The sequence below is a fragment of the Lepus europaeus genome, chromosome 14, assembly GCF_033115175.1.
Source record: "Lepus europaeus isolate LE1 chromosome 14, mLepTim1.pri, whole genome shotgun sequence".
In the NCBI taxonomy this organism is placed as follows: Eukaryota; Metazoa; Chordata; class Mammalia; order Lagomorpha; family Leporidae; genus Lepus; species Lepus europaeus.
The window spans coordinates 21,699,372-21,767,360 of NC_084840.1; the positions used below are offsets into that span (position 1 = coordinate 21,699,372).

The window sequence follows — 67,989 nt, forward strand, 5'->3', positions numbered from 1 at the left end:
AAAGGCACTGACTGTGACATGACAATATGGGAAAATGATGTTAGCATTTTAAGAGCAACTCCCTGCTGGTACTTACTATTGTGCCAGGCACTCTTCTGTGTGTTTGCCCTGTATTTTCTCTGTCTCTCTCTCTCTCTCTTTTTAAGATTTATTTATTTAGTTGAAAGTCCAAGCTACACAGAGAGAGAAGGAGAGACAGAGAGAAACAGAGGTCTTTCATCCGCTGGTTCACTCCCCAATTGGCCGTAATGGCCAGAGCTGTGCCAATCCGAAGCCAGGAGGCAGGAGCTTCATCCAGGTCTTCCCAAGGACTTGGGCCATCTTCCACTGCTTTCCCAGGCTATAGCAAAGAGCTGGATTGGAAGTGGAGCAGCCAGGACTTGAACTGGCAGCACCCAAAGGGATGTGGGCACCACAGGCAGTAGCTCCACCCACTGCACCACAGCGCTAGCCCTTTGGCCTGTATTTCCTCATTTAATTCTCACAAAAGCTTATGAAGGGGGCAGTATGGTTAGTCCCACTTTACACACAAGGAAACTGAGGTACAGTGGAATCAAGTGACTCACCCAAGGCCACGCAGCCAGAACCCTGCAGGGCCAGGAATCCAGACACGAAGTATGACTCCATGGGCAGCACGGTCACAGCTCTGTCTCCAAGCTTCCTGGACTTGGGGTTGGAGACCCGGGCTCAGTTCTTGGTAGTTCCATTTTCTAGCTGTCTGAGCTTAGGCAAATCACTGTGCTTCTTTTTCTTTTTTTTTCATCCATGAAATCAAGATACCGATATCTGGTCTACCCAGCTCAGGGTTTTTGCATGTACCAAACTGCTGAAGTGCTTTGTCTGTCATGCATATCACCACGGGCTGGCTTCTTGGACGAGAGCGGAGACTTAACCTCTCTATTCACTCCTTGCCTCCACGAGCCCAAACCAAGCCAGGGGAAGGTGCCAACGTCTCTCTCCATAAATGCTCACTTGCCTCCATTGAATTACAGTGGCTTGAAGAAAGTTCTGGAGAAAAGCCTTGAACTCTGTTCACACCTGGGGCTCAGACATTCATAAACGTTGACGATGGACCACTGCATAGAGAAGCTGGATTGCAAGGGGGTTGATGGCAGCCCATGCCCCTCCAAGACTCACCTTGAGAAGGGAAGGAGTCTGGCATGGCAGGCTGGGCTTGGCACCACCGTTGAGAGTGGTGAAATCAGGTCTCACACCACCAGAAGCACTCCCAAACCACCCACTCTGGAGATACGTGGGCATCCTAGGGCATGTGTACATTGAGAATGCTGCTGACCTGAACCCTAGAAAGCTCTGGGTCCACACAGCCTACTGGGGGAATGTGACCGTGGCAGTTCTTGGCAGGAGCCAATTGGCACCGAGAAGCAGGAGAGGATGGCCCCATCCTCAGTGGCTGCATGGGGCAGCAGGCAGAGGTTGTACTGGCTGCCCTGTCCAGTCCTGGAGGCCAGAGTGCTCAGGAACTTAAGAGAAAGACGCCACTGGGAAAGTTCACAATACTACAGGGAGAGAAATCCTGCTAGAGCCTGCTGCGTCTCCATGGCAGCTGGGACCACAGAACCCCAAACCTTCCAGCTCTAAGTTTTTAGTCATAGGCTACAGAAACATGGGCATTGAGGTTACGCCTCAAAACTGTTTTTTAAAAATATTTTGTGCTGGGCAAACAGAATTCGCTCAACCAGAATGAAGCAAGAGCCACTTTCTGGAGGGGCCAGCTCTCTACCGTGGGAGGACGGAAGGTGACTTTGCAAGGCAGGAAATACTCCTGTGATGAAAAAGATGCACTCTGTGAAATCATGAGTCACGGCTTTTCCCAAGAGGATATTTTTCAGAAATTAAAGGCAGGGACTGAATGGGGAGAGCCTCACCCACCCTTGCTGGAAGCGGCTTCTGGGCTTCCGCATTCCTTTGACTTTTGGTGATTCCCTGGGTCTGATCCCCGAGCCCCGGGCAAAGGCTGCAGACGAGGAGCCAAAAGAAAAAGCGGATTTGGTGGAAGCACCAGGTCGTCTATCTTTCCTTGCAAGCATCTCTGTAAGTCTTCGCAGGAACACAGTCCTGTTTCTCGGGCAAGCTCAGATCTGCCACGCCTTCGCTTGCTTTCCCAGCCAGTTTTAGAATCCATGTAGGAGGTGTGAGAGTGAGTGGTATGAGTGTGTGTGATGTGAATGTGTGTGGTGCGGGTGTGTGGTGTGAGTACTGTGTGTGTAGGTGGTATGGACGTGTCTGCTGTATGTGGTGTGTGTGTGGTGTAGGTGTGTATGTAGTGTGCATGGTATGGGTGTGTGTGGTGTGAGTGTATGTGGTGTGTGTGTGCGTGTGTGCTGTAAACGTGTATGTTGTAAGTGGTGTGTGTGTGTGGTATAGGAGTATATGTGGTGTGTGCGTGGTATAGGTATGTATGTAGTGTGAGTGTGCACGGTGTGTGTGATATGAGTGGTGTGTGTGTATGTAGTGTAGACGTGTATGTTGTATGTGGGGTGTGTGTGGTATAGGTGTGTATGTAGTGTGGGTATGCATGGTGTGTGTGTGTGTGTGAGTGGTGTGTGTATGTAGCATAAACCTGTATGTTGTACGTGCTGTGTGTGTGGTATAGGTGTATAAGTAGTGTGAGTGTGCATGGTTTGTGTAGTGTGTGTGGTGTGTGTATGTGGTATAGGTGTGTATGTTGTACATGCTCTGTGTGTGTGGTATAGGTGCATATGTAGTGTGAGTGTACATGGTGTGTGTGTGAGTGGTGTGTGTATGTGGTATAGACGTGTATGTTGTACGTGCTGTGTGTGTGGTATAGGTGCATATGTAGTGTGAGTGTGCATGGTGTGTGTGTGTGTGGTGTGTGTATGTGGTATAGGTGTGTATGTTGTACGTGCTGTGTGTGTGGTATAGGTGTATAAGTAGTGTGAATGTACATGGTGTGTGTGTGTGTGTGAGTGGTGTGTGTATGTGGTATAGGTGTGTATGTTGTACGTGCTGTGTGTGTGGTATAGGTGTATAAGTAGTGTGAATGTACATGGTGTGTGTGTGTGTGTGTGAGTGGTGTGTGTATGTGGTATAGGTGTGTATGTTGTACGTGCTGTGTGTGTGGTATAGGTGTATAAGCAGTGTGAGTGTGCACGGTGTGTGTGTGTGTGGTGTGTGTATGTGGTATAGGTGTGTATGTTGTATGTGCTGTGTGTGTGGTATAGGTGCATATGTAGTGTGAGTGTGCATGGTGTGTGTGTGTGTGTGGTGTGTGTATGTGGTATAGATGTGTATGTTGTACGTGCTGTGTGTGTGGTATAGGTGTATAAGTAGTGTGAGTGTGCATGGTGTGTGTGTGTGTGGTGTGTGTATGTGGTATAGATGTGTATGTTGTACGTGCTGTGTGTGTGGTATAGGTGTATAAGTAGTGTGAGGGTGCATGGTGTGTGTGTGAGTGATGTGTGTATGTGGTATAGATGTGTATGTTGTACGTTCTGTGTGTGTGGTATAGGTGTATATGTAGAGTGAGTGTGCACGGTGTGTGTGTGGTGTGAGTGGTGTGTGTGTATGTGGTATAGATGTGTATGTTGTACGTGCTGTGTGTGTGGTATAGGTGCATATGTAGTGTGAGTGTGCATGGTGTATGTGTGTGTGAGTGGTATGTGTATGTGGTGTAGGTGTGTATGTGCTAGGGTGTTTTGTGGTGTGTACGGCGGTTGTTTGTTCTACACACATACTGGTGTCCTGGGCTCTTGGAAGTCCAAGGGCCTCTGCTTCACCCCCAGAGCAGCAGGCCCTCTACCGACGGGCTTCAAGGCTTCATCCGTCCTCCATACTGGAGTTGCTGCCCACACAGATCCCTGAGAGAACTGCCGGCCGAGCGCCGGTCCCACCCTGCTCTACGCTGCCCTCACCGTGCGGAGTGCGGAGTAAATGCTGCACACAAGCAGCAAGCGGTCCTGCCCACCGAAGATGGAGCTGAGGACTCCGCATGTCTCAAATGGGCTGTCCAGACAGCGCGCAGACGGAGTGGGCTAGCTCGGCTTCGCGGGGGAGACACCTGCACCCCAGCTCCCGCCTCCTGCTGCGGCCTGCAGCTCCTCGCTAATGCAGACCCCGGGAGGCAGTGGTAATGGCTCAAGGAATTGGGTTCCTGCCACCCACGTGGGAGACCTGGCTTTGTGTTCCCAGCTCTCAGTCCCAGGTGTGGTGGGCATTTGGGGAGTGACCTATCTCTACCTCTCAAATAAGTAGACAACTTAAATGTTTACATTGTAAAACTTAATAAAAACCATGTAGAATCATGGCTTTGTCTATGGCAGAATCCAAATACATTGTCTCAGCAATCTACAGCATTGTTTATAGTAGTCAAAATTCCCTTGTCTATAGCAGAGCATGAATTCATTTTAAAGAACATCACAATGCCGAAATCCTTCTCCCCTGACATACCCCTGTAGTAGTCAGGTTTAGGCTAAGCTTTTCTGTGAGGGCTAACAGTCTTACTATCTCAGTGGCTTGTTGCAGCAACAATTATTTCTCACTTAGTTTACGTGTCCAGCGGGTGCTATCCAGGGCGCTGTGCTCAGCATGGACACACAGGGATCCCAGCTGAAGGGAGCGCTGCCACCCAGGATGCTGTCTCATCACCCAGGGGATGAGACGGCACAGGCACTGTGCGCTGGGTCTTGAATGTGTCCAGCTGAACTGACACGTGTGCCTTCACCTTGGTCACTGGTCCCATGGCCATGCCTAGCGTCACTGGAACAGTGAGATACAATTTCCCTGCATTCCAAGGGGAGGAAAGCTATACATTGAGGGAGCTCTTGTGGTGTCTACCATAGCTTCAGGTGGATGCCCAACCTAGAGGACTTTCAGATTTGAAACAGGGATTCCTGTGATGAGATTAACCCAGGAAAACACAGATTTCAAACTATCTTGGGCACTTTCCACATTGGGTGCTTTGTTCAGTATTTATTTGTTCAACAAGCTGCCGTGCTGGGCTGGGCAGTGTGAGAAGATCCATAAAGTGCTGCCCTTTGTCTAACATCTCAGTCCAGAGCTAAGGCTTCGTCCCCTAGACTGTTGGGATCCTGAGAGCAAAGAGACTGAGAGAGGATGAAATGCTATGAAGAAAAGAGCTCTGGGGCCCAGTGCTGTGGCCCAGCAGGTTAAAGTCCTGGCCTGAAACGCCAGCATCCTATGTGGGCACCAGTTCGAGTCCCAGCTGCTCCTCTTCTGATCCAGCTCTCTGCTATGGCCTGGGAAAGCAGTAGAAGATGGCCCAAGTGCTTGGGCCCCTGCACCCACATAGGAGACCTGGAAGAAGCTTCTGGCTCCTGGCTTTGGATCGGCGCAGCTCTGGCCATTGCAGCCATCTGGGGAGTGAACCAGCGGTTGGAAGACCTCTCTCTTTGTCTCTACCTCTCTCTGTAACTCTGTCTTTCAAATAAATAAAATAAATCTTTAAAAAAAAAGAGCTCCAAATGTTCAGGTGTTGACTGGAATTGCTTGTAGCTTTGGGGAGTGACTTCAAGAGAGAGACCTTGAAGAAGGGGTAAACATTTTAATGCAATCTCAACCTCTCCTTGCAAAGTAGTAGGTGTTTGTTGAGTCTTTATGTGAGCTCTACAAAATAACTCAATGATGCAAAGTCTGCCCAGCCTGGAATCATTCAAAAATAAGCCCTGGAATCCTTCAACATAAGCCCTCTTGACGAGATCCACACATACTTACACACCTGTATGCATGTGTGCAATCTGTCCTGGACAGTCACCAGCACAGCCCGTGTTTCCGGGTCAAGGCAGTGGAGAGTGGTGAGCGGTCAGCAGGGGGCGGGGGCATCCAGATCCTGATAACCAGAGGCGCAGGGGGTGCTGAGGGCTCTGGCCAGCAGCAGGCCCTGTGGGGGCGTGGCCGGAGGAGGAAGCCGCCGAGGTCAAAGAACCAGATCTCAGGGAGTGTGCAGGGTGCGTCAGGGAACTTCACCAGTTTGCAGCGGGCCGTGGTGAAATGGATGATGTATTTACATTTAGAGAACTTTCAGAAAGCCTCGCAGGCTGTCTCAAACTTGGGAAACACGGACATAAGTGCTAGAGAAGGCAAATTATCTCAGCACTGAAAGATAATCCTGTTAACATTTCTGTATCTGTTGATCATTTTCAAAATGTGCCCATGTTATTTTTTTTAAAAATTTATGTATTTATTTGAAAGTCAGTTACACAGAGAGGAGAGGCAGAGAGAGAGAGAGAGAGAGAGGGAGAGAGAGAGAGAGATCCTCCATCCGATGGTTCACTCCCCAACTGGCCGCAATGGCTGGAACTAAGCTGATCTGAAGCCAGGAGCCAGGGGCTTCTTCCGGGTCTCCCACTCGGGTGCAGGGGCCCAAGGACTTGGGCCATCTTCTACTGCTTTCCCAGGCCATAGCAGAGAGCTGGATCAGAAGAGGAGCAGCTGGGACTAGAACCGGTGCCCACATGGGATGCCGGTGCTTCAGGCCAGGGCATTAATCCGCCAAGCTACAGCGCCGGCCCCGCCCATGTTATTTTTTAACAAAATGAAATCTTACTGCATGTGCCACCCATAACTTTTTTAAAAGCCAAAAATAATATAAAACCTTTGAAAAGAGTGTGAATGTAAAATATTTTTAGTGGTGAAATAGCATTCTATTCCAAGGGATTTCATGGATAGAAATAACCAGCAGAGGATTGCACAGAAATAAAAGGAATTTAATCATCACACCCCCCCCCCGCCCCACTCCTTAAGGGCACTCCATTTCCCTCATCTTGAATAACTGATTTATGAACAACCATGTTTAATGAACACTAATAGGCAGAAGGCTTTGTGTCGGGCAGTAGGGATGGGCGGCCATGGAAGCAGATGTTTTACAAAAGCACAAATGATGCTGTGCATCTGGGGCAGCAGTTAGAACGCAGCCTTGGGCGCCTGCATCCCGTGTCGGAGTGCCTGGGTCAGAGTTCTGGCTGCGCATCTGGTTCCAGATGTGCACCCTGGTAGGGAATAGATGATGGCTCCCCTGAGGGAGACCCAGAGGGAGACCCAGCCAGGACCTCCTGGCTTCAGCCTGGCCTAGCTCCTGATGTGGGCTTTTAAGCCAGTGGATGGAGGCTCACTCTCTGTCTCTGCCTTTCAAGTAACTGACAATAAATAACTACAAATGGCAAAACTGGAAAAGAACTAAGCTTTGTGGGTGAGTGAAGGGAGGAGAGAAGCTTCCTTGTTAGGAGCCAGCGATGATTTGGGGGTTGAGGATGAAGATACATTTAATAGAATCTCCCAACCAGGTCTGCAAGGGAGATGAAATAGGGGTCGTTTTCCTTGCACAGAAGGAGGCCGGGGGCTCATTCTAGCAGGTGCAGCGGCAGGGACAAGACTAAGACATTCTTCAGCCCAGGACCCTCTCCAGGGCTGGCCCGGTCCCAGACAGCGTTTCCCTGGGGTTCTGTCATGTTATCACCATGACTTCATGAGTGTTTATTGTTACACGTGGGGCATGTGAGAAGCCGCTCCAGGTGCAGGGGTGGGGGGTGGGGGGTGCTTGCCAGAGACCTCTGAGCAAGTGGCCCGGGATGCTAGTTGACCTGGTTCATAAGTAGACTTGGGGCCAGTCTACTTAGGTAGCAGTACCGAATCTACTCCACTCACACCAGTTCTTCTGGCCACCAAATGTGTGAGGCTTTTCTTTCCTGCCCCAAGCAATTCTCCGGTTCTCAGTGGAACCCACCCGGTGTCTGCCTGGAGACAGCGCCGGCCCCTGCAGGCTCAGGGCCATGCGATGCCCCCACTTCAGACACTAATTTCAAGTCCAAGTCGTCATCTGTGCCTCTGACCTTCCCGCTGTAAACTGGGGGTTCCCACAGCACCCCTCTCTCACCCATCACATTCCAGAATGGCTCACAGAACTCAGGACGACAGTGTACTGTCTACATTACCCGCTTCTGATGAAAGGATACGATCTAGGGAGAGCCAGATGGGAGAGGGACACAGGGCAAGGTGATGGGTCAGGGGCGCAGAGCTTCTGGGTGCCCCACCCTCCAGGCACCTCCAGGCACTCCCAGGGGAGCTCTCCAGGGTGAAGGTTTGGGAGCTGAACATTCCATCCAATCACATGGTCGGTTCCATTAGCAAGCGGGAACCCATCCCCAGAGTCAGCTCATTAGCATAAAAAAGACGTTTGTCATTTTGGAGATTCCTAGGGTTTTAACCGTGGCATGCTAGGAAAGGGAGGGAGTTCTGTCTTTGCAGTCACAGGAAATTCACTTGTCCAGTGAATGCTGACTAAGCTTCTGCCTGTCCCAGGTTCGGAGGGGAATTGAGACGGGTAAAACTCGGTGCTGGTCCCTGGGGAGTTCACAGCCTGGTGACAGGGACTACCAGGGCACACGGGGAGATGTCAGTGCCTGAGAGAGACCAGCACCCCTCCACTGGAGCGCAGGCTAGGAACCTGGAAGGCTCCTTGTAGCTGTAAAGAATGGATCAGGTTGGGGAGGTGCTATTTTAGGAGTTGGACCCCGATCACCGCCTGAGAATGGGGTCTGGCTCCTTCCCACTGAAGCTTCGCTCCTCCATCCCTCCCTCCCTCCCTCCCTCCCTCCCTCCCCCCCTCCCTTTCTCCCTCCCTCCCTTCCTTCCTTCCTCCTCCCTCTTTCCTTCCTTCCTTTCTTCCTTTCTCTCTCTCTCTCTCTCTCTCTCTCTTTCTGACATTCTCACATAGAGGAAGCAGCCTTGCTGTGTGTGCGCGAGGTGGGAGACACAGGGGGAATAGGCCCCAGATCCTCAGCTGCACCTTCCCGGGCGACTTTGGGACTGTCCTTTCCCCAGCCTGCACAATGCCATGGGACCCACAGGGGACGTTCTGCAGGCTGGGGGAGGAGGGGGCCTGGCTCTGGGGAGGCCATGCAGTTTCCAGAGCCGGCTGTCTCTTGTGGCTGTTTTTCCTGTGATTGTCCGGAAGCCTTGGCTTGGAGACAGGACCTTGAGCCCTCTCTCCCCCTTCTGTGGGGTGAGCTGTACCCTGGGCCCCTTACATGCTCCGAATTTGTTTTAACATTTCCCCTTCCCATGGATTTCCAAGAAGTATTAGGCAAAAGAACAACTAATGATCCTTTCTCTTCCAGCAGCTTCCAGAAACTTCTCTGTGGTCCATTCCAGTAGCTGTGTGGCTGTCAAACTTACGGAGGTCCCAGGTGTCCCCAGTAAGTCAAGCACCCTCTTAGCTTGCTGGCGAACTCCTCCTCAGCCCCCACATGAGCTCATTTCTCCTGGAAAGCCCCCCACAGCTCCTTGCACTCTGCCAACACTGGGGAGATTCCGCCTGGTCTTGGAGTTCACCCATCTCCAGCTTTCTGTGTCGCATTTACCTGTTCACAAGTATATCTCCATCTACTGCACCTTTACAACCCAAGGGGCAAATTTGAATTCATTTCTGATAACTTTATTAAGCTATAACATATATCTAGAGGCCACTTGTTTAGAGTGTGCAATCCAATGGTTTTTAATATATTCACAGAGCTGCGTGATCATCACCATGCTCTAATTTTAGAATTTTTTTGGTCTGCAACAGAAACATCAGACGCCTTAGTAGCCACTGCCTTTCCTTCCTCCCGCCCCACCCCTTGCTCCCACCCTGGTCACTGCGAACCCATCTTCCCTTTCTGCAGATTAGTCTGTTCTGGACATTTCAGGTAACTGATCACGGCCACTCCTGTTTCGTCCAGTGCCTTCCGATGCTCGCCAGGAGCTTAGGAAGTGGTCGCTCAGTGGAAGAATGCATGTAGGGGGGACTGTGAAGCTGCACCAAAGTGTGTCTGGGGAAAAAAAATCCTGGACTGACAGCCAGGAGACCTGCACCGCCGCCCTGGCTCTGTCGTTTCGTCTAGGTGGCCCGGGGAAAGCCCCTCGTCCCTTTCTGACTCTCGGCTTTCCGATCTGCAGAGCGATCCCGTGTGTCCTCCCGTCTCACAAGGGCGCAGGAGTGTTACAGGAGGGAACTCACTCGGCAGAGAAGTAAGAACACTCCACGTCTGTGTGCTTTCAGCTCTGGAAATGCTGCACAAATCGATCACTGATGACACCACCGACCGCGTGCCAGCCTCGGGGGCCGCCTGTGCACGCGCACCCCTCGCCCTGCTCCCAGGGTGGCTGCGGCTAACGCAGGGAAAGGGGCCAACGAAACGCCCAGGGATCCCCACCCGTCGTCACATAAGCTTCCCAGCCAAACGGGGAGAGAGAAGATGGGTTTTAGGACAAGGATGATACTGAGTTCCTTGGAAGAAGAATGGTGACGGACCCGCCTCCTCTCGTGTGCTCACAGGACCTTCTCGTCCACACGCTCATTGCTCACTGCGCTCTCCTGCAGGGCACTGGCAGAGACTCGGGTGATTCAGTAGATGGGGGAGGTCTTTAATGCCTCATCCCCAAGTGGACAGGCCCCGCGGTCCAGTCCTTTCCTCCTACACGGGGTCAGAGGATCTGTAGGGACGGGGGAATTTGAGTGGATTTATTCTCCAAACGGAAAACTCAGACCTCACCCACCCGTTGCCACCTGGAGCCTTTGGGCAGTGTCCCCCTCTCCAGGAAGGGTCACTTTCTGCTCCTGTTCTAGCTCTTTCCTGCTTCCCTCTGGTCCAGGGCTTCTTCTTCTTCTTTTTTTTTTTTTTTTTGACAGGCAGAGTGGACAGTGAGAGAGAGAGAGAGAGAGAGAGAGAGAGAGAGAGAAAGGTCTTCCTTTTGCTGTTGGTTCACCCTCCAATGGCCGCCGCGGTAGGCACACTGCGGCCAGCGCACCGTGCTGATCCGATGGCAGGAGCCAGGTGCTTCTCCTGGTCTCCCATGCGGGTGCAGGGCCCAAGCACTTGGGCCATCCTCCACTGCACTCCCGGGCCATAGCAGAGAGCTGTCCTGGAAGAGGGGCAACCGGGACAGGATCGGTGCCCCGACCGGGACTAGAACCCGGTGTGCCGGCGCCGCAAGGCGGAGGATTAGCCTAGTGAGCCACGGTGCCGGCTGGTCCAGGGCTTCTTAACCTCAGCGTTACCAACAGCTGATGCTGCGTTACGAAACTGCGCAGTGAGGGGCTGCCCTGTGCATTGCAACATGTTCAGTGGCTTCCCTGTCCCCTTGCCACTGAATGTGGGTGGCGCTCCTGGATCACGGAGACTGAGAATGTCTCCAGACGTTGCCCCGTGTCCCCTGGAAGCAAACTTGCTCCCCTGAGAATCTCTGCTCTAGCCCTTCCTCCTTTCACTCAGATTCCTGCTTGGCTAAGCATTTCCCACTCGGGAGACCCGGGCTTGGCCTCTGAACACGCTGTGTGTAGATGCACCGCAAAATCTGATGCACACAAAGCTCCCCCCGAGCGCGCGTGGCTCAGAACGCACACTCCGAGTCCGTGGCTTTGGGGAAGCGCCGTGGGTTCTGCATTTCCAGCAAGCTCCCAGAATCCACTGTTGCCCTTGGTTTTGGGGGCTGCATCATGGCATCCCTACGGCCCCATGAGGTCTCTGTTTCTTTCTTTCTTTTTTTTTTTTTTTTTTTTGATAGGCAGAGTGGACAGTGAGAGAGAGAGAGACAGAGAGAGAGGTCTTCCTTTGCCGTTGGTTCACCCTCCAATGGCCGCTGTGGCTGGCGCGCTGCGGCCAGCACACCGCATTGATCCGATGGCAGGTGCCAGGTGCTTCTGCTGGTCTTCCATGGGGTGCAGGGCCCAAGCACTTGGGCCATCCTCCACTGCACTCCCAGGCCACAGCAGAGAGCTGGCCTGGAAGAGGGGCAACCGGGACAGGATCAGTGCCCCGACCGGGACTAGAACCCGGTGTGCCGGTGCTGCAAGGCGGAGGATTAGCCTATTGAGCCGCGGCACCGGCCAAGGTCTCTGTTTCACAGGTGGGGAAGCTGAGGCTCGGACCTCCCAAGTGGCTTAATCTCATTTTGAGCCTGGCCTGCTGGTCCCTGGAGCCTGTGCCCATCATCAGCAGTCTCAGTTGATGTGGGCCCAAGATCCAAGGTCTCTCCCTGCCTTCGCTTCACAGGTAACGGAGCTTCGTCAGGCTTCCCTGAGGCTGAGGCCCAGAAACACTTGGGCCTGGTGACCCATGTTTCATTAGCCTTTCCGTAGGCACAGGGAGCTGTTTCCCATTCCGGCCGCATCCCACCTCTGCGCCAGCCTGCCAGCACACAGCCATCTGGGATCACACGCCACTTCCTGCCTCCTCTCTCCTCCCTTCCCCACCTCCTCCACACCTGTAGCTCCCACACTCTCACCTGGTCCTCTTTCTGTCTCCTGGCATCATTTCCCCTTAGTAGTTAGGGAATTTGGGGAATGCTTACGATCCCAAGGGAAAGGGGAGAGCTACAGGGCAAGACTCCGGCCCTCTGAGAACAGAGAACTCAAGCTGATGGCAGCAGCGGCAGAGCAGGTCGCTGGCCAGGGACTGTGCCCAAGAAAACAAACACTGGAGTGCAGTGAGGGAGGGTGTGCTGCACCAGAGAGCCTGGGAAGGCCCTGCCCAGGGCCCAGCGTCCCCACTGTTTCTTCTCAGGGAGCTGGAGAGATGGAGTTCCTGCCATCACACCATGATCCCGCTCCCATGTTCCTGGGCCCAGGCTCAGGGAGACTCTCAGAATGTGCCTGCAGGAGGGTGACTTAGAGCAGGGTCTTTAGACAGATTTTTGAAGGGTTTTTAAAAAGATTTGTTTATTTGTCTGAAAGGCAGAGTGAGAGAGAAAGGGAGAGAATGTTCTATCTACTGGTTCACTCTCCAAATGGCTGCAACAGTCAGGGTTGGGCCAGGCAGAATCTGGAGGCAGGAACTCCATCTGGGCTCCCACGTGGGTGCAGGGGCCCAAGGGCTTGGGCCATCCTCTGCTGCTTTCCCAGGTGCACTGGCAGGGAGCTGGATTGGAAGTGGAGCAGCTGGGACTTGAACCTGCACTCATGGGATGCTGGCGTCATAGACAGCAGCTTAACCTGCTGTGCCACAATGCCTGCCCCAGTGTGTTGAATTTTTGGCTCATAGCCCTTTTTAGTTTCTTTAAAAAAATAAATAAATAAAAGCTACTCTTAGGTCACGGGGCTGAGCTAACCTTAGCCCAGCTCTGGCTGGATTCGACCCATGGTGCATTTGTCTTTCCCTGGTTCGGAGATCAGAATTCCCTATAATGTGTTCCCCAGAGCCACAACCGAACACTTAAGGGAAATGCTGGGTTAGACAAAGTTAGACACTGCTTCCCTCCCTCCCCCTACCAACCCCACTGGACTCCTCCAAGTCTTAGTACTCTCAGGAGCATGGCAGCCTCTCCAGGACAGCGGGCACAGCCGGGGTTCTCCAGGTACCTGGCTGCGAACTGCTGCTTAAGACGAGGCTGTGGGAGACACTGCCCCAGGGGTGCCTTCACTGAGACACCCGCAAGCCAAGCCCAAGGGCCTCTGGCTGCAGAAACATCCATCTCTTGACCACACCAGTGCTCCTGACATGCCCACGGCCTGCATCCCTCTGGGAATCCCGGGCTGCGCAGCACAGGCTGAGCCCCGCCCACTAGGACACCAGGGCCCCTCAGCTTTCCAGACCCTTCCATGCACCTGCTGCCTTATTTCTCCTAGCTGCCAGCACCCAAGGAGAGGCATATTTTGGTTGAGTGGGTGTAACCCTAGGGAGCATGGGTAGGTGCACCTGAGGAAACATCCTGCCATCCCTAAGGGATTCAAGGAGAGGTACTTAGGGGCTAGCCTTCGGCTCGGGGCTAACCTTCGCCACGAGGAGGGCACGGTTACTGCATCATTCTGACAGCAGGGAGACGGGTGTGCGCTGCATACACTGATAACCTGGTTGCACGTGTGCAGAGTTCACAAGGCAGCTCGGTCATTTCTGATTCGCTCCTTGCACTTGTGCCTGGGGAGGCACGGGCCAGATCCTTTTAAAGGGTGTAGGTGCAGAAACTGGGCAGCAGAAGTCAGCGTTCTGAGTGGTTCTGTGAGGGCGTGGACACGGCTGGGGGCTGGGGGCTGGGGAGAGGGGGCAGGGGGCTGGGGCTGGGGCAGCTGCCTTCTCCAACCCACCAGGGAGAATTTAGGCTGCTGCAGTGGGGGAGGACTGTGCGTGCTGGCCCTGGCCTTCTCTGGTCTTCTCACAGTCTAGGGTGGGGACGGTTCCTTCAGGTGTGAGACCAGGGCCTGGGAGAAGACCAGGTCTTAGGTGGCTGTGGGTGGGAGGAGACAGGAGGGGCATCAGGAGGGAAGGAGGACTAGCAACACAGAGAGAGGGCGCTGGAGAGCCAAGCTGTGAGCTACCACCCAGTCCCCCGGGGCGGTGGAGGCCTCTGCCCCGCCAGCCACGGGCAGGTTTGCGAGGTGATCACGGGGGCTCCGAATTCCTCCTTCTGGCACAGTGCCTTGAAAAGGAGTTCTTGGAGACCCAGTGAGCCCATCAGTCAGCCGAGGGGGCAGTGAGTGCGTGTCCTGCCCTATGGGCCGGGATGAACTGCTGGGCTCCGAGACGGCGCCCCCTGGGTACGAGATCTGTGTGGTGTGCTCCCGGCTGGTGGGGCTCTGCGCCCTCCAGAGCCTGGGCGCCCCACACACATTGCTTCACACATTAGGAACCTCCCCCAGCCCCACGCCCACGATCTCCTCACTGTCTCTGGACAAATTCTGAGTAGGTCAGAGCTGAGTGAGCACCGTAAGGGAGACAGCAGGAGGTGTTGGGTGTGTGGGTGGGGCGGGCAGGTGGAGAGATGGAGAGAGGCTGTGGGGTAGAAGGACCTCAGCCCCACCCCAGGCCACGGTTCCTGTCATGTGCTGGCCCGGAGCCCTCTGTGTGCTCCTGCGGCCGGCCTGGGCAGACCCAGGGAGCACAGTTCTGGGCCCTCCCATGGCCACAGCTGGGCTCTGAAATGCACACGGCGGTCCCTCCTCCTGCTCCCTGAGTCTGATGCTGCTTTTCTGGAGCCTGCAGCCAGGGATGGGGGCCCAGAATTCCGACTGGGCCCTGCCGTGGATCCCCCCCGCCCCACAGTGGAGTGTGACCCTGGGCCCGGGCTGTGGGGTGGGAGGACACAATTTTGTGATCCTGCAGCTCCTCCAGCTTCTCCTGCTTTCTAGTAACTTGAGCCCTATTTTAGAGATAGATTTATTTGAAAGGCAGAGTGACAGACAGAGGGAGAGACAGAGACAAAGATCTTCCATCTGCTGGGGCACTCCCCCAAAAGGCTGTAATGACCAGAGCGGAGCTGGACCAAAGCTAGGAGCCAGCAACTCCATCTTGATCCCCGATGTAGGTAGCAGGGGCCAGGTACTTGGGCCGTCGTCTGCTGCCTTCCCAGGCACACTCGCTGGGAGCTGGGTGCGCACAGAGAGCGGTCAGGATTGGAACCAGTGCTCTGACATGGGATGCACAGACATTCCCCACTGCGCAGCAACGCCAGCCCCACTTCCTCCCCTCTCATACCTGGGGAGGTCAGAAGGCTCCACCAGCCCCGTTTTGACACATGAGGATCAAAAGGATGTGGTTGGGCTGGCGCTGTGGCATAGCAGGTAAAGCTGCTGCCTGCAGTGCGGGCATCCCATATGGACACCGGTTCAAGTCCCGGTTGCTCCACTTCCAATCCAGCTCTCTGCTATGGCCTGGGAAAGCAGTAGAAGACGGCCCAAGTGCTTGGTCCCCTGCGCCCACATGGGAGACCTGGAAGAAGCTCCTGGCTCCTGGCTTTGGATTGGCACAGCTCCTGCCGTTGTGGTCATCTGGGGAGTGAACCAGCGGATGCAAGACCTCTCTCTCTCTCTCTCTCTCTCTCTCTGCCTCTGCCTCTCTTTCAAATAAATAAATAAATCTTAAAAAAAAAAAAAAAAGGATGTGGTCCGTCTCCAGCCAGATAAACAGAGTGCAAAGAAAATGAAGAACACAGCTGGCATCATCAGGCGTCATCCTGAGCAGACTCTGGCTCCAAGTTCAAGGACTGGAATCAGATACCCCAAGGCAAGAGGCAGCTGGGTCCTCCCACACCTCTTCTTACCACTATGGAGGCAAAACCCTGCTCCTAGTGGGCCCAGGGCCCTCATCCAGGCCATGTCAAGGCTCTGAGCCCTCTTGGGAGTCTATGGCTTCTGGGGGTCTGGGCTTAGGGCCCAGGCCAGCACAGCCCTCTGGCTCCTCCTGTGGTCTCTCTGACCCTTGACATCTCACAGACTGGGTAGATTCAGGAGCTGGGGAGTGGCACACACCTGCAAGCGTGTCCACACCAATCCCTGAACTGGAGGCTTTTTTTTGTTTTCCCAGAGCAAGCTCAGGACAGCATCATGCTGCAGAGAGAGACTCTGTAGAATGTCTTGGAAGTCAGACCCTGGGGAAGGATGGCTCCCCCACTTCCACCCCCACCCCCTGACGCTGGTCTACCAGGTGGGGTGGGGGTGGTCTTAGGGAGGGTGATGGGATCCCTTTACTTCTTAGGGAGGGTGATGGGATCCCTTTACTTCTGCCCTGGGCTGAGCCTAAACAAGATTGGGGACCCAGGAGGGCAAACATTTTCTCACATTTACCCACAGTTGTTGCCAATCTTTCTCTCTTTAGCTGTATGGGCCCAACGGGCATCTACCAAGTGTACCCACCCCCTTCCATTCCCACCCTCTTCTCTCATCCATTATCGTCTTCTCATCCCTCATCCAGGCAGTGAGCACAAAGGTACTGAGCCTTGATCCCTGCACTGAGCCCTGATCCCTGCACTGAGCCCTGATCCCTGCACTGAGCTTCAGAAGCGCCAGGAGGCTGGAGTACAATTTCTGATTTGAGGCCGTTAGTTTCTGCTCTTTTTTTTTTTTTTTTTCTTTTTTCATCTCTCATTTTCCTGCCAACTGTCAACCACCAGGCACAAGTTCAAGTGCTTTTCAGGGCCCATCACTTCCTTACAGCTACTAGAGAGGCTGTGGTGTGGAAGAAAGAGACTATTAGCTGGATGGGGAGTCAGGAGTGCTGGGAGCAGGCCTGGGCCTGCCACTGAGCAGCCGTGTGACCCAGGTGGGTCACCTCCCTCCCCGGGCCTGGGTTCCTCCTATGAAGCAGGGGCTGCTCCACCTGCTCCCTGAAGGCCCCTTTGGACCTACTGAGCACCATCTTCTCCTAGAAGCCCCCGCCTCTTCTGTGCTCATCTGCCCTGGAGTGCCAGGTGGGTTCGTGCAGGAGGGCCCAGACCTCCCTCCCCAGGACACGGAGAGCTGTTGTCTCATCCACACTCCACTGCAGTTCTATTTGAATACAGTTTTCATAAAGTAACCCCAACAAAACAGTGGGTTCAGGATCCTGAAGTCCTTCTCTGTTCTGGCCAACAAACTTTTTGTCACTATCAAGCCATAGAGAGTAGAACACGGAACATTCTAGGCTTTGAGAATGGTGCACACCCCTTCCCGGGGCTTGGCTTTTACTCCTGACTCCTGGACACTGCAGTTCTGAGTTCAAGTTTAGCTCTATTTTGAATCAAGGGTGGGACCTGTGGATTCTCCCCATAGCCGGGGGCGCCTGGTGATGTGTTCAAGCTCCCTGGGCTTCTGTCTCACTCCCTGTGAAGTGGGGACAGCCACTCCTCCCTGGACTGCAGGAGGCAGCCCCAGGTACATGCGGGGAATTGGCCACAGATCACCTTGAGGACACACAGCTCAGCCCTGGCCTCTGCCCCCAACTCACACAGGGCACAACTTCCTATCTTTTCTGGTATCCAGTGGGAAAACGAGCGAGAGTGGAACAGGTGTTTTCCGCTGTCCCAGGGAGCATTTAGACAGGTGAGACCAGGTGCTGAGCGCTCGGAGCCTTGCTTAAGAGTCACGCAGAGCTACTGCAGAGACGTAAGGCAGAAGGGACTGCAGGTGAGGCCGCCGGACTAGCCACCCCCGAGCCCGACTTAGCAGGAGCGCAGGTGCACGCTCCTCACTGAGCACACGCTTTGCATAAACCCCACAGACTCTGCTAATTTTCCAGTTCCAATGCGATCTGATTTTCCTACAAGGTGACTTCTCTCTCGGGGACTTTCCCTGCAGGAGGGTTTCCTGGGCACCTGAGCTGGGCAATTTGAAGGCAGGAGTGGAGGAGCAAGGACACATTCACCTCCACTCCACATACCGCTGCAGTGGTCCAGTTTGGAAAAAGAGGGATGGAAGTTCTAGCACCATTCTATAAGGTATGACAAGAGAATCCAAACTTCATCCCAAGCTCTCTCCCTCCATACATGATTGCGATAGCCTGAAGGACACACACACTCTTCTGCACGGCGGACTCCTGGGGGCCATGTTCACCCCATGGTGGGCTCGTTAGGGGGCTGCACGCTGTTCCCTTGCCCTTGAACCCTGCTACTCCCTGGCCTGCTTGTCCTCACCTCTGACACACACAGAGGGGGACAAGGGATGGGCAGCTGAGGGTGAGAGGCCACCCAGAGGGGATCCGGCCCATGACCTGGAGTTGGGCCTGTTCCGGGCAGGGAAAGAAAATAACTCAGAGCGAACATGGCTGAACTTCAGTCTCCTTTCCCATCTGATCAAAGCCTCGGGGAGATGGAGGTTCTCCGGAGCTGGCTGGAGAAATTCCCCCAGCTCTGAACGCCCAGACAAGGAGCCCTCCTCCCTCCTCTGTGTCATGTCACGTGAGTGTCCCCTCCTCTGCTGTTCTCACCATGGGCACTGCACATGATGACCACGGGGCTGTCACGGTCCCTGCTTCCAGGGACAGGCCTGGACGGTTCCTTGGGACGCTGCACACCATCTGCCCAGTGGATCCTGGATTTATCACAGCTTTAACTGCTGCCTGGGTTGCAACCAGAGTTGCACTGATTCGTGAGCTCCCAGTTTCCAGGGAGGCAGCCAGGGCCAGCGTCCTGGGGCAGGGGCAGGTGTTCGGTGACTGCTTCATCAATTGGACTTTGGGCCTGTCTTCGGATTGAGAGGAACGAGGAAGGCAGGGACACACGACAGAACCGCAGGGCTGGAGAACACGTCATTTTATAAGCGCAGGGCCAGGGCTCTGGGGGGTCGTAAGGGGCACCAGTTTGAAATGTAAATGACAGAAGATCAAGTGTAGGTTAAAGAGCCGGGCTCAAAGCAGATTCCCACTCCGCCTTCCACTTCCGGCCCACGCCCCCCACGCCCCTGCCTGCCCTTCTCCTCGGCTGGGTGCACGTCTATTCTTGTTCCAATTCTTCCTTTATCTGCCGCTTGAGAGGGTGGTGCCCTCGTAGCTGGGGGCACTGCGCGGTCTGCGGTGACGTCCCCTGCTGATTCAAGGCGGCCCCGCACACGTCTGGCCGCCTTCCCCTTCTTGTTCCGGCGGGTGCTGGCATCTGGGAAAGGCCTCCTTCCCAAGAGCAAGGCGAGGCCTTCTGCGGCCTCTGGCTCTGCCTCCACCTCGCAGCTGACGCGGGCTCCGCTGCGCCCTCACTCCACCAACGCAGGAGGAGCCCACGCAGGCGGTGGGCTGTCTCTTCCATAGCATGAGTGGCACTGTGAAGCCTCCAGCCCCCCAGACACCCCGACTGCCCTCCCCCTCCCCCCAGTCCCTTTATATGTTGTCTGAAACTGGCAGAGATGATTGCTCTTCTGAGAGCAGGGAGACGACATAGCTTCGGAAGACTGCAACGGGCCACAGTTAGGATCCGTGCCCAAGTGGCAGCACCAGGACGCGGGAGGAGGGCTGGGGGGGGCGGCCACAAGGATGTGAAAGTGGGGGCCATGGGGTCAGGGTACTCATGTGCACTGAGAGGGGACGAGCTGTGGGAAAGAGGGTTTACGGGTCTACGGACAGCTCACTAATGGGAACCATACACCATCCCCCCAGCGTAAGCGGGCAGGATCTCACTGGTGAGGACCAGCCCCTGGATCAGAGCACAGACGCCACCCCCCACCCCGCCCTGGCATGTTTCCACACCAGGCCCCTTCTTAGCTCAGGGGGATGAGGCACAACTTCACGATGCGGCCCGAGGGTCTTCTCTCTGGGTGAGACCCACAGCTGGCAAGGGCCTGAAGTGAGGGCTGTGCCTCGAGACAGGGCAGCAAGGGCTGTGAGCGAGATGGTGAGGACACCCTCTGCAGTCCGCACCTGTCTGACGGCCAGGAAAGGGAGCAGGTGGCGTGGGGGCAAGAGCCCACCTGGCAGCTCCAGGGGCTGACTGCAAAGGTGTGCAAGAGGAGCTGGGAGCAGGGCCACGCTCAGGGCACCCAGAGACGGGGCACGGGAGGTGACCCGGCTTCCAAGAACACGGGGAGCAGGTGCAGGAGATCGGCAGACAGATAAGGCTCATTAGCACCAGGCCCCGGGCCCCGGGGCACAGCTGGGGAGGTGAGTCAGGTAGGGAATATTGACGTAGTTGTCTGAATCAGGGTCCTCCATCTTGGCAGCAGGCTGGTGACAGATGGTCACATATTCACAGCTGGTCTGCAGAGTGGCGGCTTGGGGCCAGGGGGTTTCAGACACCTGGGCGCAACCAAAGAGGCGTCACTGGAGCAGCATGGGGTGACTTGGGTGTCTCTCACGCTGGGACAAGGGGATCCTGGTCTTGATTGCACAGGCACAGAGGTGGCTGAGCTCCCGCAGGTGAGCCAGTCCCGGGATTTTTTAGGGTGATGCCTCACCCCGGATGGCTGGGAAACCCTTGGACCTAACGTGGGCAGGAAATGCCTCAGACTACAATCATCACCCAAGCACGAGGCCTGGAGATGACCCAGCTGCCAGAGGGGGATAGCCTTGGGGACAAGGTGACATGACCCCTTCCTAGGAAGGGGTTCTGAAGATGCGTGAGTCACCCCCTGCCCCTCTGCCAGGGCTGGGCTGGCCGTGGCTGGGCCTGGCCGTGAGTTCCAGGAATGGGCTGGGTGCGGAAGGGGAGGTGGCCACGTGGGCACAGCAGTGCTGGAAGTGTCGGGATCGCCAACGCCACGATGGTCCGATCCTGGGGTACAGGGCTATGCCGATGACCCCCTACGTAGCACAATGACCGTGCACTGAGAGGTCTCAGAACCGGAAGTCCACGGCAGTGCCGCAGGCACTCGGGAAGCACTCCCAGAGAGGAATGGCAACGCGCAGTGCTTTGACAAAGGGAAGCAGCAGCGGCTCACGGCACAAATGCACCTTCCACTGCCTGTTACGGTCCCTCATTCAGGGTTAACGCCCGTGACCTAGAGAATGGACATACTGCACGGCTCCCTCAGTGAGCACGTGCACCTTGCTGCCCAGGAGTCCCACGGGAGTGGGAGTGTCAAGTAGGGACGCAGGGTGAGCGCACTGAGCAAGGGGCAAGCTCAGCGGAGGGTTTGTGTGGTCCCAGGGCAGTTCCAGAGAGGGGGCTGCTGGGAGGGGCAGGGTGGACAGGCACTGCCAGACCTCCCTAAGCTGCGGTGACCTCGCCCAGGAGCGGTGGCTCATGGCAAGCTCAAGGAGTTCAAGGCACCTGGGCGGCCCTGCTCCTTGCTGCTGGGTGCCACTGTCGCCTTAGCATGAGGCAGAGCGGTCCAGCCGCCCTGGAAGGCAGGGGCGGCTACAGGACTAAGGTAGGGCCAAGGATGGCGGCGACGTGCGGAGCCTCAGGTCACGGTCCCCTCCCTGCACGGGCGTGTGCACATGTGCTGGTGACTCCGTACCCACCCCGGGCCTGGCACCAACCAGGGGATGGCGGACAGAGAACGGGTGCCTGCAAGGCCGGGTGGCACAGGCCCCCTGCGCCGGTCCCTCTGCCCCTAGCATCCCCTGAGAGGCCACTGTCCTGCCATGTCTCAGGCCCCCGGCTCTGAGTCTGTTGGATTAGCGCAGTGGGCACTTTCCTGACAACACTGTTTTTCCTGGCTCCCTGGGGTAGGCAGCCTCTTAGCCACTGCGGGCCACTTTAGAGAATAAAATGCCTTCTCCTCTCAGCTTGGGGACAGGGAGATGAATGGAGAGGCGGCTTCCGGGAGCTCTGCCCAGGGACTCCTCCCTGGGCCAGGTTATCCTGGCCTTGGAGAGGTTGCTGGAACGTTCTCCCGAAGTCAAGGTGAGACCGCGTGGCTTCCACCCCCGTGCAAGCCCCTTCCAGGATTGGCAGTTACGGCTGTCACTCTGCTGAGCCACGGGCAGCCAGCACCCATGCATCGCAGAGCCAGGCCGCGCCCACAGCCCCGCGACAGGTCCCGGGGAGCCAGCGGCCGACGCCCCCACCCTGTCGGGAGGCCCACAGAACGCGCCTCGGCCCAGGCGCCAGGAGCCGCTGGGAAAGCGGGGACCCGCTCCCCTGCACCTGCGGGGCCGCGGTGGCCCATCAGGGAGGGCAGGGCTTACCTGCGGCGGGGTGGGCGGTGCCGAGGCTGCGGGCTCGGCGCGCGGGGCGTCCGGTGCGCCTAGGAGGAACGGGAGGGTCGCGGTGAGGGCGGGCGGCGCGCCCGGGGAGGAGCCGCTGACCCCGCGGCCCCGGGTCGCTGTGCCCCGCCCGGCTGCTTACCCGCAGCGTCCGGCCCCTGAGCGCGGCGCGGGCAGGCGCTGTAGACGTTCTGCGAGCGCGGCCGCGACGAGGTGCGGGAGCGCTGCGCGCGGGGCCGTCGGGTCGCGTCGCGGGCGCGCATCCTCACGGCCAGCCTGCGGACCCGCCTGGAGAAGGCTTCGCGGCCGGGCCGCAGCGGGAGGAGAGGAGAGGAGAGAGGAGCAGGCGTGAGGGGCTGGGGCCCGAAGGCCCGGGGACCCCAGCCCAGCCCATCAGCGCCCGGGCCCCAGCTCACCCTTGCGCCTCTCCACGGCCCTCCTCACCACCAGCCCCAGCAGGGCCAGCAGGAGGAAGGCCAGGCCGCTGGGGACGAGGATGTGGAGGCCTTGGTCCCCCGCGCCGGACGGCGGCTCGTGGCTGAGGGCCCTGCGGGGGAGGGGACGAAGAGGGGGTCGGCGGCGGGACGCGCGCGCGCGGGAGGACACTCGGAGGCGTGGCCCCTGGGGTTGGGGGAGCTTAAAACCCTGTCCTCTCCCCGCAGAGACTTGGCTGTGGAGACGGGAAACGGGTGCGGATTCGGATTCTGCGCGTTCCTGGCCGCGGATCTTATCTCCCTTACGTGGGCTCACGGAGCCGCTGCCCGCGCTGCCCCGCGGGACGGACTGGAGCCGCGGACAGCGAGGCCTGGATGCTCCAGGCACCTCCGTGGGCGGGAGCGCGGGGGTTTCTCGCAGCGGGCCCTCTGCGGGGAAGGCGCTGGAATCCTGTCTCCCCCACCCCGCTCCCCCGTGGGAAGCCGGCGCCATGCGCCCTGAGGTCCCGCTCCTTGCGTGCGTGCCGGGGGCAGCCCCCGCCCTCGCCAGACTTGGCGTCTCTATCTAGAGACCGCGGTGATGCGTGGCTCGGTCTTTTCACGCCCTGGGGATGGCGGGGGCCCCGCGCACGCAGCAGGGCCAGGAAGGTGCTGGCCCGGTGCGCTCGGCGCCGCCTCTGCGGGCAGGTCGCTGTGATTGACTGAGCTAGCACTCGGGGTCTCTTTGAAGCTCCTTAGCGCTCGTGGCCTCGGTTTCCCCACCTACGGAACTCCACTGACGTCGGAGGCTCCTTCCTTACTACCGTGTGTGGTCTTCGCTTAGGCAAAAGTCTCTCCAAGTAGGCTAGGTTTTCTTTGGCGTCTGCGATCATGCTGCCCCCTCGTGGTGTATTACAGAACTTCTCCGGACTGCACCCCGGCGTTCAGACCGGTGCTGTCCCTAAGCCGGGGACCCTCACAGGTGATAGTAAACTTCCTAGTAGCCACATTGAAAAAACAATACTAAGTGGGCGAAAATGATGCTAACAGTCCATTTTAATTTTTTCCTTGTTTGGTTCTTCCCCATCAAAACAGAATCGGATCCTCTGAGTGACTGAACGCCCTGGGTCCCCCCTCTCTCTTCAGGGTGGGGCGGGAGCCTGGGGAAGTGCATGAACAGTGCGCCCGCCCAGGCAGGGTATTCCGCGGGGGCGTCGCCGGAGAAGCCAGGGAGGGGCTCTACAGCGGGCGCTTAGGAAGATGCGTGGGTCTCTGAGCTGCAGCTGCTTCGCCTGGGATCCCGCCGGGTCAGGCTGGAGGAGGCCTCTTACCTCTGCCTGTGCAGCCGGGTGTGGCGGCTGTAGCTGGCCGTCCAGGGCCTGAGCAGCCCCCCCTGAGCCGAGAACTTTGAGGCAGACGGCGGGAGGGTGGGGGGCCTGGCGGCTGCTCCGGAAAACGCTCTGGAAACTCGAGGTTGGCGAGCAGTCGGGGTGGTGGGGGAGGGCCGGTGGGCTGCAGGGGCCTCGGTGCTCTGAGCCGGTGTGCTTACTGCGGGAGATGCAAGGGGAACTGCTGTTTTGTACCTGCTGCGGCTCTGGGCCCAGCAGGATTGGGTCACCATCTTCTTCCCCACTGCACTCTTCCCTTTACCCAGACCACCTGTGGTCTGAAATGCTTCCTTAGCATGCTATCTGTACCCAGCCAGTTCTTTCTATATTTGCTGCAAATACCACTTCCTCCAGGAAGCCTTCCCTGACTTCCTAGGCAGAATTTGCACTCCTCTGAGCAGGAAGAAAAACCTTGCTTATAGTTCTGATCCCAGTCTGCCTTGTGCTGTATCTGGGGGCTTTATCCTCTGATCTGTCACAACCCTGGCTATATGATCTGCTAGGTTACAGCATCCCCTTTGGTTCCCAGTAGGGTCCCCTAGTGTAATCCAGCTACCTCGCCAAATGTATGTGAGGGTGTGATGGAAATAGAGCGTGTCAAATGCGTTTAAAATTGAAAAGGTATTGTCAGTATGATTATTACTCGTTTTACTGAAAAAAAAAATAGAGTTGTTAAAATCGCCAGGGAACAGCAGGTAGAAGACAGCGCTTTGGGGAGCAAAGACAAAGCGGCCTCCAGCTGGGAACCGTCTGCCTGGTCTTGGTTTCTTGCAGTCATTCATAAAAAAAGAGGTAGGTTTTGTGAATGGAGCCCGCACTTCCTTCGTTGTGGTGCCCCCTGGTGGTGATGTCTAAGTTCTACAACCAGGGCTCGCTGTTCGGCCCTAGGGTAGGCTTGAAGGATACAGAAAGCAGATCGCAGCCAGGTACCGCAGGGCAGTCCACGGCTGCGAATCATCTCTGCCAGCCACGCTGTGAACGGAACACGCACCCCACCCTCCATTTTCACAGTGACACGCATCTCCCACTCCCACGGTGGTGGACTGACCTTTGGGTGTTAATCTGAAAGGGCTGCCAGGGGCAGGCTTCTGGAACCCGTGAGGCATCTGCAGATGCAGAAATCTATAAAGCCGCTTCAGAGGCTTGGTTGTCGGCCCCTCTTCCCAGAATGGCTCATACTCTGCTGGAGGCGAGAGGAAGACGCGGGTGATCCCTAGGGAGAGACTGGGGCCTGGGGAAGCGGCTGCTGACCCAGCCAGGGCGGACGGCAGTGAGGGGAAGGAGGGCAGTGTCCACCGAGAGAAGCAGAAAAGGATGTAGGTGGGGTTTTCCCAGAAGGAAATATTCTTTCTCCTAGCCCTGGTCATCAGAGGGGGCTGCGACTCTAGGCTGTGTCGTCCCAGCTGCGTGTGTGCGGGCATCAGTGGGGAAGAGGAGGAAGGCAGGGTGCGGGGGAAACCCAGGACCAGCCCTTAAAGCAATGCGTTTGGCCAATAATGACTGTGTCTTTGCTGTGCACGCATCCCTGATGTTATTCTCGGCACAATTACATGGGACACTTAACGACCTTCTAGAAAATCCTGGAGTGTGAAGCTAATGGAGCCTGCAGTTTCAGCCGTGTGGACCCCAGTTCTTACTGGACTGAGAGTCTGGGGGACTGTGGCACTTAGACGGTTGCCCCGATCTTCCCGCTTAGAAATGCTTTCTGGGCAGGCCGAGGCTCCGTGCAGCCGGGGCACCTACCGCTGTGGACGTTGAGGGCAACTTTCTTGGTCTTGCCATGGTCTGTGTTAATGCCCACTCCGCAGGCATAGATTCCGCTGTCTCTTTCGGTCAGCTCGGTCATCCTCACCAGGAACTGATGCTTTTCTGAGCGCTGCGTCAGAGTGACGCGGCTCTTGTATTCGTCCTTGGTGTAGTGGTTGGATACCACGGTAGCACATGATCGAGACTCAGCCATCTGCCGGCACAGGTACATCCTCCCTTCGACTTCAGGAAGTGGGCACTTGATGGTCACGGATCCACCCAGCTCGGCCTCCAGCTGGACTTCTGGGAGGGGCCTCAGAGCCCCAGCTACTGCAGGGAGAGGGAGTTAATGTACAGGGAGCCCCAGCCCTGCTCTGTCTCAACCCATATCCGCAGCCCTCTGCCCAGCCTTGCCCTGCCCGGCTAGATACTCACTCCCAGATCCAGCCCCCGCTCCACTGAGCCCGGCGTCGGACAGCCCTTAACCTCAGCCCTCTCCTGACGTTTGCTTCTCAGCCTCTTAGCTTCTCTTCACAATCTGAGGCCAGTTGTCCGTGCATCCCTAGCCCCATGCCCAACCCTTAACTTAACCCTCGGCAGCAGCCTCGTTGCCAAACCCAATGGTGTAGGGACCCGGACATCAAACCCTGAGGATATAGCTAAAGCCACCACACTCTCCAAGGGGAAAGAATATGCCCCTGGTGACCACAAATGTTGTTTATGCTTTCAGTGACTCGCGGTGTTGGGAGGCATGGCTGGGCCATACCCAGATGGGTTTTCTCACCTTGCTTGTTTGGCTCGGATCCAGCGGTCCAAGCATCCCTGCACAGCTCTGTTTCTTAAATCACTCACCAAGTGTTCATAGACTGCTTTTCATATCTTAGTAAGATAGCTGGCGTCCCTCCCTCCCAGAATGAATGGTCCAGTGAGTGGCACAGTAGACAACCACAACAGCACAGTGTCACAAAGTTCATGATCAAGTTCAGAATGGAAAAAGCACAGGCATCCTTGGAATGGAGCAGGGATGGTGCCTGACCCAGGCTTTGCAGAGGGATGGTGCAGTCTTAGAGGGACTTTCTGGGAGAAATGTGTTATGGAAGTTGTGACCTGGGCAGAGGAGAGTCCTCAGACTTCCTGAGATTTAGCTACAGAGCATGTGTTAAGAGCAACTCCGGGCTGGCGCCGCGGCTCACTAGGCTAATCCTCCACTTGCGGTGCCGGCACCCCGGGTGCTAGTCCCCATTGGGGCACCGGATTCTGTCCCAGTTGCTCCCCTTCCTGTCCAGCTTTCTGCTGTGGCCTGGGAGTGCAGTGGAGGATCGCCCAGGTCCTTGGGCCCTGCACCTGCATGGTAGACCAGGAGGAAGCACCTGGCTCCTGGCTTCAGATCGGCGCAGCGTGCCGGCAGTAGCAGCCACCTGGGGAGTGAATCAATGGAAAAAGGAAGACCTTTCTGTCTCTCTCACTGTCTAACTCTGCCTGTCAAAAAACAAAACAAAACAAAAAAACCAACCAACTCCAAAGACTTCAGTCCAAAGAGCGCCAAGGGAATCTTTAGAAGAGAGAAGGGACTTCCGGCCTCTGCCTGTGGACGTGCAGTGGAGGGGAGAACACGGGGCAGGGTCAAGAGGGGCATCAGTGGCTGTCACGGCAAGCGCCGAGGTCTACGAGGGCAGTAATGCTGATGAGGGAGGCAGAGGCAGAGGGGCCTGCCCGAAACTCGAGACCAGACATGGAAACTTTCACACGAAAAACCCAGCTAGTCTCACGACGGGAACGTGGCAAGGGAAGGGTGACCCGCTCACAATGTTCCGGGTGAGAGGGTGAGGGGCTCGACCTGTGCGTCCGGAGGGCCTGCACCCCTGTGGGAAGCTGAGCACTCCGTGTGGAAGCACGTGGGTATTTCTGGGTGAGACCGATCTGGCCGGAGAGGAGGCATGAACGGTGCTTCTCCAGGAGCAAGGTGTTATGAAACGGGAGCAGCGCCCCCGGGGCAGAGAGGGGGTTGTTGCCTGTGCGGACACCTCCGGCGGCTCAGTTTGCTCAGGGTTGACTGCTGGGGCAGCCCTGCCTTGCTGGGTCCTCACTGAGCAAACACCAGATGGGTGACACATGACGCACAGGGCAAGCTGCCGGGTACAATGAGCTCCTGTCAACAAGGACGTTGTTTGTGATGTGAAAATGACCAGAGTCCGGGAGAAATGAAAACAAAAAAAATCGAAAAAGCTCTCCTTGGAGTTTTTGGTAACTTTTTAACCTATGCCCGAGAGTTAGAAGAGAAAAAGATGGACATAAGTGTAACTTCCTGGGTTGCGATGCTAAGACGGCAGTGTTGCCCAAGATTCCAGCCAGAGAGCAGGTGTTTAGAGGATAAGACAGCCACGTGCCCTGCATTTCTGCAGTCCTGGGATGCACGAGGTCTTCAAAAAGTTCACAGAAGATGCACATTATGAAAAATCTCTGCATGCATTTTTTTCACATCCTTTTTGCGCCAAAATAAACTTCTATTTTCCCAAGAACTTTTTTTTTTTAATTTTTTTTTTTTTTTTGACAGGCAGAGTGGATAGTGAGAGAGAGAGACAGGTCTTCCTTTTTGCCGTTGGTTCACCCTCCAATGGCCGCTGCGGCCGGCGCATTGCGCCGATCCGAAGCCAGGAGCCAGGCGCTTTTCCCGGTCTCCCATGCTGGTACAGGGCCCAAGGACTTGGGCCATCCTCCACTGCACTCCCGGGCCATAGCAGAGAGCTGGCCTGGAAGAGGGGCAACCGGGATAGAATCTGGTGCCCCAACCGGGACTAGAACCCGGTGTGCCGGCGCCGCAAGGGGGAGGATTAGCCTAGTGAGCCGCGGCGTCGGCCTTCCCAAGAACTTTTGAAAGTCCCCTCAGTTATAACGGCACGCACAAGAAATTCCAGGGAAGAATGGGAGGCCCAGGAGAAGGTGTTTACCAGAACTAATCTGTTTCATGTTACTCTTCTAGAAAGCTACTAAGCAGGCGGCACTAATGTCTAAACTGATGACTTGATTTTCCGGGGTAAAGCTAGGGGGACGTATGTGCCTTGAAGAGTGGCTCTGGGTATCATTACAGATGGGCTGGAAATGCAAGCGTGTGTTGGGAGCACAAAACCAGCCCGTAGTAAGGTGAGGTCCGTGGGTGGCTGAGGACATGCTGGTGATGGGCTCTGCTGCAGGGCTCCTAGCGGGAGAAGGAGGGGGACCTGACAAACACAGATAAGGCAAACATCTCCGCAAGAGGAGAGCTGGCCAAGGTTTTGTTTATCAGAAGGGACCCAGGGTTATGAAACAGCCCCCTCCTCTGTGTACTGCAACCTCGGGTGCCCAGGCCCTGCTGACCCTCTGTCCTGCCCCAGTGATTGGTGTGTCCAATGACTGACAGTCCCACCTCCCATCAAAGGTCATTCCTTCACCAGTATCCTAAGCCTGCCCTTCTCACCTGGCTTTGAACTTCTCTCCCACCTTGATCCCTTCCTCTGCCTGCACTGTTGGTCCCCCCTCCTCCCCCAGCACTGCCATAAGCCCCTGCCCTGTGCTCTCACATCACCCATCGTTGAAGATCCCGCAGTGGGCCTTTGGCCTCCCTTCCACCTGAGACCCCGGTTCTGTGTCGTTTCCCGGGTGCGAAATCAAGTTCATCACGTCTAGTTCATGTCTGCTCTTCCCAGCCTCTCTGCTGTCTGCGCCCGTCAGTGTTTTGTCTTCAGCATTCACGGAAACTCTCCTGTCAGCGTCATGAGGTTGTCCTTGCGCCACGTGCGGTGGTCACTTCTTCGCTGTCTTGGCAGCGCTGGACAGAATCAAGCCCTCCTGTGGACACTGTCCCCTCTTGGCTTCCGGGACACCACACCAGCCGTGGCTGCTCCTTTTCTGTCCCTAACCCCTACCCCTTCCCTATCCCTCTCCCCAGCGTAGGCCCAATCTTCTGTCTTCTCCCCCTTCCCCCCTCTCTAGCTTTTTGACTCTGGTGGCTTTTAGTTCCAAATCTCGGCAGACGTCACCTAAACATGAATTTGTATCTACCCCAGAGACCAGCTTTTCCTCTTAGACATTGTCACTCACGTATCTAAAATGTATGGCGAACTCACAGCACACAACAGTTCCTTGACCACTCTTCCCAGTTCAGAAAATAGGACTAGTCTCCATCCAGCTGTGGGGGCCAATACCTATCCTTGTATTACAGAATCAAGACTACACCTTCGGACCAGTGCCGTGGCTCACTTGGCTAATCCTCTGCCTGTGGCGCCGGCATCCCATATGGGCCCCGGGTTCTAGTCCCGGTTGCTCCTCTTCCTGTCCAGCTCTCTGCTGTGGCCCAGGAGGGCAGTGGAGGATGGCCCAAGTGCTTGGGCCTGCACCTGCATGGGAGACCAGGAGGAAGCGCCTGGCTCCTGGCTTCGGATCGGCGTGGCGCCAGCCATAGCGGCCATTTGGGGGGTGAACCAACGGAGGGAAGACCTTTCTCTCTGTCTCTCCCTCTCACTGTCTGTAACTCTACCTGTCAAATAAATAAATAAAAAATCTTTAAAAAAAAAAAAGACTACATCTTAGGGCTGCATATGTGTGTGTGTGTGCATGTGTTATTGTTGTAGGTCAAGATAAAAAGACTTGAAAGCCCACACGCTGTGTTGCCTCCTTGCTTTGCAATGGAACTCCATATAGGGTCTAGGGAACAGTCAATGGGGGCTCATGCCTGGGGAGCAGGCTCATCCCAACATTTTGAGACCTGAGGGAGGAGTGAAAATGAAGGCCCAAATATCATGTATCAGAGCCTTGTAAAGTTGTAACCCGGGAGTATTGGTGCGTGGTTAAGATGCCACTCGGGCCGGTGCCGCGGCTCACTAGGCTAATCCTCCACCTTCCGGCACCGGCATACCGGGTTCTAGTCCCGGTCGGGGCACCGATCCTTTCCCGGTTGCCCCTCTTCCAGGCCAGCTCTCTGCTGTGGCCAGGGAGTGCAGTGGAGGATGGCCCAAGTGCTTGGGCCCTGCACCCCATGGGAGACCAGGAGAAGCACCTGGCTCCCACCATCGGATCAGCGCGGTGCGCTGGCCGCAGTGTGCCAGCCGCGGCGTCCATTGGAGGGTGAACCAATGGCAAAGGAAGACCTTTCTCTCTGTCTCTCTCTCTCACTGTCCACTCTGCCTGTCAAAAAAAAAAAAAAAAAAAAAAAAAAAAGATGCCACTCGGGACGCCCACATCCCACGTTGGAGTGCGTGGTTTGAGTCCTGGCTCCCCGCCTCTAATTCTGCTTGCTGCTACTGTGCACTTGGAGAGGCAGCCAATGATGGCTTTAGTACTTGGACCCCTGCCATCAGTGGGGGAGACCTGGATTGAGTTCTGGGATCCCGACTTGGGCTGGGCTGTTATGGACATTTTGGGGGTACATCAGCAGATGGGAGATCACTCCGTGTCTGTCTACCTTTTGAACAAAATGAAAATACAAGGCTGGCACCGTGGCTCACTTGGTTAATCCTCTGCCTGCGGTGCCGGCATCCCATATGGGCCCCGGGTTCTAGTCCCGGTTGCTCCTCTTTCTGTCCAGCTCTCTGCTGTGGCCTGGGAGGGCAGTGGAGGATGGCCCAAGTGCTTGGGCCCCTGCACCAGCATGGGAGACCAGGAAGAAGCACCTAGCTCCTGGCTTCGGATTGGCATAACGCCGGCCGTAGCAGCCTTTTGGGGAGTGAACCAACGGAAGGAAGACCTTTCTCTCTGTCTCTCTCTCTCTCTCTCACTGTCTAACTCTATCTGTCAAATAAATAAATAAATAAAAAATGCATAATAAATCAAGCGAATAAATTATTGAATGTGATTGTATTTCCCTATCCTTTAAAAAAGTTCTCCTATCTTTTTTTTTTTTTTTTGACAGGCAGAGTGGACAGTGATGGAGAGAGACAGAGAGAAAGGTCTTCCTTTTGCTGTTGGTTCACCCTCCAATGGACGCCGCGGCTGGCGCACTGCAGCCGGCGCACCGCACTGATCCGATGGCAGGAGCCAGGTGCCTATCCTGGTCTCCCATGGGGTGCAGGGCCCAAGCACTTGGGCCATCCTCCACTGCACTCCCTGGCCACAGCAGAGAGCTGGCCTGGAAGAGGGGCAGCCGGGACAGAACCGGCGCCCCGACCGGGACTAGAACCCAGTGTGCCGGCGCCACAAGGCGGAGGATTAGCCTAGTGAGCCACGGCGCCGGCGTCCTAGCTTGGCAAATCCACACACTCCATGGATGTCCAGCCCGAAACATGGCTATGCAAGCTTCCTGCCCCCAGCTCCTGCCATCTTCCTTCTCCTTTCAGCCCTGATGCTTGCCTGCCCCACACTGGGACGGGGGACACACACACTGGGTCTGCAGCATGCGTGTACACACACATCCATCCCTCCCTGAAAAGCCACCTGTGCCCCTTTTACAAGCATCAGTGTCAACCTCAATAAGGAGACCTGGATAGAAGCTTTTAAACTGCATCCAGAATCTTCTGGACAGCAAACTGTGGTTCGAGCCGAGGGGGTGTGGATGTAGGCATGGGGTGGATGCATTCCCGTGGGCCTGAGAAGTCACCCCCCTGGGGGGGGGTCGGGCATGCCTGGAGAAGGAAGGGGCCCAGCTGGGATGGTGACCCTGCTCAGGAGAGACTGAGGTGGCACTATGTAGAGATGCCTCTCTCCTGAGGGTCTTCCTCTCCCATCACCCCTGTTCCTTCTCAGGCCTTGGGCTGTTAGCCCTCCACCGTGTGCCGCCCCCAGGGGCTGGTCTCTCCCCACCAGTAAAGCACTGTTCCTTTGGACTGTTAACACTTTTCCATCCCGAATGCCACAAATATTTGCGTTTCTTCCACACTCTAGATACCACACGGAAAGCTAATGAAGAGCAACCATTTTAACGTGAGAGCAACTTATCATTTCATAAACCAAGTGAGATGGACACACACCGAGCCACGGCCCGAGACAGAACCTGATCGGCAACTGGAGTTCGGAAGAGGATGCTCAGGAAGTCTACAAGAGGGAGATGGAATGTGAGAGGAGCTTTGAAGGACCCATAAAAGGTGAAGGTGAGAGCAAGGGTGCTGCTGGTGGTGGAAGCCACACAGCAAGCGCAGGCCGGGTGGCAGGGGTGCTTGGCGCGTGTCCTAGGGAGAGTCTGGGCTGGCTGGAGGTTGGGAGAGTGCGGGGGTATGGTAGGCTGGGTGGGTCAAAGGGCAGTCCAAGGTGTGTGCAGTTAGCTCAGTGGGTGCTGGGAGCCATGGAAGGTTCTGGGTAAGGGGACCCCTGTGATCAGCATTGAGCCTTAGGAAGATTCATTGGGAGTTGCACGCAGGCTGAGTTGGAGGCGTGGGAGGGATAGTTAAGAAATGGGTAGATTGTGAGTCAGTTGTGGGGTGAATCAAAGTCGGGGCAGGTGGTCAAGAGGCCTCCTGGCATCTGTGGCTAATGTCAGAGACAGGGCAGATGCACAGTCGGTTCAGATGGTGAGAAAGGAGGAATTTGAGAGAAAGTGTTGTGGTGTTGCAGTTCAGGTCCTGGGAGGGGATGATGTTGAAGTCGGGGTGCCCCATGACAGCTGGAAGCCGAGATGCAGGATTTGGCAACTGGGTGCTGGCTACTGAAAGGGGGAAGAGAATCCTCCCTGAGAGTGGCGCCTTGGAAACTCAGGGCTGAGATGTGGAGGTGCGAGGATAGAACCTTGGAGGTACCTGCCTTTCCATCCCTAAGAGTGGGCTGCACTGTGCAGGCGAGGTGACACCTGCAGCCCGAGAGTTAACACCTGGCGCGCCTAGGAGAACCGTCTGGAGTAGAGAGGGGGAGAGGGAGGCTCCCAACCTTGTCCTGCCCCGGGTTCCGGGTTGCATCTGAGTCTGTCCAGAAGCATCCGAGCTGGAGGTTGCCTGTGGTCAGTTGCAGCCTCCCGGGGAGTTGCAGGTGCTTCCCCAAGTCTTACCTGGCAGGAAGCAAAGCAGCCAGAGGCGGAAGTCCATGGCTCCTTCCCGGGCAGGATCCCATCCAAGAGGCGCAGGAGAGTAGAGAGAGACCCGCTGCTCGCCCGGAGTCCTCCACAGAGGGGAGCCTCCGGGAGATCTCTGGCCTCGTTGAGGAACAAGACTTGCAAATGAGGAAATGACAACCTGTCTTGTTTGCTGGCTTGTCTTAGGCTAAAAAAGAAAATGCCAGCAAACCACAGCGGAAGTCAGGAGTTGAGAAAACATGTTGTGTTGTGTGAGCGCAGGTCACCGGGGTTCAAGGTGTCTCTAGACACCCTCAAGGCTGGTAGCAAGTACAGGCCTGGCCTTTCTTTGCCTTGGCACTTTTTCTTGGACAGGCATCCCATGCTTTTTAGGAGCATGTATTTTTCAAGTGCTTGTTTTCATTTATTTGAAAGGCAGTCTCTCTCTCTCTCTCTCTCTCTCACACACACACACACACACACAGAGAGATCTTCCATTTGCTGGTTCACACTCCAAATGCCTGTGATAACCAGGGCTAGCCAGGCCAACACCAGCAGCTAGGAATTCCATCTGGACCTCCCACCTGGATGGCATTGGGCCCAAGTACTGGAGCCATCAACTGCTGCCTCCCAGTGTGCATTGGTAGGAAGCTGGATCAGAAGTGGAGGCAAGATTTGAACATGGGCACACTGGTGTGGGCTGTGGCCTGCCCTGCCCCACCACAGCGCCTGCCCTGCCCCGCCACAGGGCCCGCCCCATAGGAGATATTACTGGACTCTTGGGCTGCAGGCCTTGCCTTGTTCCCGTCCTCAGGGTGAAAAAGCTTCATCGCCAGTCTGCCTCAGCTGGTAGAGACGGCATGGCCTGGGACTCAAGTCAGATGATTTCTTTGTCACCCTTCCCCATCACCAGTAAACCAGTGGACAAAGTCCTCTGGGCGTCTATGAGTGGAGATGCTGAGCAGGGACTCTGAGCGATTCTCGGCTCTTCTGTGAGTCTCGCTTTTCTCATGTGGGGAATAAATGGGGGTGGGGCTCTGTGAGCCCCCCACTCCCACCCTGCCAACAGCGTCCCTGGGCCTCACTAAGCCGGCTCAGCACCTCGGCCGCCCCTCAGCCCTCCCCTCACCCAACCGTCCTCTGAGCACTGCCTGCCGGCAGGGCCCAGACTGCTGCCCCATGACTGCTGGTCATTGCCTGAAGTCTCAGTGGCCTGGCAGGGCCACCATCCTTTGGGACCACAGGGCCCAAGAGCGGAGCCCTTTGAGTGCTGGAGGACAGAGGGAGCTGCCGAGGCCATGCAGGATCAGGCAAACGGCTCTTCTCTTTGCTTCTTCTTTTTTAAATAAAGATTTACTTATTTATTTGAAAGGCAGAGAGAGAGAGATTAGGAGGGAGAGAGATCTTCCATCTGCTGGTTCACTTTCCAGATGGCCACAATGGCTGGAGCTGGGCTAATCCGAAGCCAGGAGCCAGGAGCTTCTTCCAGGTCTCCCACATGGGTGCAGGGACCCAAGCACTTAGGCCATCTTCCACTGCTTTCTCAGGCCATAGCAGAGAGCTGGGTCAGAAGTACAGCAGCTGGGACTCAAACTGGTGCCCCTATGGGATGTGGGCACTGCAGGCAATGGCTTTACCCATACGCCACAGTGCTGGCCCCAGGCAAACAGCTTTGGATGTCGGGCAGAGACCTGAGTTCTTGTCCTGGCCTGGCACGTTCTAGCTGTGGGTAAGCTTCCCTAGACCTTGGTTTTTGTCGTTGACCAAACAGGGCTGGCCCCTGCCTTGCCCACCCCCCACAGTTTTGGGAACACCTAGCAGAAACTGCAACCATGGAAGTGCTTTAAGAGCCGTGTGGTGTGGAGGGGTGCAGGGCTGTAACCTATGGGGGCCAAGAGCCTTGTTTCTGGATGCTTCATTCTGGGATGGTGGTTCTGAGTGCCTGCAGATCCAGCGGCCTCTTGTGCCCACGGGGGATTCAGGCTGTTCCCACATGGTTGGTGGGGCAAGGCAGGGGGAGGCTGCCAGGGCCGCTGGCTGCTCAGCAGTCAAGGGCACAGCATGCGACACACACCCCTGCACTTGCTCCCATGTGCCAGATTTGTCACATGCTGTCCAAAGCACAAAACAACAAGGTCAGGGTGGAAGTTGAACGCGGTGCTCAGAGCAGGTGCAGAGGAAGCGTGCGTGGGGGTGTTGGGTCTGCCCTGCCCCACCCCTCTCTGGGCCTCCACTGGCCAAACAGCTGTAGTTGTAATATCTTCCAGCGGCCAAATGACCCGAGGTGTCAGGGGACCGAGTGCCCAAGGTCTCAGTGGGGTCGGCTCCCTCCTTTCCCCATTCCAATGCACCACGGCTAGGCTCTGCTTGGTAGGGGTAGGGAGGGAAAGAGCAAATACAAAGGAATGAAGGAATGAAGGAATGAGATGTGTGTGTGTGTGTGTGTGACTGTGGATGGGAATGTGCACATATGTGTGTGTGTGTGCTTTGTGATGTGTGTTGTGCTTTGTGTGAGTGATGTGTAGCCACAAGTGTATATGTGATGTGTATGACATTAGCATGTGAGTGTGTGCTGGTGGGCAGTGTGGTGTGGTTGTGAGCACATGAGGCATGTTGTGTGACGTGTCAACACGTGTGATGTGTAAGTAGGCGATGTGTGTGATGTTAGCATGGGAATGTGTGCTGGTGGGCAGTGTGGTGTGCTTATATCTCTCTCCCTTGGGGTCTCACGTGGGCAGGCTCCAAAGTGCCACCTCCTGGGCCTTTCCAAGTGGAGGGACTCCACCCACCCGTAAGCAGCCCTCCTGTTCCATACAGCAGAGACCATGAGGATCCCCTCGCCTGATGGACGTGCCCAGGAGCCCCTCCTCCGGCCCTAGCAGAGGCTCCTGGCTCTGGCATCCTTCCAGGGACTCAACACAGCCTTGCCTGTCCTAGAGCGAGCCACTCCATAGGAGCAGGACCCCTTACCACGGGCCTACGTATGACTTTCTCCTAGAAAAACGTGGCAGAATGTTGGTGACTAGGATCTGTCTCCTGAATGTGGTGTATTCCTGTTGGTCTTCAAAGGTTGAAACCCGACATAGGTAGGCATTTTGGACACATTTTAATGTGCTTAATCAGCAAAACTCTGGATTTTAGAATATTCATGTTCCCATGTCTAGGACAAAGAGTTTTGGCTCTCGAGAGAAAGGGTTGACTGCTCCTTTCTTTATTTTAAAATTTACTTATTTATTTTGAAAGTCAGAGTTAGAGAGAGAGAGAGAGAGAGAGAGAGGTCTTCCATCCACTGGTTCACTCCCCAGATGGCTGCAGTGACCAGTGCTGGGCCAGGTGGAAGTCAGGAGCCAGGAGCCAGGAGCTCCATCCGGGTCTCCTACATGGGTGGCAGGGGCCCAAGCACTTGGGCTAACCTTTTCTTCTTTTCCCAGGCCTTTAGCAGGGAGCTGGATCAGAATGTGGAACAGCCAGGACACAAACCGGGGCCCATATGGGATGCTGGCGTGGCAGGCACCGGTTTTACCCACTACGCCACAGTGCCAGCCCTGCCGGCCCTTTTCCTTAGCCTGGGGGAGAAGCTGGAGAAGTGCTTGGCTCACTGTGCGGTCTCCACTCCCTGCCTGCTGCAGCCCCGTGGCCGGCTGGGGCCGCTGGGCTGTGTGACCCCTTCTCGCTCGTATGAGATGACTTCTTATTTCTACTGCCGTCTACTGTACGGCTAATCATGCCGGGGAAGCTGGGAGTGGGGAGGCACGCTCTCCTCGCTTCCCTGGCCGGGGGACCGCAGCACAGTCACTCCTCTCCGCTGCCTACTGCTCTTGGGAGAGATGTTCTATCTCGTGTCTTAAACAAATTAGAGATCTTTTTAAATTTTTTTTTTTAGCTTTACAGAACAAAACCAATTGCTGTAAGCAAATTTCTAACCCCTGCTGGGGCTCAGTAATGCACAGTCATTTCATTATATAATGGACTTTCAGTGAAGAACCACCAAAATAATTCAAGAAATGGGGAAAGTCTTCCTTGTGGCCATATATTTAAGGCGTGCCCTGAGTGTTGGCTGTGCACTGTCATTGCTCATTGGTTCACCAGCGTCAGTCCCATTGTTGATGTCCCTTCCCTGTGCTGGGCCGAATAGTGGTCCCCTACCCTCGATTCCTGTCTGCCCGGAACCCTGCCCAGCTTCCTTCCTCTTTTTTTGAAATATTTATTTATTTAAAGGTTTATTTTATTTATTTGAACGGTAGAGTTACAGAAAGCAGTGGGGGGAGGGTTGGGGTGGGGGGAGAGAGAGATCTTCCATCTGCTTGCTTGTTCAGTCCCCAAATGGCTGTAACGGCCAAGGCTGGGCCAAGTGGAAACCAGGAGGCAGAAGCTTCTTCTGGGTTGCCTAAGTGGGTGCAAGGGCCCAAGCACTTGGACCATCTCTGCTGCTTTCCCCAAGCCATTAGCAGGGAGCTGGGTAGGAACTGGAGCAGCCGGAACACGAACCAGTGCCCATAGGAGATGCTGGTGTGGCAGGTGGTGGCTTTACCCACTATGCCACAGTGCCAGTCCCACCATCTTGTTTCTTCATAAAGACCTCTCAGCACAGTGGATTGCACCAGAGCAGGTGGACTTTGGGCAGCACCTTGCGATCCTCGCTGTCACCTGTTGGTGACATTTCTTGGCCTTTGACCTCAGGAACTGGGCCAGGGTACATGAGCTCAGGATTGGCTTGCTCAGTGTTGGCTTCAACACAGAAGCTGAATCGAACCCTTTGGTGGGTCACAGAGTGCTTCCTGGAGCGTGTGTGTGTGTGTGTGCGTGTGCGTGTGCATCTATGGTGGGGCGTGGGCGGGGGTGATGTCTGCCATAACTTGCGGTTTTTCTGGGAGACGCTGAATATGCATCCCACCCTAGAGAAGAGAGAAACAAACATTCCTGATGGCAGCCTCAGCTGCTGGGCAGGCGCTTAAGGCTCTGAGCCCAGCAGGGACCTTGGCGATTGCACTGGGCACTGCGGTTGGTGGGGCTGGCAGGCGGAGACCAGCGGAGGATGAGGGAGCTCTGGCAAGGGCAGGCACAGAAAGCAAACAGTGTCCGGGGCGTTAGGTTCAGGGCCTGGGTGAAGGCAAGGTTCACCCTGGGCAGACTGGGAGAATTGCACACGGGGTCCCCAGAGATAGGGATGAGGCAGGGCGCAAGCTGCCCGGGGAGAATTTCAGCTATAAAATGAGACATGATTTGGTGCCAGAACCTAGGCTAACTCATCTGAATAGGCAAGAGGATCCTTGAGCTAAGCACTGTGCCTCCAAAAGAGACTTTAGATGAACTCTTATAAACCCTACGCTGTTACTTAATCAGCTTCCAGTTGAAAATCCTATGGAAAGGACATATTTATGTGGTCACCAGATTTGATTAGCAGCCTCTTGGTCTTGTGTGAGGGACCCTGGGAGGTGTGAGATTTAATAAGCACCCCCTGGGGGCAGCATTGTGGTGCCTGCAATGCCAGCATCCCATGTGGACACTGGTTCAAGTCCCAGCTGCAACACTTCCCATCCAGCTCCCTGTTAATGTGCCTGGGAAAAGCAGCAGAAAATGGCCCAAGTCCTTGGGCCCCTGCACCCACATAGGAGGCACAGTTGAAGCCCTTGGCTTCTTGCTTTGGGCCAGCCCAGCCCTGGCCGTTGCAACTATTTCGGGAGTGAACCACTGGATGGAAAATCTCTCTCTCACTCTCTATATGCCTCTCTTTTTCTTTCTGCGACTCTGGTTTTCAAATAAACAAATGAAGCTAAAAAAAAAAAAAAAAAAAACACCAACAACAAAGAGTAAGCACTTCCTGGGTGCTTTACCAAGATGTCCAGCAGGAGCGCCGGTCTTAGCTGCCCTGAGTTTTCTCCCACTGTACGGTCTCGTGTTCTGGAACATGGCGCTGAAGGTCTTGACTACTGGTGGGGACATGGGACGTTTCTTTAATTGAAGGGCATCTGGGTCTTATTTTTAGGCGCTCTCCCAAGCACCGCTCAGGCCGGCCGTGGAGGTGGTGGGGGAAGTTTGGTGTGGACACACAAGTCCTGGGGCGCCGAAGTCTGGGATGGAAGCAGCAGGTTCTGGGAGTGTTGTCTGGGAGACCGAGGGTACAAGAGACAAACGCAGCCGAGCCTCCTCGGTGGCAATCACAGTGTTTAATGATTAAATCACATTTCTGATTTGTTAGCAAGGGTCAGCCTGGAGGTGCTGGTTAAAGCTCACAGGGACAAGGACCTTAAACTTCAGCTGTCTGGGAATCAGGCCCTCCCCGGCGCTGACAAACACCCTCTTATTCCTTCCACTGGGAACTCCTCAGACAGACGGGGCACGAATGCTCGACTCCGTAGATCCCCGAGAGTGACAGAAAGGGAGGGGACCTTTTCCCCTGCGGGGGCCTGGGAGAGATCAGTGTCCATTTCCATCCCCCCCTTCTTCTTCCGTGTTCTAAAACTCTGCTTTCAACAGGGCAGGGGCTCCTGTGGAGAGACTCTGGCCAAGAGGACAGCAGAAGCCAATCTAGTTTGCTGCTATTCCGTCTCACAGGGTGTCCTTGAGTACAACCTCAGTGTTCTCGTCCATGAAATGGCGAGAACGTGTGTCTGGGGTGACTTGCAGACATGTCCAGGGCACATGGCCTTCAGATGCTTGACGTCTCCTGATACTGGGGAGGACAGGAGGCCTGAGTGAGGACACACAGCCCGGGAGGAGCCCTGGCTTCCTCCGGTAATGTTTGCAGAATGGCTTCAAGCAGGTGTGTGGCCAGTGCCTGGACCCTAGGCAGCAGGCACTGGGACTTCTGAATGAAGGAAGGAAGGTGGGGGCAGGGAGGGAGGGGGTGGCCGGAAAGTGCCCCTGGCCTCCCATCCAAGGGCTCCTCCTCCTTCTCTGGTCTGTCTGCCTTCGAGAGGCCCCTCCCCCAGGACCTCAATCCTTAGCTTCTCTCGGGAGAACCGGGCTGCAAGTGGGAACCCCTCACACCCCCACCCCAACAGGAGCATTGAGCCAGGTCTGGTGCCGTGGCGGAGGGGACCAGCACACCTCTGGGCACAGGTAGGGAAGTTTAGGTGGTGGGGGCGTAGGGGGTGCAGGCGGTCGAGCCCCCCGGCTCTGGGGACCCCAAGGATCAACGTGATTCTGAAGGTGATTGTCACGGGTGGCGGCGGCGGCCGGCTGTGCCTAGGCCTCCTTGGGGCCGTCCTGGTGCTCAGCAGCTATGGTGTTGGACTGGAGCAGGAAGGCTGAGTAGGCCAGGTCGGCTTCTTCCTTGGATGACTGGGGAGGCAGCGAGAGAGGAGTCAGCAGGCGGGGGCAGGAGCGAGGGGAGGCACCTGGGGTCCTGAATCTGGGATCCCAGCCCCGGTCACCCCGGCTTGCGTGACCCAGGTCCTCATTCCAGCCCCCCCGCTCAGCAAAGGGGGACTAATTTTGAGAAATGGAAAGTTGCAGCCTCTAAAAATATCTGCCCCTGTCTCACTACCTCCTTCCGACATGTGGAGTGGAACCATCTCTGCTGCCCGGGCCTGTCCCCGGAAGCGGGGCCCACGTAGGCCACGGGCAAGGCCAGGAAGGCGAGTTCGCGGCTTCCCTTCTCCACTGGCCCAGGGGGGCTGCTTTTCAGCACCACCGGGTGGGAGGGGAGGGCTGACTCAACTCCTTCTCACATTGGCACCCAGGGCCGGGGCCTCTGATGTTGGAGGGAAAGCAGACAACAGCAAGAAGCCACCAAACCCCCCCCTAGGGCCCCTGAGCGCTGCCCGAGGGGCAGTGAATATGTAGCTCAGAGGCAGGAGTTGCTTCTGGTGGGGTTTTGCGTGATGGGGCGCTTGGTCCAGGTGGGCAGGGACCTCTGGTGCCCACCACAAGCGAGCATTGTCCACAGCCAGGCCAAAGCTGGTCCGAGCGCCCCGTCAAGGGGGGCCGGGTGACCCTAGGGCCACGGGTTCCACAGCCCGGGACCAGCATTGGACCTGCGCCCGCATCTTTCACACACCTGCCTTCCTCACCTCTCAGTTTCCCTCCCCGCTGCAGGGTTACAGCCTGGAAACGCAGCTCACCCCTCTCTTAGCCTCATCCTCACCCACACCACCCAAGCAGGAGGGGCCACCTCTCCTTCAGAAAGTCCTCCGGGGCACAGCACCATCTCCCCCAGTTGGGGCTCAGCCGCCACGTGGGGCGCGAGCTTCCTGAAGCCCGCCCGCGGTGGGGCCTGCTTCCCCCTCCTCACCCTTACCCGTTTTGCCTTCTTGGGCTCCTCAATCTCCACGGTGCTCTCGGCGGCCGTCGCTAACTCTGCACACAGCAGAGAGGGGTGGGTGAGCCTTGCGCGCGCCCTGTTCCCACCCTGTACCCCTGCCCAGGGTTCTTGCCTTCCCCGGGGGTGGAGCACTCCCTCCAGTGAGGGACCTACCATCCTTTCCTCCGAGGGCCGTCTCCCGGGCGTCGGGACAGGCGCTTGGGTTGTCAATGGCTCCGAACTCCCTGGAGTTCTCCAAGTCTGACATGCTAATGTCTGTCCTGTAGCTTCCGATGGAAACCCGGTCTGTCCGGGACAAAGAGGAATTGGGTCGGGCCAGAGCAGACTGGCCTGAGCTGGGCTGAGCACAGCGGCCCCACAGGTCATCTGAAGGGGTGGGGGCCCCTGGGGGCTCCCCTCTGACCAGGACCCAAAGCAGAAGGAAGAGGGCAGAGCCTCCTCCCAGTCCCTTTCCACGGTGATCAACTCCTTGTCCCTCGGCCTTTGTCTGCCACCGAGTGACTGTTCAGTGCCTGCGCCTCATGTGGTCCCCATGTCAGCTCTGTAGGGCAGCTATTATTGCCCCTGTCTTGAGCTGGGGGGAAACTGAGGCCCAGGGACATGCCCAGGTCCTGATGGTGATCACACCGGGCCAAGACTCGGGCCTGTGCTTCCTGCTCTCCTCTTCTGTGGCCTGGCCTCTGAACCTGGACCCTGAGCCGGCAGAGACGGCCTCCCCGGGGCAGAATCTGAGCAGAGGTACTGAATTTGCCATGCGGGGGTGGGTGGGGTCATCTTTTCCAGAATCCCTTGTCTGTGCCTAGGCAGGCAGGACACAGCCTCCTCTGTGGGCAGCTGTGCCAGGACATCATGGGCAGGGGCACCTGGGGACTCACCCACGTTCCTCCTGTGCCGGGCTCTGGCTATGGCCACGGCCATGGCCCCCACTGCCAGCACCAGCCCCAGGGGCACCAGGGTGGAGATCAGCACTTTGGCACTCCCGCTTTGTCCCGAAGCACTGGAGAAAGGAGACCGTTGGTTAATCCCCGCAAAGGAGCCCCAGGGGCGTGGGTGCTCTGGTGGCTGGGCCGGAGCTCCCCGGCCCACCTAGTGCGCCCCTGCAGCTCCCTAGACCTGCTTCTCCAGGCAGGGTGAAGGCGAGGACTGGGCCTGTTCTGCACCCCCAGGCCTGGGAGATTGAGCGGGGTGGTAAGCAGCACGGAGGAGGCAGCAGTCACCGCAGGGCCCTCCCCCGGGGGGACACCAGAGGCAGCTGTGGGCCCAGGGGCAGACAGGCTCTCCCCAGGGCGTTCTCTGAGCAGGGACCCCATCTTTGCTCACCTGCCGGTATCCACAGACGCTCTGCTGCCACTGGCTGGGTCTTCGGCACTCTGCACCGCTACATCCTCCGCGAAGAGCCGGGGTTTCTGGACGACTTTGTTCTCAGCTTCCTTGACAACGGGTACCACTGCCTTCTCCTGGGCACTGGGCACCACGGCCTTGGCCTTCTCAGCAGGAGCGGGGGCTGCCTTGACTGGGTTGACTGCTACTTTGGCTGGGTCGACAGCTGCCTTGGGTGGGTTGACAGCTACCTTGGCTGGGTCTGGGGGTGAACAGTGTGGGGCGGGAGAGGGTGGCAGGGTTATACTTTTTGTCCTTGTCCTTCCTCCTCCAGGTCTGGAGGTCTGAGGACTGAGACATGATCAGGCATCCCAGAATCAGGTGGGGGGCAGTGGGGGGGGGGTGGACCTCGAGGCTGTGGGGGGTGGGATCTGGGATGAGCTTGGAGACAGGGAGGGGTGGCCTGCTCTGGCTCGTCACAGACAGTCTCTGCCCGGTTACTACCAAGTTCACTTCCACCTTCGGGGCTCCGAGTCAGAGTGCAGGTGTGCATGGGGGCTGACTCCCAGCTTCGGCACTAAGTACAGGGCTCAGTGTGACCATGCTGCCCCCCGGTGGTATCTTGGGGATGGGCCCCTTACACCGCAGCATCTCCAGGGCACTAGAAATGGCCGCGTTACGAATAAAGCATGTCGTATGGCATTTTAATAAGAGGCTTAAATGCAAACCCCGTGGACGAGGTTGCCTTCCCTTTCTTGCTCGGACCTTGTAAGGGCCTGGCCCTCTTCAGAGAGCAGGCATCGCAGCTCGCGCCCGGACTTGTGTGCTTAGGGGCTTAGGGAGCCTCTAGGTGGAGCAGGGGCAGCAGTCTGGTTGTCTTTAGCGTTAACTTGTCTTAACGCTGGGGGCAGATGGCAGAGCAACTGGTTTTACTGAGTTTGTCTGGTTATTAGGAACATCTTTTCTGAAGGACTTGATCTCGCTCCCTCCCCACACCCAGCCTCCTGTAGCCAAACCTCAGGGCCACCCTTGGCAGAGAAGCCGTTAGGGGCTTTGGGGTTCTGGGGGCGCAGGCTCTGCCCTCGGAGACTCACCTGTCAGCTCCACCCTGACGGCCGCAACCTCTTTATACTCGTCCCCGTCTTTCGCTCCACACCAGTACCAGCCCTCATCATCTTTGCTGACCGAGTCCAAGGTCAGGGTGAGGACCAGGTTGTTATTGCATTTCACAATGTCGTCGCTGGAGCTGAGCTTAGCGGGCAGGTCCTCGCAGCCATGTTCGTTCCACTTGCACCAGTACTTCTCGGAGGAGAAGTATTTGCATGGGAAGTGGCAGGAGATCTCAACAGGCTTTCCCGGCTCAGCACTGAACTTGTCGATCGTGGGGCTTGGATCTCCTGGAGGGGGAGGGGAAGCCAGAGGCACAGAAGTTGGTACTTGAGCTGCCACGAGGATGTGGCTGCAGTGGGACCTTTGTCCACACTTACTTTCTGATAGCATTGTCAAGTTCAAAACTGTGGAAAAGTGGGATTAAGAGATAAGCTTATTTTGGTGCAAAAAGAATTGAAATTCATGCATTTTTTTTCATAATGCACATTTTCCCACGAACTTTTGAAGACCCATCTACGTATGGTTTTCAAAAAAATTTTTGCACCAAAATAAACTTACCCTCTAATTACACCCTTCCACAAACTTTCTGAATCGCCCTGTACATGAAGCTGAACACATGCAGTAGTTAATGTAGCTGTCCATCATGGTCAATCCAGAATGTGTCATCAAACACAGAACTTTGTACCTGGACTTCAGCGTGCTCTCCTGACTCTTCTTTCTCTCTATTTATTTATTTTCATTTTATTTTAAAGGAAGAGAGAGAGAGAGAGAGAGAGAGAGGAGAGAGAAAGAAATATCTTCTATCTGTAGGTTCACTTGGCAAATGCCTGCATCAGACAGAACTGGGCCAAGCCCAAGGCAAGAGTCCAGAACTCCATCCGGGTCTCCCACACAGGTGGCAGGGACCCAACTACTTGATCCATCACCTGCTGCCTCCCAGTATGTGCATCAGCAGGAAGCCAGAAGAGGGAGCAGAGCTGGAATTGAACCCAGGCCCTCCGATGTGGGATGCAGACATCCCAAAGTGGTGTCTTAACCACTGTGCCAAATGCCCTCCCCTTCCTTTTGGACTCAATGTGAAGAGCTATCTTCAACATGCTTCAATTGATGAGCACATACTGCAAAAGAGGCCAGAGTGCCTGAGCTTAGGAGGTGCTCCTTGTGATTACTGGGAGGGTGCTCGGTGCTCGGTATAGGTTTGCACCTGTGGCTCGGGGTGGGTAGGCTGCCTCCTGAGGATGTCCCACTGGCATGGAGGTAGGCAAGGCAGGAGGAAGATGGCTGGGGGTGGGCTCTGCAGGCTCAGAGCTCTGCAGGCTTCCTCCCTTCCTGTCCCAGTTCAGCTCTTACCGTCAACAATCTGGAGCTCCACCGAGGTCGTCCAGGGACTATCGTTGTCGCTGACACACCAGTAGAAGCCTTTATCCTCGGCAGCGAGCTGGTTGAGGATGACGGAGAAGGTGCCATTGCCAGGCTCTTTGAACAGGGCCAGCCTGCCTCTGTAGTCTTTCTGAACCAGCCCCTCGCCGCTGTCCACCAGCAGATGGCGGGTTTGACTCCCTTCCCAGAGATACAGCTGCATGAGGCTGTCGTCTTTCTTCGGGTTGTAGGGGCAGCGTATGGTCACAGAGCCTCCTGGAAAGCCCTTTAACACGGTGGGGACAGGGGACACCACGATTTCTGCAAGCACAGACAGAAACAGCTGGAAGGGTGGCCACACACAGTCACCTCACATGGCTTCACAACCTTCTCCCAGGAGCTCAGCCCCCTCGCCACACCCCGCCCTCCTCAGAAAGCAAAGGGACTTCCTCGATGTCACAGAGCCCTGGGGACCAGACTCCGGAGACCCTCCCCACCAGTCTGGACATCTCCTTTCTTTTAGTTATTTAAAGGCAGAGTGACAGAGAGAGGGGGAGAGAGATCTTCCATCCACAGGTTCACTCTCCAGTGGCTGCAAAGGCTGGGGATGGGACAGGCCAAAGCCAGGAGCCTGGTCCTCCATCCAGGGCTCCCACATGGGTTGGCAGGGGCCCCAGCACTTGAGTCCTCCCCTGCTGCCTTCCTAGGCGCATTAGCAGGGAGCTGGCTCGGAAGTGAGCAGCTGGGACACGAATCGGCATTCCCACTGGGAGCCAGTGTTGCAGGTGGCAACTTAACCCTCTGTGCCACAACTCCCACCCCTCTTTCCCCCACTTTATCCTGAGCAGGGACTAGAAGGGGTTCAAAGAAGAGCACCAGCTTCTTTCCTCTGGCTTCTTACAAAACCTCCCTCTGTGTAAGTTTCTGTCTGTCTGACGGGTTCCTGATGCAGAAAGTGTATTTAGAATGTGGGTTCGAGACTCAGGCCGTGTGGCACAGGCAAGCTAACTGTTGAGCAGGACAGCCGCTTGCCAAGCAGCTGACACTGAGGTCCCGAGAGAGCCCCGGGCGACTGCAGAAGCAGAGGAAGCTGGCGAGGACGCAGGCCGCCGTGGAAAGGCGGTGCAAGAGCAGGTGACCCTCCGAGCAGGCGCCAGGACAGAGGCTGTGCGCTGCAGGGCTGCTTCGCTGGGTCTCCTGAGCACCACTCTATGCAAGAGCGGGGTCTGGGGATTTCACCACCTTAAAGGGCTGAACAGGCCAGGTCCTGGTGAGAGGGAGCGGACGATGGAGATGGAGAGCTGGGGTGGGGGGGTGCTGCCCCTCTGGGAAAGCCTGGAGGACGAGGGGAGCCCAGCTTTCTCCCATCTGAATGTGGGGGATGGGCACCCACCTTGCTCAGGGCTGGGGGAGGGGACAGCCAGCCACTGCAGAGCCTGCCACGGCACCGAGACACAGAACCCTGCAAGTCTTGCCTCAGTCACCACCTTCACTCTGCTCATTCCTTTTTGCTATCATTTTTTAAGATTTCTGTTTGTTTATTTGAAAATCAGAGTGAGAGAGAGATAGGAGATATACACACTCACAGACAGCAAGAGACCTAGAGCGAGAAAGAGAGAGATCTCCGCCTGCGGGTCCACTCTCCAAATGCCAGCAACAGCTGGAGTTGGGCCAGTTCTGAGTCCAGCACTGCATCCGAGTCTCCCACATGGGTGGCATGGGCCACCATCTGCTCCCTCCCAAGCCCGTTAGCAGGAGGCTGTATTGGAAGTGGGGAGTACCCACTCTGATATGGGGTGTGGGTATCCCAAGCTACAACCTAACCCTCTGTGCTTCGTGCCCGCACCTCCTCATTCCATTTCAGCAGGGACTGCCATGACATACGAGGAAGAACAATTAGGAACTTGCAATCCCAAAGGCTGCACACGGAGCATGAGGCTCATCAGTGTGGGGTGGATCACTGATGAGCAGAGCCAGGCGCTCACCTGCCAGGCTGCCCCGCCCCTTCCCACCCCCGCTCTGGGGTCTCACCTTCATTGACGAAGAGTTGCCAAGACTGGATGGGCCCATCCCCAGACTGACCATCGGGGTATACGCACTGGTAGTCCCCTGTGTCTTCCTTCCTCAGGCCTGCGATCACCACACTGAAGTGGCCATTCTCAGCCTTGGGTTTGAACAGAATCCTGCCCTTGAAGGCCGGATCTATTGTCCCCTGGCTGTCAACGACCACATTGCCACCCCTAACCTGGCGCAAGGATGCTACCGCGTTTGCCTCTTCAGAGTCCAGGGCACATTCAAAGGTCACCGAGCCCCCCAGGTTTCCATAGAGCAGCTCAGGGGTTAGCAGTTGGAGGTCAACGTTCTGTTTATCAGGATCGGGGTTGTTTCCACTCTGGCAGAGATACTGCCCAGCATCGCTGAGCTGCAGATGCTTGATGGTGACTGTGAATTCTTCTGCTGTGGTACTTGGGATCTCCAACGTTATTCTGTCTTTATACCTGGGGTCCTTTGGCTCCTTACTGCCGGTATCAATGATGAGTACAGGTTTCCCATTTTCCACCTTGTAAAAGTACTTCTTTAGATGCCTAGTTGCATAATTGAAAGGGCACTTGATGGTCACTGTATAACTCTCATATTGTTTGTAAACAACAACGTCATCGGCCTCTGGCTCTGCAGGATGAGAGGTGGGGAGGGCAGGGCAAGGTGTGATTCCACTTTCCTTGCACTGTAGATACCTGCTCCTCCCAGTGAGGGTCTGGGTGGGCCTGGGACCTGCAATGGCTGCTTTCCAGAGAGGCCCTCTCCAGGGTGTCTGATGGAGTTCAGAAAACAGTGCCCCAGGGTGGAGGTCCCAGAAGCAGGGTCTCTCCCCCCAATCCTGACCCAAGGCAAGCTGTAGACACTGATATACCTCTTCTCCAAGGTAACTCCTAGAAACCAGAGAGCCCTTCCCCCCAATCCAGGCACAAGACCTAAAAAGACTGCTCTTACCTTCCCCAACCCTTCTATGTAACAGGTGGCCATCAAGAAATTAAGATGGGGTCAGCATTGTAGCGGACCAGGTAAAGCCGCAGCCTGCAACACCAGGATCCCATATGGGCACCGGTTCATCTGGCTGCTCCACTGCCGATCCAGCTCCCTGCTAATGCGCCTGGGAAAGCAGCAGAAGATGGCCCAAGTGCTTGGGCCCCTGCACCCCTGTGGGAGACCCGGAAGAAAGCTCCTGGCTCCTGGTGTCAGCCTGGCCCACCCTGGCTGTTGTGGCCATTTGGGGAGTGAATCAACAGATGAAAGATCTCTCTCTCTCTCTCTCTCTCTCTCTCTCTCTCTCTCTCTGTAACTTGGTTGTTCAAATAAATAAAATCTATCTCTTTTTTTAAAAAAAAATTAAGACCTGCATTCCAGAGGGTCCTGCCTAATACCCAAGACTGAGAGGTGCTGCGGCCGAAGGGCCGAGAGGAGCCTGGGCGGACAGCCCGCTGGGTTCCCCACGCCGTCCGTTTCTGTGGGCTCAGGCCGGCTGTGTCACCTCGCATTCCTACCCAGGCATCCTGACTTCACTGAACCCAAGCACTCAGTCAGCTCACTTTCCCCTGGCTTTGGAGGGTTATTTGAAGATCCTCTGCAGGTAAAACTTTTCTCTCAGGAACTTTTGCTACAGAGGTGGAGACCATGACCCTTATGGTGGGTAAGAACGGTCTCACCCTCTACTCCCAGTGCCTCCCGAGGCACAGCCTCACTGCTGTCTCCTCCACAAAGCCTCCCCAGCTTGTAGTACCCCTCTCCTCTGTGGTCCCTCCCATTCGGCTCTGCATCTCGGAGCACAGTAGGGGGTCCTGTATGTTCTCCTTGGACTGGGGCACAGAGACGTGGCTTTCTCACGTTTGCTTTGCATAGTCCAGCACAACGCCTATATGCGGCAGGTGTCCAGGAGAATGTGTGTTGAAAGGGACAGAAGGGCAGGGGGTTGACGGACTTCCTCCCTCAGACCCCTTTCCCTGTGCCCTGGACATCTAACTTGCCCTCCTTGCTGACTCCTTGTAGCAAAGAGCTTTTCTTCTTGTCTCTTTCTCAGAATAGGCTTATTCAGTGACCCAAGCATTTGGACCATGGTGTTTTGTTTAGAAACAAGGCTCTAACTGATGCTGAGTTGGTAAAACACACACACACACACACACTCACACTCACACACATATACGTTTTAAAAGCAGCCTTCTGGGGACTGGCGCTGTGGCACAGCGGGTAAAGCTGCTGCCTGCAGTGCCGGCATCCCGTATGGGTGCCGGTTCTAGTCCCGGCTGCTCCACTTCTGAACCAGCTCTCTGCCTATGGCCTGGAAAAGCAGTGGAAGATGGCCCAGGTCCTTGGGCACCTGCACCTGGGTGGGAGACCTGGAAGAAGCTCCTGGCTCTGGATCTGCCCAGCTCCAGCCATTTCAGCCATTTGGGGAGTGAACTAGCAGCTGGAAGACCTCTCTCTCTCTCTCACTCTCTCCCTCTCTCCCTTTCTCTCCCTCTCTGTAATTCTGCCTCTCAAATAAATAAATAAATCTAAAAAATTTTAAAAATCAGCAGCAGCAGGACTGTAAGGCTCCCTACCAACCTCTCCCGTCCCGTCCCTTCCCACCTGCAACAGACACAGGGAGAAACGCTGGCCTCTTGGTGTCCCCCTGAGCCAGGGCCTCTGTACTGGCCTAACATTTGAGAAGCCTGGAAGACCCAGCCCGCCTTGCCTCCACCCCAGGCAGCCTCATCGGCCTCCCGCGTCCCAGCATGAAATTCTCTCCCTTGGGAGGAGGAAGCTTCCCGAGCCAGGACACCCTTGCCTGTCAGGAAGCTCTTCCTCCCGGGTCCCCCTGCCTTCCCCCGGGAGCCCTGGGGGCTGGGTCCTTACTCTGGCTGACCAGCACGTTGACGCCGAAGTCCAGGCCACGGCCGTTGACTCCCACGCCACACTTGTAGCTCCCCGAGTCGTCCTGGCTGAGTCCATTGATATTCACCACGAACTCCCCTTTATTAGGGAAGTCGGTGAGTGTGCCTCTCCCGGAGTATTCCTGGGACGTGTAGCCGGTCGAGACGAGTGTCACGCAGCGGCCGCTCTCTTCCTCCCGGCACCAGAACTTCCGGCTGTGCCGGTTGACGGAGGTTGTTGGGTAGTAGCATGTGATGGACACCGAGTCGCCTTCCAAAGCATTCACCTCCTCGGGACCAAATATGGAGCTGGGACCAAGTAAGGAGTTTTGTGCTGTGGCCGCTGTGGGGACAGGAGATGGGACACTTTGAGGCCCTGGGGCGGTGAAGCCTGCCTAACACATGGGCCCCAGTGAACTACTTACCATCAATTCCAGCCAGGCAGTTGCCAGGTTTGGGGATAAGGATGGCGCCTGTTATTACAGTCTTGTGATAACTCATCGATCCTAGCCCCTGTGGGGACTGTGTGATAAACTCACTGTGCCCTCCCCCCACCAAACATTGCCACTTTTGTAGGGTGCTAGACACAACTTCCTGTTATTTCCTTGTATTTCTGCAACACTCTATGGATGGTTTTCTTTGGTTCCAGATAAAAATATTGAGAACAGGGAAGGATAAGAGATCGCCCCAAATCCCATAAGAAGTCTGCTTGGTTTGAGGTCAAGGTATTCTCATTCCCAGAGAAGACCCTTCCCAGACCCCGGCTATGGAGCTCAGAATTGTTATTCCTGCCCCAACTCCCAGGGCTCATTTAAGACATGGCCTCCCTGCCTTGGCTCCTCAACCAAGTGCAACTTGTGGGGGCTTCCCCGGGGACAATTCTGATCTCAGTGCCCCAGGGAACTGGATTCTGTAGGGGGCTTGGATGATGTTGGCCTGGCCACACACCTACCTGAGAAGACAGCCAGCAGGCAGGTGAGCAAGAAGAGAGCCATGGCTGGTGGCTGGTGAGGGCGCTAGGCCTGGGCTGCCAATGCGGGAGAGACTGCAAGACAATAATACAAGCAGATGAAGCTCCTCTGCCTTCCAAGTCTGGTTGACCTTAGGGTTTCTGTATCACCCACTTGGCTTTATATCTCCAGGAGCAGACGTAAATCCTCTTGAATGAACAAATGGCTCTAGCTTTCCCTACACAATTCCAAGTTCCATCGTCCTGCAGTGCCTATTGTTCCTTAATAGTTATAAGTAGTTTTTCTTCCTTAACTAAGCTTCACGGTCCTTTACTGTGCACAGTCCCAGGCACACTGTCAGAACTCAGCAACGACTCCCTGGGTGATTGATTAGACTGATTACCACCAATAGGTGGTCCCACGGTTCTGTCACAGCTGCCCTCCTTGCCTCCTTGGGCAGTGGAGGGGCTGACGTATGTATGTTGTGTTGTGTTCACATGAAATCAGCAAGACCATGGAGGAGGTCTAGGGATTATTAAGGTTGTCAGTGTAATGAAAATGGACATGTCAGCCACCGGTTGTTCTCAGCATGTCCCAAGCACCAAATTAAATGTGTTACATGCCTTTAAATTCATCACCCCTGCACATACAGTCTATATGGAGAGAACGAAAGCTTGAAGATTAAATAGCTTGCTCAAGGCCACACAGAGGTTAAGTGTGTGTGTGATTTGAAGCCAGCTTTGTCTGATCCCAGGGTCCATGCTCTTAGTGTCACCGCTGCTCAGTGTCACTCCTCAAACACGGCAGAGTGCTTGTCCCTGATGCTTACTGTGGCTGTGGAAGAGCCTCTGTGGCTTATCAGAGCACACTGTGACACAATGTCACTTGCACTATAGCTTCCCTTGAAGTAAGGCAGACAGGTGGAACCCCAGCATTTTACAGGTACGAAGACTGACATCGTGAGATGCTGAATGATAGGCCTAGGGTCTCCCGGTGACTCAATTACAGGGTCAGGGCTGAAAGTGCAGCTAGCTTGGTCTGGGCAGTCCTGTCTGGGGAGCCCTGGCAGGCCCAGATGGAGAAGCTGAGATAAGCTGCCCTCCCGGACTTTGTCACCACCAGGGACACAGCCCCGGGGCTGGGGAGGGTTGAAGGTCCCAGGGCCCTGCCCTGGCTCTAGCTGTCCTTGGGCCCAAACCTCAGCCTAGAGGAGGACAGAGGTGTCCCCACGTGACAGACTTTACACTTTGGTGTGGACTTGACAAAAGAGTGCTAAAGGAGAAGGCAAAGATCACAGGCCCTGGGCAGCAATGAGCACCCATAAAGATAAGGCCACTGCAGGCAGGAGGGGACCTGGGCTCTATCTCCCAGGCCACCCACATGCCTCGGCCCCGCTCCCTCCCCCTCCTGCTCCCAGAGGCTCCCCTACTGCTCTGAGCCAAAGGCAATAGAGTTGTTTATCTTGGTTATTTCTTTTCCGTGGGGGAATTTCCCAGCAAGGATCCCTTTTATTTCCTTGTGGAGATAAAGGCATTCTGTTCTGGGTTCCTGGAAGAGAAAGGGGAGGGGGGCGGGGCGATGAGGCTGGCAGGTGGCTCCCTGCGACTTTCTTTTCTGCTTAGTAGCCCCCGACCCTTCCCATCAGTCCGAGGAGTGGGACCTCCGCCAAGTGCAGAGTCAGCCCCACCATGATGAGCTCGGGGACACTGAAGGGGTTCACCAGGGCCAGAATCTGTCTTCCCTGCTACAATTAGGCTGGGCTGGTGACAGGGTCCTGGGGGTCTGCAGCTCACCTTTGTGCTGGTCAGAGGGAGGAGGCAAACATGCCATGTGTTGTTAGGAGCCCAGCCCTGCAGCCGCTGTCCCTGATTCTCACCCCTGTCTTTGCCTGTAGATGAGCAGGCTTCCTGATGTTTCTGTGGGACAGGAGTGGGGATGCAGGCCCCTCCCGGGACGGTCAAGTTACAGGGTCAGAGGCCAGGCTTACCAATGTGGGGGTCTCAATTTCCAGGCCAGGGTTCCTCTCATTCCGTGACACATTTGGGTGGCTGTCCGTGCCCACGTTGGGGGAGGACATGTGCCTGGATCCATTACCTTTGCACAGTCTCGAGCCGGGGGTGAGAGCATCAGACAGGCCCAGCTAGAAGGACAGATCTGACGGAGGCTCACCTTGGCAGGGAGGCCCCGAGCCCAGTCCCAGGGCAGAGAATGCTCGGGAGAGGGCACTCCCGCTCTCGGCGGTAAGGAACTCTTCTTTGCCCAAAGCGACGCCTTGGAGCACGCGTTCTCTGCTAGCAGCTCCTGCACCCCTGTTCCCGAGAGGATCTCCCAGTCCTAGGTCCCTGATGGCCGGTTTCTGCTGGGCCACATGGCTTGGCTGCCCTGCAGCAATTCTGGAATCTTCGTCTGTTTAGTCCCAGGATCAGCTGGGACTCTCACAGCCCCCGGGGCTTCAGAGGGGACAGCCAGCATGCACTAGGAGACTTGAAGCCAAGTTGTCTGTTTCTGACAACTTGCGAACGTGAACTTGGAGAGGCAGGGAGCCCTGGCATTCTGGGGAGTGGGGGTGAGTGGCCTGGCTGGGGAGGCGGCTCTGGTCAGCCTGGACTGAACACCTCCTTCCCCTGCTTCTAGGAGAGGCACTGCCTGGGTCCATCTGGGACTCTCATTCTCATCTCTCACGGGTAGAGGGACCAAGAACAGACCGGAGAGAGCTTGGAAATGGTTGTCTTGGGGATAGAAGAGAACCCATGATCCAGTGTCCTGCTCTGCCTCAGGCTACAAGGAGAGCTCAATCACTTGGGGAAAGGTGCCGACTCAGCTCTTCCGTCTGTGTAATGGGTGTAATACTCCCTGTCTCTTCTGGCTCGGATGGCTAGTGCAGGCTGGGGGAATCTGGAGAGAGAGTAATAGGATAATGCATAGGGAGGCATGGCAAGCAGCATAAGACGCTCTTCTACAGGAGAGCTACACAGGACTGGGCTGGAGGCTCTGTGGCCCTGACTGTTACAGTTGGGGTGCACTTGACCGAGACTGCCACAAAGTCGTGACTCCTCGGCGTGGCTCCCTGCTTTCTCACTTGGTGGCTGTGTGATTTTGAGGCCACTGTCCCTGACACAGAGTCACCATAAGGGTGAGAAGAAAGCAGTAGGTAAAGTCCTTCACACAGCGACAGGCCTGGAGGTCGCTAGTTCTTTTCCCCTTCTCCTCTCTAAGATCTGCTCTTGAGTCCTGCCAGCGAGCATGAGGAGAACACACGCCTGTCTGCCCAGCACCCTGGGGGACGCAAGCCTGGGAGTGGGCTGCCCAGGTTGGACCCACACGGCTGAGCGAGGAGAGCTGCGCCACGGACCAGGTTAGAAGAACACGGATTGAGGTTTTTCCAAGTGCTTTACATGTGTTAACTCGTGTACTCTTCACGGCCTCTCTAGGAGGTGGAATAAAATATGCAAGCCCATTTCACAGATGAGACGATTGAGGCACCAAGAGGTAAGAAATTTGCCCAGGATCTCGTAGCTGATAGGTGACAGGGATGAGAGTCTGGATCCAGGGCACAGGCTCTTCCTCACTCTGCCATGTCTTTGAGAGGGAGCAGTCGGAAGAGGAAGGGGCAGGATATTCGGTCTTAGAGAAGAGGGTCAGTTTAGTTCCTTCTTCTCCACCTTTCACAGGAAAGGAAGTTCCCAGGAAGACGCCTGGACTCAGACGTAGGTGCCAACAGAGAATTTCCTTCTAGAAAATACTAGCTGCTGCTTATTCAGCACCCATTATGTGTAGGAGACGTTGCATTTGTTCCTCAACCCAGGTGCTGCTTGGGACCCCTGCATCTCAGAGCTGAGACTTGGCTCAACTCCCCATTCCGCTTCCTGCTAATGCACACCCTGGGGGCAGCAGCTGATGGCTCGAGTCGTTGAGTCCTTGCCACCCACATGGGAGATCCAAATGGAGTCCCTGGCTCCTGGCCTAGGCCTGGCCCAGCCCTCACTGTCGCAGACATTTGGGGAGTGAACTAGCTCTTGTCTATCTGTGTCTCTATGTTTCTCTGCCTTTCCAATAAACACATAAATAAATAATTTTTAAAAATAGCCAAATACATTGATACCAAGACTTCTTTATACTCCGTAATTTGTCAGTGCTGAGGCCTCTTGGACCCCAGCCCAGCCCACCAGAGACAGGGCAGGGCTTGCGTAGGGCTCTTCTGAGCCCCGTGCAAGGTAACGTAGGTTGACCATCCTTTATTCGAAATGCTTGAGACAGGAGTATTTTGGAGTTTTGTTAATTCTGAATATTTGCATATTTATGTTGTGATATCTTTGGGATGGGACCTACGACTAGACACAAAATTCACTTGTGTTTCACACACACCTTACACACACAAAGCCTGAAGGTAGTCTTATTTGACGCTTTCACTCCACCTGCACCCCTCACATGAAGTCAAGTGAGCGTCAAGTTTTGGATTTTGTAGCATTATTTAGATTTTTAGATTAGGGATGCTCAACGTGTAATAACTTTTTTTTTTAATTAGGAAGTTTCTTTTTTAGGTGCTGGCCAAATGTCCTCAAGACCATATCAAAATGGCTGTCCCAAAATGTCGGTCACCCTTGCTGGGCGCACTTAATGCCACTCGCATCAACTCGCGCGGTCTTCATTCCCTCAACCGTGAACTGGACGCGCGTGAGCCCCACTCTTCTTTCCTCCCAGGTTTGTTTTGGGTGGGAATGGGATGAAGCCGTGAAGGCCAAGTGGGTTTACTAAGTGGCTGGCGAGGTGGCCTCACGTCTTACAAACTAAAGCCCCCCGAGATCCAGCGGTGCCAAGAGACAGACAAGGAGCACAGAGAACATTGCTCTCCTGACTCCTGGTTCAGTCCTTCTGCAACACTGGCACGTCCAGGGGCAGGGAGAAGGGTGACGGGCAGCTCCAGATGTCACTGGGCAGACCCCCTGCCGCTTCCAGGCCCCAGATAACACCTCCCTTCTACCTGACCCTGCGATCGGCACAGCAGCTCCAGATGCTAAGGCAGCCGTGAGACCCTTGGCGAGGCGAGACGGTGAGGCGAGGGCTGGGCATGGAAGGTGAGCAGCGTGCGGGGCCCCAGGCACAGGTGGCAGCTGAACAGAGGGAACTGGGGCTGGGATTGCAGCTTGACCGGCTGCCGCCCTTGCCAGTGCTGGCCTGGGGCTGCTCTCAGGATGGGCGGGAGGAGGGGGGCCGTGTCTGGGGCTTCCTGGAGGGGTCTCGGGACTTGAGGATGCTGCCTGGGACGGCTTGGTGGCGGGGCCCGTTAGCCTGTGGGGACCTCGGAGCAAGGGCAAAGGCAAGATAGTGATGAGGATACTCACGTGTCTCAGATGCCAGGAACCCGTTGGAGCAAAGCTGTGTCGAAATCAGGCTCTACCTTAGAAGCCCAGGAAAGGGGGCTGCCTGTGGCCTCCCCAGGGATCGGGATGTGGAAAGCTTCAAACACCCGGAGAGGACTTGCTACGTGCCAGCACCCACCCGATGTGCACCTGTCCGGGACCAGATCTGGCCAGTGGCTCAAGACTCCTTGAGAAACTGAGCGGAATTGGAAAAAGCCAAACCCCAGCAACTAACTTCCTGCTAGAAGTTAGAAAGTCATTTCCCACTTATTTTCTCCTTGACCCTACATCAGCCCTGAGTGCACGATATGATTTCTTTCCCCATTTCACAGGCTAAGAAACTGAGGCTCAGAGAGACCAGGGGACTCGCCTAAGGCCACACAGTTAGCAGACTCTGGAGGAGCTAAAGGATGCGAGGACCGAGCTGAGAGAGCCGTGGGTGCTGGCCGCGGGTGTTCCTTGCCAGAGGCTCACGCCTTGCAGCACAGGCTGCTGCACGCACTGGCATCCTTACTCATGGCGTGGGACTTGCACCTGTGCGCCCCAGCTCGCGCAGCCTCCCAGGCTACCCACCTTGCCCTGCTCACCCCACGCTTCCAGGGGCTGGGAGCCGTGAATGCCTCCAGCCTGGTCCCTCCCAGGATAGCCTCCTCCCGGGGACCCCACACTTACTTTCAGCCACTTCTTCCCCTCCTGCTGACCGGTCTCGGGGGCACAGCCTGCTGGCCAGCCCGTAACCCCGGCCTCTCTGGGAGCTGCCGGCAGAGCACTGGATGGTGCTGCCAAAACTGAAACTCTGCTTGGGGCATGACCCACACCTGGGCTCTTAAAGGGCCACTCGCCCATAGGCACGGCGGCCAGCCAGGGGCACGTGACTCACTGATCCCTGGCTCTTTGTCACCCCAGAGTCCCTGGCTGCCTCCATTTGCTTTCCCTTGACCTTGGCAAGACTCTGGGAATCCCTCGACCTTGCAGCTGCAGGGTTCAGGCCACGGTGTCCAACACGAAGAACCTCTAGCTGCAAGACCTTAGGCAAGTCCTTGCATGTCCCTCTCCATCTCTAACAGGGACAGTGACAGCAGGTCTGCAGGCAGCAGCGATAGCCAGATACGGGACGTAAACCGCTGGCCTGACGCGCGGCATGAGGCTGACATTCACTCGGCACGGGCGTCAGGAACAACTCTCTCCGTCCTTGGTCTCATATCCCGGTCCCTCTGGGACCCCTACCCCCGCTACCCCCGGCTCGCTAAGATACTTAGCCTGCACTAAGTCCACCTTTTACCCCTGCACTTCCAGAAGCTGCCAGAAATGGAAAGGCTGAGCTTCTAGGAACCTAGAGGACCAACGCTGTTCATTTTTCATGGCTTGAAGGAATTAGAGAGTTTGGCTGCTTCCTGGGCTCCCCTGAAGTCAGCTGAGCTTGGAACCCGGCTCCATAGCCAGAAGGGCCTAGGCCAGCCTGCAGAGCGGGGGTCGCAACTGCCGTCCTCGCCCTAGTTAGTTCTTGGTGGTTTCCTTCAACAAGCCCTGGCTGGGACTCCCAGGCGTTCCCCAAACGATCGCAGCAGTTCTGTGCCACTCCAGGGACGTCCACGGCCCACCACACACACAGAAGCCCCCCACCCTTCACGCACCGGGAAATCCTGCCCGTCCTACCTGTGCAGGGCTGATCCCGGCTCTCGCTGCCGAGTGCTGCAGCCCCAACCCCAGGGAGGAAAGAGAAAAGGGGAAACAGGGCCCTGCAGAAGCACAAGGCAGCGGGGGCCTGGGTCTGAGTTTACTGAGCCACTCTCACCTGGGGCCCGGATTGGACTGGCAAGACCAGAAACCCTATTTTTCTATTATGATTTCAGACCCCGAGCTAGCCGGCAGTGTAAGTAACTTTTTTCTCCCTTATTTTGCCCAGTCATTTCCGGGCAAACTCGGTCCAGTTCAACGGCCGTCACTCGACTCCAAATAGAAAATTCAGTCTCTTTCTGGATTTTCTTTCCTTTGTGTTCCCTTTTCTCCTCTGGGGCCTGTGCTAAGTCTGGGGTCAGTGGTCATGGTGTGGCGTCGCCAGCATTCCTGCTGGGGCAGTGGGACGGAGCAGCCCATTACTCGAGTCTTGATTTCTGGCCCGGCTTTGTTGGCCTGGTGCCCCAGAAGGAAACAGTTTTGTCTGCCGAGTTGTGCTTGTCCTGCCTGGTCTGGGGCCTTTATCCCTGTTCATCGCAAGGGGTCTGTGGCTGCTCTGTGTCCTCTCTCTCCCTGCTCCCGAGCCCCCTCAGCCATCCCTTGTCCTCCTCTCGGGTTCAAGTTCAAGATCAGAAGCTGATGTGCAGTTTCTGAGGCCTTTGGGTGTGCAGCAGAGCCCAGTTCCCAAGAACAGCCCTTGTGGCTTTCTGTTCCCCAGCACCCCCAGATAACTGGGGGGCATGATGGATATTGGCAAGAGTATGGGCCCCTGTCTTTCTAATACGGGACAGGCAAGGTGCAGCCCTCTTGAGTTTGGAATTTCCAGTGATGAAATCATCGTTTATCCTCTCTGCTCCACTGGACCGAGGACTCAGTCGTGGGAGGCACAAGACACACCGGCCACCAAGTCCTCTTCGGCGATCCTACTCCTCTCGGGGTCGCTATCTATGGGCCGGTGTGAGGGGCAGTGGAGACAGCGGGGACACGCCTGCTGTGCCAGAGGCCAGCTGCTGTCTCAGGTTTCCATCCAACCCTGTCTGTATTCGAGCTCAGTAGGCAGGGTAGTTGGAGGGTCTGTTTTCTTGTTTTTCAGGAATCTGCTTCCCTCCAAAGCAGGGAACAGCTTGTGTCTGGTTGTCAGGGCTGGAGTAGGGCTTAAGAAGACTGGCGTAGAAACCATAAGAGAGGCCTGGCGGGGAGTGGGGAATGCACCTGTTCAGCTGTGGCTCCTCACGGTCTCCCTCCCCATGCTGATCTCCCGCCATGGAGGGTCCCTCAATGGGTCGCACTCTCATGCATAGTCTAGGAGAATCCCGGGCTGTCCTAGCAGACCATGGCAGCGATCTGAGAACAGGCATGTGTCCACACACACACACACACACACGGCACATACCCAAAGGCTGTGTGTCCCATAGATCCAGCTTTGGGAAGCTGGGTTGGGCTGGGGAGGGGGGCGTGGACTGAGAAGTGGGACCAAGGGAAGAGAAAAAGAAGTCAAAACCCCACGTCCTGTTTTGGGCCGAGCCACATGCTGGTGGTAAGATTGGAGCCACCAGCTTCCCCTCTCACAAGTGGTTCCCCAATCTGAAACCCTGTGTCCCTTACACAGCCCCTGCATCCCAGCCTTTAAAGTAATAACACAAGAAAATCTATAAGAAAAGGAACGGCTTCTCGTTTGCCTCTTGAGATGCTGGGACGTGGGCCAGGTCAGTGTGGGGAGGTTTAGGGAGGCGGTCTGGGCCTGCTTCTGCTTCTAACTTGCGGGGCAATCATACTGAGTCCCTCGCTCCTGTGTAGGTGTGCAGAATTTCACTCTGGGAAGTGAGAAGGCAGGGCTGAATGGTTCCCAAAGTTGCTTGAGTTCTAGGGTCCTTTGCTTGAGCTGAGCCCTGTATTTGTGTCCTGGGTGTGCTGTCACAAGTTAACACAACCCTGGTGGCTCCAGACAATGGAAGTGCATCCTCTGCTGGTTCTGGAGGGCAGAGGTTGGCAACCGAGGGGCCAGCCCACTAGGCAGTCCCTGGGGGAGAAGCAGACTGGTATCTCTGGCTGCTGCTGGCGTCCCTTGGAGCTCTTCGGCTTACAGCGGCATGGCTCCGAGCTCTGCCTCCGTGCTCACACTGCCTTGCGTGTGTGTCTCAAGTCTCTCGCTGTCCTTCACTTAGAGGGATATCTGCGGTCACACATGGGGCCCACCAGGGCCCATCTCCAATTCCTGAGCTAAAAACCCCATCTACAAAGACTCCTTTCCCAAATGAGGTCATATTTACAGGTCCCAGGGATTGGGATGTAGGCGTTTTGGGGGGATTATTTTTCTGCGACCACATGCATCTACTGTGGCCACTCTGAAGTCCGGGGAAATTGGAGACACGCGGGAGTGTCCGTGTTTGCGGGTGGAATCCTTGGCGTCTCCCAGGGGGGCATTAGTCTAAGCAAGGGGGAGTCATCACCCCATAGGGCCGACGAGCAGCACGGGCCTGGGGGCAGCACACATGGAGGGCGGGCGCAGCCTCGTGAGAAGAGTGCTGGCTGTGAACTTGGGCCGCCCTGGGTTCGCATCCAAGCCAAGGGGACCTTGGACATGTTATTGAGTGTTTCTGGGGCTAATTGTACTCACTCCTTAAGGATGTTATAAAGATTAGGGACAATAGATATAGAGGCTGGCATCTCATACGTGCTCATGATTCAGCTGCAGATAAGTGTGAGATCTCGGGCCTTCAGAACCCAGAGTCGTTCCCCACGGGACAACGATGAGTGCGGGCAGAGAGCTGAAATGACTCGTGCAGGTTTTCACAGGGAGGTAATGGCGCAGAGGGTCTCAAACAGAGGTTCTTGAGTGTTTTCCCCCACTTCCCCAAGGCCTGGCTCTCAGGATGAATCCTTTGGACCATGTTTCCAGAGACAGCATGAGTCTTCCTTTTACATCCTTGGTTGATCCAGAGAAGACTGGGGGTGGAAAGGGAGGCCAAGTGTCCACACAGAGCCATTCTTCTGGCTGACGCGCCTGGGCCGTGGGTGACCCGATCACCGACAGAGAAGAGAGGCCCAGGCCATCAGTTCTTCTCCACTCTCCACTGCCCACCTGGCATGCCTCAGCCCTCTGTGGATGGGTTCTTACTAGTGTTGCCCCGGCCAGAGGGGTGAGCTACGAGTGGGCTGATGAATATTGTCGAGAGCCAGCTGTCTGCTCCCACGTGCAGCTCTCCATGGAGTCAATGTTTAACCCCAGGTCAGCCATGCCTGTAATCCAGCCTTCTCTGTTAAGCCTAGAATATAGAGCCATTGCAATATCAGCCATTGCAAAAGGGAACCGCGACCGCGACTCGCATCTCCCCACCCCTCCCTGGGTCTTTAAGCCAGTGACTCCTGGAGTGTTTTTTTTTTTTTTTTTTTTTGACAGGCAGAGTGGACAGTGAGAGAGAGACAGAGAGAAAGGTCTTCCTTTTGCCGTTGGTTCACCCTCCAATGGCCACCGCGGTAGCGCGCTGCGGCCGGCGCACCATGCTGATCCGATGGCAGGAGCCAGGTGCTTCTCCTGGTCTCCCATGGGGTGCAGGGCCCAAGGACTTGGGCCATCCTCCACTGCACTCCCTGGCCACAGCAGAGAGCTGGCCTGGAAGAGGGGCAACCGGGACAGGATTGGTGCCCCGACCGGGACTAGAACCCGGTGTGCCGGCACCGCAAGGCGGAGGATTAGCCTAGTGAGCCGCGGCGCCAGCCCCTGGAGTGGTTTTTAATGTGGCAAAGGTTCATGGACTTGGAGCTGGAAAACGTTAGCATGGAAGATGGTCCCACTTCTTCAGCTCTGCCACCCTGGACTGGTTGCTTAACACCCTGGAGCCTGGCTTTCTACCTTTCAGGGTAATAGGAACGAGCTCAGGTTGTGAGGGTTACGTGAGTTGACACACGGAAGAGCCCAGCACACGGCTGTGGTTTCCTCGATTTCCCCTTTGTCTCCTGTCGCTGTGTTGCAATTCAAGCCCCCCCCCCCCCACTCCGCTGCATTACCTCACTTTATCAGTCCATGCGCCCCGACATTTTCCTAGGCTTCCCCAGTTCCCTGCTCCTCTCAACATCCTTGCTGGATGGGGGCCTGGTATGGTCGTTCTGCCTAACAATCACATTTCCAGCACTCCTGTTACTGCCCAGCGAGTGCATCTGCTTTGGAGAGTCCAACCTTGAAACAGAAAAGCACTCACCTCAAGGACGTGCCACTCCCCTTGAACTCTAAGGTGCCCTTGGGAGAGTCCACCAGCACAGCAGATATAGGCGGGCAATAGGATTGCTTCTAATCCAGGTCGCAGAGGCCTTGGCCAGCTCGCACAGCTTCCAGGGGAAAAGGAAGCGCAGCCCATCTTTAAGGGAACCGCTGCTAAACTGGCCTCTCTTGCAGGAATAACTCAGTGCCTCGTGTTCCCATCTTCTCCAGAATAAATAGAGGGAGAACACAGTGATACCGCATTGCACCTGCTTTCTATACTTACTGGTGCGGTGACACAAAAGTACTGGCCTGGGACCTGGATACTGAGATCCTGGCGCTGGCCCTGATACCAGCTAGTAGCTCACCTTTCCCTTCCCTCGGACCTCCTGTGCTTCTTGGAACCCCTCTGAGGTCTCTTTTGTGTGGTCCCTTTCTAATCAGTCCATGCCATTTTGCTTTTGTTTCTCAAATTTCAGTCTCTCCTTAAAGCTGTCTATGGAGGAAGAGTAGAACACGGGAAGGGTGACCAGGACAGGAAAGTTTGGCTTTGGTGAGAGTGGAGGGAGCCATCTTGGGCACAAGGTCCAGCCCTTGGCAGAGGGGGCAGTTCAGCCACGTTAGCTGCTTAACACTCTGCCTGGAGGCAATGGAAAAAATCAGCCCCCAGCTGACCCTATGGGGAGAAGGGTTCGGGTTCCAGTCTGAGCCACAGGATTCTGGGATGGAGTTTGGTCATCCTGTTTCTTTTTAGAGGGAGCACTGATGCCCTGCCACTCTGATCTTCCCAGCTATACTTGTGGCATTCCTGTGGGTGACGCAGATGCCAGGGGAGTGCTATTTGGGATTATCCATGCCGTAAGTAGCCGCCTGGATGGTGACACCAAGCATTTCCTGTCCCTAACTGGCAGTCCTGTCCCAGTCCTGTCTTTTGGGCTGGAAAAGAGCACAGGTGGGGTCTACAGCCCTGTTGCCGGGCTACTGATGAGACCACTGCCAGCAGCCAGCATGGGCCCCAGGGTGGCTGCCACTTGGACTCCCACTAGGAGCGTGGGAACTGGAATAGGCCAGCTGGCTGGGCTTGGGCGAGTGTTTGGGGGGTTTATGAGTCCAGGTTTATATTCAGAGGCCTAAGCCTTTTCCCAAGTGAGTCTCCCAAGGAGGGAGCAGGTGCAGGAGGGAGGAGAATTCACTATGGACTTCATCTTTGCCTATCGGGTGATTCTCTGGGGCTCCCCCAGGGTCCTGCCTAAGGGGCTCAGGATCTCACAACATAACGCACTGCCAAGAAGAACCTCAATGGGAAAGACGTCCAAGCTGGGTGGTGGATTAGGGGTACGAAGAGGGCAAGAAGGCTGCGGCCTGGCCGGTGGCTCTAGTCTGGGTGGGCTGAGAGAGGGTGCCTTCCTGGTCACATGGATACGTGTGTGTCTCCAAGCTGTTCTCTTGCCCACCTGCACACCTGAGTCCCCTCCTTCTGCCAGACCACCTGCCTTGCTGTGTCTGCCTTCAAGGAGGCTGTTGTGGGGAACGGGAAGTGGTGCAGTTGAACTTGAGGGAGCGTGGACGTGGAATGTTGGCCGTGGCCCAACGGCTCTCTCGATTCCTTTTATTCTTGGCTTGAGAGGCAGGGACAAACAGGCAAGCTTCTTCTGAGGCCACCCAGCCACTCTCCTTCCCTTTCTAACCTCCACACCCCGGCCAAGGAGGAGCACAAGGAGGAAGACTTTTCGGAGCTAACATCCAAAGTAAACAAGTGAGTGTCAGGTGACAGGACCAGCCTCTCTCATAAGCCATTGGGGGGTCCTCCTGACCACTGGCCCTTTCCTTGTTCCTGGTCTGGGCCTGGCCCGCAGCCCAGAGTTTGCCTGGCAGGCGGTCTTGGGAGAACCAGGCCCCTGCACCCGCACCCATTGCAGCCCCAGTTGGTGTCTTTCTGGTGCTGTTCTTGTAATTAGCTCTCCACTGTCTGGACTGCAGAGGTCGGGGCGGGCTGGGGTGGGCTGGGGAGGGCTGGCAGAGCAGGAGGTCCCAGGCGGCTGCCTTTCTAACCAGTCTGCCCTTCCCAAGTCAGGCCCCAGAGAGCCCACTGCCTTTGACCCTGTGTCCTGAAGAGCATGTTTTTGGACGAATGGCGGGGCAGTTTGGAAATCGCCTTTGCACACGGCTGTCCTGTCTCTCTAATACACTCAGGCCTGGGAAGCTGGGACTGTGCAACTCAGGGCAAGAAACCGCCTTTGTTTGGTCTCCCTCCATGCTCAGAGCAGAACCGGTAGATCTAGAGAGAGGCGCCCAGGAAGTGAGGAGCAGGAACGGGGCCAGAAATGGGAAGAGGCAGAACTTACAGGTCCCGATGCTAAGCCCTGAACAGTGCGTCTTTAAGGAAAAGAGATCTGGAGGCAAACAACGGCTCACAGGGGTCCTCTGTGGCACGGGGTCCTCTCTGCTGCCAACCTGGGCCCCAGCCGACCCCCTGGGGAGCAGGCACTGGGGGGACAGCTCATCTTCCTGCCTGGAGGGACTGCACCTGTGAGCCATGCTGCGTTACATAATGAAAAAAATGGGCAGCTGGCCGACATTGGACCCTGCGTGCAAGGCCAGCCACAGTCCACTTCCTGTTGTGTCAAATCTCCAGGCGCCACTCAGTCTCTGAGCTTGGCGCTCTAGGTTACCTGTCCAGGGGGAGGACCCTCAAATCATCTCCATCTATGCCACAGAAGTGCGTTGTAGATCTCTCCCAGGAGGTGCCTTCCCCCTTGTGTCTGTTAATAAACTGATTCTAGCTTTCTCAGACCACGCTAGCTACCAGAAGAGGAGAAGGAACCCCTAGAACGTGAGTGATAGGCAGGGAGAAGATCCAGATCCGACATTTGCTTTGCACAACCTGGCGGACACGGGCGTGCCCGCAGATCTGTAACACAGGAGCTCTGTTTGCAGAAATGCTAGCAAAGGACCTCAGGGCTGGTGGCCAGCTTTGTAGCTTTCAGCTCTGGCTCTTTGTCTGGTTTTACACTTCATTAGGCCTGGACAGGAATAAACTAGTCAGTAACTAAAGATGACAAATTCGCAGAAATGGTTATGAAAACTTCCGTACATGCGCCCCGGAGAGAGAAAGAACTGAGCCTTCAGAACTTGAACCAGGAAGCCATCCAACCAGATAGCTATGCCTTAAATCCAAACCAGGAGGGAGGCAGCACGTGAGAGGGGGACCACTTTGTGTTCAAGTCCCAGCTGGCCCTTTCCCCAGTAAACGCCTTCATTATCCTGACCTTGACTTTCCTCATCTGTAAAATGGGAATGATTGTATCTACCTACACAGATGCTGCATCCAGTGGCATACAGAATGCGAAATCACTTGGGACGGTGGTTACTGTCACATGTTAACAAGCAACAGTGGCAGTAGTAGAAGAAGGGGCAGAGAACTGTGCCCTGAACCTGAATTCCCCCCATCCTGGGTTAGAAATCCCATGCGGGCTGCCCCGATTCCAACCCAGTGATGAGCGTGTCCCTGTCCCTCATCTTAGTGGTGTGGGCCACTTGCTAGCTGGGAAACAAGATGTCCAAAAAGTCAGCGACAATGCCAGGGCCGGAGCTGCCTGCTGGCGCTTTAAGGCCATGCTCCTGCTCCATCACGCATCGGTTAGCCCATAAAGGAGAGCTGTAAGTCCGGGGCTTCCCCACTTCCTTCCCTGCTCGGCTCTCACCCAGGCCTTATCTCCGCCTCCCTCTCAGCTCTTGGCCCTGACACTCTGATCTTGGCTCCGTGCTGGCCCTTTCTTTGAACTCGCCCTGGCCCCTCCTGCCAGTGGGTCCCGCCTTTCTCTAAAACACCCTTTCTCTGGAAACACTCCTGCGCCACTCGACCCACACCCTAACCGGGCTGCTCTCCTCCTCTGTCGCCTCCCTCCCCCAGCCAGGGCAGTCAGACAGGATGTTCCGGGTGCTAGAGTAGTTCAGAGGAAAGGCAGGCCCTGGGGGGGGGGGGGGGGGAGGTCGGAGAGGGGGGCTCTGAGCAGGAGGAGGGTCTGGTTCTGCACACCGAGTGGGGCAGGGGAGCCTCCCGTGGCTCTGGGGCTTACTGCAGAGACTGGCAAGTTGTGGCTCAGGAGCCAGTGCCTGCCTTCTGTGCCTGGAGGTCGGGTTCTGCCCACTCCAGGCCCAGCCCTTGGGGCATGTGCGGCCTCTGGCTGCTTCGGGGCTCGGGCAGCAGGACAGAGTAGCTGCCACAGGTGGTGTGGCCTGCGAAGTCTAAAAGATCTACTGTCCACCCCTTTAGAGAAAACACAGGCCAAGCCCTGGTTTAAGGCATTGGGCTGCCTCTGGCCAGGAGTGACCTGTGCAACCTCAGCCCCATGACGTCATGCCATCTGAGACTCTCGGGGAAAGACCCTTGCCCACGGCTCTCTGGGGGTCACCCACCGTGCACCTTCCTATGTTGACGACTCCAAAATCCTGCCCTGGAGAATCCACTGTCTAGCCCTGCCTGCCCGACTCCTTTGATCTACTAACCTTCTTTTCCTCAACACGCCTGTTAACAGCCGGAGAACCTAGTGTTCTGGGGACGCCCCTGGTAAACACCGCCGAGGCAGAACCAACAGCCTGGGCGCTGGGCCCCTCCTCCCGCTAACGAGCCCTGTGACCTTGGCCGAATTACATCCCTCTCGGAGCCTGCTTCCTCATTGGCTGCACGGAATAGTGCTGTCTTTCTTATCTCTCCGGGAAACTTTCTCTGGGCAGATCACCGAGATGAGCCGTGTGAGAATAGCCAGAGGGAAGGCTGTTATCGCTGATTCTTGACAGTTTGCTTTGCACTCCTACACTGATCAGCGAGGGTGGCAAGGTGGACGAGGCCCGGGGCCAGGGTCATGAGTTCTCTTTGGTACTCCTCACTCTGGGTCAACTGAGTGACTTTTGGAAAGCACATCTCCCCACCAAACCCCTCAAAAAAGGGGAAAAAAAAAACCAACTGGGCCTCAGCTCACTTCTAGGTGGGCTAATCTCATCGGATCCATGAGCTCAGAAATTCTGTGGTTCTACTTGCTTAGGTGCACC

The 67,989-nt window shown here is 56.1% G+C and overlaps 2 protein-coding genes and 1 long non-coding RNA gene across 5 annotated transcripts in view; 1 reads left to right on the top strand and 2 right to left on the bottom strand.

Moving 5' to 3' along the window:
• LOC133773712 (uncharacterized) overlaps positions 1-2,563 on the top strand; it is a 6,981-nt gene extending 4,418 nt beyond the window's left edge. Inside the window, exon 3 of the long non-coding RNA XR_009867959.1 lies at positions 993-2,563. This is a non-coding gene — a long non-coding RNA (uncharacterized LOC133773712). The remainder of the gene's footprint in view (positions 1-992) is intronic.
• A 16,397-nt stretch (positions 2,564-18,960) lies between these two features.
• Positions 18,961-33,821, bottom strand: FCMR (Fc mu receptor). 2 transcript variants are annotated; one of them, XM_062211295.1, is made up of 5 exons: positions 33,785-33,821; positions 25,837-26,169; positions 22,435-22,590; positions 22,275-22,333; positions 18,961-20,438 (listed from the first exon to the last, which is right to left on the bottom strand). In XM_062211295.1, the coding sequence occupies exons 1-5, from the start codon at positions 33,819-33,821 to the stop codon at positions 20,265-20,267; spliced, it is 759 nt and encodes a 252-aa protein (XP_062067279.1). In that variant the 3' UTR covers positions 18,961-20,264. The 2 variants fall into 2 exon arrangements, with proteins under 2 accessions (XP_062067279.1, XP_062067280.1); XM_062211296.1 differs by lacking the exons at positions 25,837-26,169; positions 33,785-33,821 and adding exons at positions 22,709-22,839; positions 23,489-23,849.
• A 6,113-nt stretch (positions 33,822-39,934) lies between these two features.
• Positions 39,935-57,870, bottom strand: PIGR (polymeric immunoglobulin receptor). 2 transcript variants are annotated; one of them, XM_062210248.1, is made up of 11 exons: positions 57,735-57,870; positions 51,705-51,797; positions 50,736-51,095; positions 47,874-48,512; positions 45,834-46,163; positions 44,468-44,770; positions 43,374-43,635; positions 42,929-43,050; positions 42,207-42,338; positions 42,030-42,088; positions 39,935-41,071 (listed from the first exon to the last, which is right to left on the bottom strand). In XM_062210248.1, exons 2-11 carry the CDS (start codon positions 51,745-51,747, stop codon positions 40,976-40,978), a joined length of 2,346 nt encoding a protein of 781 aa, XP_062066232.1. In that variant the 5' UTR covers positions 51,748-51,797; positions 57,735-57,870; the 3' UTR covers positions 39,935-40,975. The 2 variants fall into 2 exon arrangements, with proteins under 2 accessions (XP_062066232.1, XP_062066233.1); XM_062210249.1 differs by lacking the exon at positions 47,874-48,512 and having other exon boundaries at positions 57,735-57,868.
• Between the last annotated feature and the right edge of the window lie 10,119 nt (positions 57,871-67,989).

What these genes read in the sequence shown, in the direction of transcription:
- FCMR (XM_062211295.1), bottom strand. Translation starts at nt 33,821, where the DNA reads ATGGACTTCCGCCTCTGGCTGCTTTGCTTCCTGCCAG. An exon ending in GCTGCTTTGCTTCCTGCCAG is followed by an intron (nt 26,170 to 33,784) that starts GTAAGACTTGGG and finishes CTCTCCCTGCAG; the next exon opens with TAGCTGGGGCTCTGAGGCCC. An exon ending in TCAGGGGCCGGACGCTGCGG is followed by an intron (nt 22,334 to 22,434) that starts GTAAGCAGCCGG and finishes CGTTCCTCCTAG; the next exon opens with GCGCACCGGACGCCCCGCGC.
- PIGR (XM_062210248.1), bottom strand. Translation starts at nt 51,747, where the DNA reads ATGGCTCTCTTCTTGCTCACCTGCCTGCTGGCTGTCTTCTCAG. An exon ending in CCGGCACAGGAGGAACGTGG is followed by an intron (nt 42,339 to 42,928) that starts GTGAGTCCCCAG and finishes TGTCCCGGACAG; the next exon opens with ACCGGGTTTCCATCGGAAGC. An exon ending in AGCCCAAGAAGGCAAAACGG is followed by an intron (nt 41,072 to 42,029) that starts GTAAGGGTGAGG and finishes CTGCCTCCCCAG; the next exon opens with TCATCCAAGGAAGAAGCCGA.